Source organism: Limanda limanda, chromosome 15, assembly GCF_963576545.1.
Source record: "Limanda limanda chromosome 15, fLimLim1.1, whole genome shotgun sequence".
Classification (NCBI taxonomy): domain Eukaryota; kingdom Metazoa; phylum Chordata; class Actinopteri; order Pleuronectiformes; family Pleuronectidae; genus Limanda; species Limanda limanda.
The window spans coordinates 19,360,910-19,421,857 of NC_083650.1; the positions used below are offsets into that span (position 1 = coordinate 19,360,910).

Consider the following 60,948-nt stretch of genomic DNA (forward strand, 5'->3'; position numbering starts at 1 on the left):
AAAAAATGATACTAGGGGAAGTAGATGCCACTTTTAAAAAGAAAACATTTCTTGTCTCATGCAAGAATTTTCTCATTTCTTGTAAGTCTTGCTAGTCGGTCTGTGGTGGTGTTTTCATTCTGACAGTGTCAACGTGAGCTACAGAGGCTGAGTCATGGTAAGAGAAGACCTGAGAACCCTGAAGCTGCTGCTGCACAAAGAGCTGTTCACCTTGTTAAGTTCAGCGAAGCTCAAAATGGAGCATCAGTTGTTGTTGCCATTGCCACTGCTACAGAGCGCTCGTGTCCAAATCACACTGAATTCGACAGCCCACTTCCTGCAGCCCTGAACATTACACACGTTAAATGTTATACTGATAGATGCATCCATTAAATCTCCTCCTAAAATTACACCAGTATTCATTTCTCTGTCCTTTAGGACCCATTGTATTATGTTTCCCGATATAATGGTGACTTTAGTTTTTACATTCATTATAAAAATAAAAAGATTAATAACAATAAGAAAATTATAACAGCTCTGTTTCTCCTCATTCCGACATTGAGTTCCCAGTTAAGGTCCAGTCTGTGCATTATATTGAAAGGACAAACAAATCATACATAACATTTAGAATTACTGGGGACAGAGGAATAGAAGTCAAAGATGCACTCTGATCAAATGGAACTCAATCATCCCCAGATTGTGTGTTGCCTCATTTCAGTCGCAACAATAAATCCACATATATCTCAGAGCTTGCGACATCACAAAATAAAAGCCTACATGTCTACATAATAGCACTTTCTATTACGTTTCTGCTGACTGTTCCCAGGGACACAGGAAATATTCAAGCACTTAAAACCAAAGTGAACATTCGAACCTACGTAAGTGTTCTGAGAAGTACCTGAAATTACAGAAGCCATCTCTGAGAAAGTTTTTAAACGGAGGAGACGGGGTTTATGACCTATGCTGCAGCCAGCCACCAGGGGGAGATCGAGACGCTTTGGCTTCACTTTTGTCGTCCATCTTCATATGTGGTGTATTGATAAGACCTGTATACCTCTGTGCAGCAGCTCAGTCAAAGCAACAGCGACATGACCCAGAGAGGCGGGGCTGAACATCATGTGAACACTAAATATTTCATTAATTAGCATTTGATTTTTAATTGCCCTATTAGTGCACCATTAGTCCAGATTAAACCAAACAGCTATTCAACAGAAGCACGCGCCATTAAAGCGGTGGTGAAGCATGGCAACTCCACGAGTGTCAGTCATCTCGAACAGTAGTGAGCCTTCACTCTCTGTCAGCTCCCTGCCAAGAACTGTAATGTCTCCTCTACTCACTGTAAAGCTTATTACATCCCTTCAATAACACAGGAGAAGCTGGAGGGACTGTCATCATTCATTTACCCAACGAAACAACAACTCACAGGGTGAAACAACTGAAGCATTAAGCACATCTCTTTTAACACCCATCGATCTGATCACTGCAATAACGACGCTTGTTCTTGAATTCATATTTTTATAGTGCGGATGTTACTCCAGTATAAGCTGCTCTGCACAGACCTCCTTTAACGTTTAATTCATGTTAATGTCCTTCTTGTATAGAAACCCCTTACTGGGTCAGGACCAGGTTTCACAGTTAACTCCCTTGTCAACTATTTGCCTTCGAAAACACTGTGATCATCTGCTGCAGGTTTATTGGAGGTTGAGGATGCAGCCTTTTTTACTTGTGCCCTAAAGCTATGGAACAACCTCTCTTCAGTTATCAGGGAAGCCAGCTCACTTTACTTTTCATCTAGATTGGGAGACTACCTGAGAGCCCAATGCACACCAGGGCCCAGCAGTCTTATGAAACCACATTTAAATCATGAAATATCAGTCCCATAAAATACACCTGATGTTTCTATGAATCATTCCCTGAAGAATCAGAGAAAATGTCTCTGTTCTTGAGGTGTTCACAAGCTCCAACTTTGGAATATTCAAGTCATGATGTGACGTTAGATGATTTCAGTGTAATGTCTCATGATAGTGTTTTTTTCAATGAATAATGCCGAAGTGGATTGGTTGTCATTTTAGTTTTTTTGCTGAGATGGTTCAAGCATGTGTACCAACAGGATCTGAACGATCCCAGATTGCTACAGTACAGACGGTGGCTCCAAATGAACAAGCTGCATTTGAATATATCAGTTTCATTTCTGGTTAGGGGCAGGAACTGGAAAATAAAGTAAGACACTTTCACATCTGCAACAAATCCTCTGCAGGATTCAGGTGAAGTTGGGTGAAGCAGGTGGACGTACGTTATTAATTATGCTGCGGCAATCACATGATTTGGTTCCGAGCACTTCAACACCGGTGTCAGCTCTTATCATCACAAACTCTCTTGACATCTTTGTCTGTATCTGCTTTCAGAAATACACTGGACTCCGTAGTTCCTCTGTATTTTCTACGGAGACGGATCGTGTTTGAAGGCAAATGTCCGAGTGAGACGTTCCACAGTTTCTGTGGCTTTCTCCTCCTGGCCCCAACACAGCAGGGGATCCCCCGGTGGATGTGTTGCTATAGTGAAAGTATCTGTGCAGAGAACCTCCTGCTGTGTTGTGCATGTGTGAGAGGCAAACTGCGGGTAAAGTAAGTATCCAAATCTCCGGATTTCATTTGGAGGTCGTGTCTGACAAGAGCTTTACAGTCAACCACATCCAGCACCCAAAACCATAAACTGGACTCACTATGTTGGCTTTCCACCAGGCTTACTGCCTGCTAGCTCAGTGTACAGTTGTTGGACTCATATACATATTTCCATCTTACTCTCAGCAAGAAAGCACATAAAAAGAACTATTCAATTAAAGCTACAGTAATATGGAGAGTTTATGACTTTTCCCACTGTTACAGGTAGTATTCAAAAATGTACCATGACAGAAGAAATGTACTATCGCTAGTTTAGATGAGATTCAACAACCACAACTTTTACTTATAGAAAAGAGATGCATTAAATTACTGATCTTTTCCCTCCTCCAGTCAATTGTATTAACTGTTGTGATTATTAAGGTTGGACATATGATCTTCACTAAACTTCTAACTTGATTTTGTCTCCTCTCAGAATTTCAACTAAGAAATAAAGTAGGTAAAGTTTCCCGTCTGCTTGTTTCCAGCAGATAAGAAGCTTCTTCTACTGAACATTTAAGACGTTACACTATTCATGCAGAGTAATGAAGCGCGACCTTCTTATATACAGTCTGTGAGCACGACGCATATGCTCCGGGAGAGATCTTTGTTTCAAGGAGGAATGAGCGAGCTCAGGCCCAGGCGGCGGGGTGAGGGAGAGGGTGTGTGTGTGTGTGTGTGTTGGGGGGTGGTGGGGGTGCATACCGGGCCAGCCCTACTGGGAGCGACCTGGGGACTCGCAGCCTTTTGAAGTGGTAATTTGCCCCGGACTCGAGGGAGGGTCTCCAAATTGAAATGTCTTTTGACAACAGCAGAGAGCCACCGTTGTCGCCTGATTGAGCCACCTTCAGGGACGGAGGGAGAGGAGGCGGGGGGGGGGGATGAGACACAGACACAGAGAAAGGGAGTGAGTCACAAGCGCAGAGAAAGAAGAGTTTCACTCCAGATGACATTAAGTGCCGATGGTGACATGAACTCTCATCAGATTTTCATTAAGCACTTCATAAATTCATCGATCCAATTCAATCTATCCAATTTTATTTGTATAGCCCATAGTCACAAATCACAATATTACTCATAGGGCTCAACAAGGTGCAACATCCTTACTCTCTGTCCTTAACCCTCAACAAGAGGAAGGAAAAATGACCAAAAAAATACCAAAACTATCTCATTCCACACAAGTGTTGTGGCTCAGTATCAGTTTTAATCCCTCGTCCATATACACACACCTGACCACTCACGTTCACTGGGCAAGAGCATGCTGGCGTAAATTAGAAGCTTTTTCTGTTAGTTGCAGAAAGAGCTAGACTACTAACAAGAAGAAGCAATGGCGAAAAGTAAAGCTCAGAGTTGAACTGCACAACAGTTGTTAGCAAAGACAACATCTTCATGGCTTGTAATTGATTAACCAAGTTGCGTTCTACAATGGTGTGTAGAAGTGAAGTTTGTTTTCTTCTGGAAGGGGGTCATGTGATAGGAGCCTGACATAAAAGACCCAATCAGCAAGTGGCTGTGAGTGTCCACGCCACCGCTTGAAACTGAACCGGGACCAGCAGTGTTTCCAAACTTCTGAGCAGCTCTAGAAATCTGGAGTAATTTGGATGCCAGACATATCAGAAGCAACGTTTTTTTGCAAATTATAAACATTGTGTATGTATTTCAAGACAAACAAAAAAGCACAGAAAAGAGAAGTTTTAATGTTATTTTTCTATTTCAGCCCAAACGTGCCCATGCATCCTGGTGACATGAACCTTTAAAACATCTCTATGAAATATTTCATGAATTTATACACATCTGGGAACTGAACTTCTGCTGCTCCTGTTCTCTCCCTTTGTCATGTAACTCTGTGTAAGAGACGAGAAGTACCAGGAGAAAACAAGAAGAAAAAGAGAAAAAGAGATGTTTGCAGGCAGTGTGGTCTGCAGCCTTGAATGAGTTGAGGATGAATTTGAGTGAGAGGAAAAGCTTGAGGTCACTGCCTGTGCTTCCATTACACCTGCCTGTGAACTCCTCATAGATCCCTGCTTATTGCAGAGAGCAAAGAGAGACAATTAACAAAAACACAAGCAGGGAAATTAATGTAAAATTAGGTTACACTCAAAATATTCACATTACACAAAAGTCGTAAGGCAATATTGTGTTTTATTGGTTTGTTACTGCTCAGGTGTGTAGCAGAAGAGGCTGAAGCTGGGGGTTCACAGCAGCTCTTCATCAAGCTCCATCATCCTCCTCTCTGTCAGACACACACACACACACCTTCACAGAACAGATGAACAGAGCTGTAGTCGCTCCGAGGTGAGGAGGATTGTTAGCCCCCTGGTTGCTTGAACTCATGAGCCTCCCACCACGAGCCAGTAGGCAGCACGGTGGCCTGACTCCCCACAGAACCTGCTCGAGAGGCTCTTCTCACCGCCCCGTGGCCTTATTCTGTCAGCCCCCCCTGCATGATGCAGATTGGTCCCTACATGGAGGGCCCCACCGCGAGTTCTCCCCCGTCTCCATCTGTTTAACGGCATCTCCAGCATCCTGCACCAAAGCACAACACAGCACCGATATGGAGGGAGGGGAAGTTAAAAATCCTCTAACTGCTGTGTGAAGCAAAGGAAGCAGGAGACACAGGAATCCAGCTGCAGAGCCACACAGGCTCCCAGACGCGTGCAACAAAGCAACATTTTCAGCCTGGAAAGAACAGAGAGTGCTTGCATGTACTCAGCTATTCTCTGTATCAAGATGACCTTGGATCAATGTGGTACACGAGGAGGAGATACATGTTCTGTGGGCTACATTGTACTAAAAGCAATACTTTGTTTTGCTCATGTTGACAGACAAATTCATTTTCATTTCATACAGTAATATCTTAAACCATGGCATCAGGGTACCAACCAAAACAAGACACAGGTACGTACATGTGTGTGTAGAGCTGCAGGCCCACGTGATGGACATTTGGAATCAGCCTTGATCGGTAAGTGAACGTCCAAACCTAATGACCCTTTGTGTTCTCACGAATGTGTGAACTAAGACACTGGGGAAGCTCTGATAGAATGAAATGTTTATCATAAAGAGTTAGAGAGTATAAGCATTAATTCTCCTTTTGTCATTTGCACTTCAATAATTTCAAATAATGTAAAATGCTTTGGTGCCTTTAGGAATTGCTTATTTCTTGTAAAAATTTCGAAAAATACTACCACAAGGGCAAACATTAATTTGTTTCCTTTTAAAAAAGTATATGCACTCTAGTGGAGTAGTCTAGAACAGAGAATGTTGCTCCTTGAACAGATTGTTAAGCCCTAGGAGCCAAATTTGATTTGATTTGAAAAAGTCCAGTCATTATTTGAAGGTATTGGCTAAGAACTAAATACTGAAATCCTGACTAGCTTCACACGATCATTTAAACCAGTCTTTAGGGTTAGGCCAGTCTTCATTTTGCTCTAAGACTCGTGTATTGCCATTAAAAGAGTTCCAATCACAATTTTTCATTGCAATAGTCAGACACCTGACCAGCAGCAAGTAAGAAAGGAAATAATGACTCATAATATGGTGAAGTGAGAAAGGAGAAAAGAAATCATTGTTTTGGACAGCTAAGTAATCCGGTGGAAAAATACAGTCGTCAGGACAACGCCTGTCATTTTCATTTGTCCAGGGAAATTATTCTAAGCCTGACTGACACATTAGCACATGTATTGAGACCTGCCACATTAAGGAGCCACAGCAGCTCAGCTCTGATGCCTGTCTGCCACTGCAATCAGTAAAAAACACTGATGTTTTTTACTTTTACCCTTGGCGAAGATTTTAATGTATTGTCCATAAAACATACATTTCTCTACACCGCAATCATTTTCTGCTGGAGTGAAGGAGAGGTCGCCAATCCAACTGGAAGAGCTGAGATATAAATGTAGAAAATGTCATAGCATTAGTTGTTGATACATTTCACTAAAGGATTAAATTGCATGTTAGAGAAAAAGCAGACAAATCAAGAATTTACTAGAGGATGTTGGCGTTATCCTCTGGAAACCATGGCAATCCATCTAATAATAACCCTAACAAGAAAAGTACTAACTTTAACAGGAGATATATAGACTACAGCTAAGCTACTGAATTGCAAAACTGAGTTTGGAAAGTAATTTGTACCCACAGCAGGTACATCTCAATCCCACTGAACCTGTGTTTGTAGCTAATGAGCCCCCAAATTTCAGATTCAAGCCCAGAGACAACTACAGGTGTTCGTTGTGCTTCAGAAAATATCACCACCCCTCATCCTGTCAAACCATGAAAACTTGTGCTGAGTGAAGTCGCTCCAGCTCCCCGGCAGATGTGTTTAGATGAACAAGCAGCTTTTGTTGCCTTCCCTCTTTTTTCTCTCTCGGCGGAGTGAGACATTTCTGCTCAACTCTGCAAATTTTGCCCCTGCTCGGATGAAACACTCTGCGAAAAAAAAGAAACAGGAGTGGGTTTTAAAAGCTGCATGTTAAAGTGTACCCAATTAAAAGCAGGTCCCCGTGAGACACGGAGGAAATGAGTCCGTCATTTGGATGAAGCGGAGCCGATGCCCTGGACCATGTTCCTCTGTTTTCTGAAGTCAGTTTGTCTGATATGGGTCCAGAACAGAAGAGGATGCTGCATGTTGGATTTAGTGCCCAGGCACATTATATATTGATAACTGATTAAACATAATAACTCTATATTCCACAGTCAGAGCACCAATCCACTGCCGTTCTTCAGACCTTGATCCATTAGTTTTGTGTTTATCTCACCAGTAGGACACAGTCAGAAAATGTCAGTATGAATATTTCACTGGTGTCATTTTGACCACTGCACAATTAAAAGGTTTTTGTGTCAATACATAAGAACAAATATCGATTATTATCCTAAACATCTATACTTAACCCCAGTCTGCTGACAGTCAAGGCTTGAAACTGCTGCCACCGAGTGGTGGCATGTAGGACTTATATTAATGTCCAACTGCAGGGGTGGGGGGAGTGAGTAAGTGATATGACCACTGAATAACATATTGTTTCATACTAATTTCAGGTCTATGCATGTTCTAACTGTAAACAAAAGGAAAATAAGAAGGACAGATTCAGTCCCAAGTGACCTGTGATTTCATTTCTGTGTCATGCTTACAAAGAGGCAGGTCCAGATCATTCTGCGATCGTGTTTCTAAACTTAATAACTCAAACCACGTATGAATACTGATCACTCAGAGGAGCACAAACCTCCACCAAGGCCCAAAAGTCCCCTTCAATCAAGCTGCACCAAATAACACAAACTCATAGATGTTCATTTCATAAATATGCCTGATTTTTTGCTCTTTTTCATGGAGAAACAAGTCTGTGAAATCATGATTTGTACAATATAAATTGATGTCCTTTCCACTTCTCCCACATCACACACAGCTCAGACAAACTTTCTAATATTTCTGTAGGAATACTTAATCTAAATATCTAAAACTCAGACGCCCGGACGAGCGAGATGTTAAACAATAGATTTGTTAAACCTGATTGTACAATGTTTCCTTCAGTTTGGTATGGATGTGATTTATCATCCCTTTTCTTCTGAACTTGAATAGAACCTGGGAGAGAACATCAGCCTCTTCAACAGCATAATTATCTCTCATAGTCTGTTCTGTTATTACGTGATTTGATAGATGAAACGATAACAAAATTCAACACGCTGACATAAATAAAAATGATGTGAAGATGGTTGTACGATGCGTCTCTACTTCATCTTAAACATCTTTAGCTCAGAGATCAGTCCTGTGATGTGAGACGACCTGAGGCGAGTCTACATGCACATATATTCCTTGGTATCTCTTTCCTGTGATACACTGTATGACTGCTGCTCTTAATGGTGCACACTTAGAGATCCAGAGAAAAGCTTTGGCTGGTTGCACCGGCCTTGACATGCCATAACACTCCCTCCGCTGCACGCTACATGGCCTGTGTGTGTGCGTGTGTGTGTGTCAGTGTCTCACATCAACACACCCTGAGAGTCCTTGTGTAGAGACCTTGAGAGGGCCACAGGGGCCCCTCTTCTGGGGGAGAGAGACAGAAAAGAAAAAAACCCAGAACAGATAAGAAACAATTTCACCGGCAGGAACAAGCCGTCCTCAGTGTTTCCCTTCTCTGCTGCTCGACGCCTGCGTCATGAGCCAGATAATTTTGGGAGATAGTGAGTGTAACACGTCCGCTGATAACTTGGGCACAATAACTTGAGCTGTGTGTATAACTGCAGTGTAGCGAGCAAGGATTTTTTTTTTTCTGTCTCCACAGGTGTGACACCACGGATTGGAAGCAAGGAGGGAGGATAAGTGCTGAGTGAGCAGAGACAGCAGCCACTGTGTCTTTCTCAAAGATCTTCAAGGTCCCTGCGGAGGGATAAATGGACAACAGGAGGTGCTTCCTCAGGAGAGACGCATCTGGTGCCTTGTGGGGTAAGACCTATTCTCACATCTCTTGCTTTTTATCAACTGATTGACTTTATTTGAAAAGAAAATGTGTGAAACTAGACAAATGTTTAGACCTGTGTTGTTTTTTCGAAGGATATAACAGGCTTTTCAGGTATATTTCTTTCTTCACCAACTGAAGCTTGCTGTCGGTAAAGGTCAAGCAGCCTCACCGAGTCGTACAGCGCTTTAATATGTGGGTTATTACTTGTGTTGTACATGCAGACATGTAACTGACTGGCTTTCTTCTACATCCCCCTGGCCAGCAGGCTCCAGTGACCAGGGCGGCCGGGCTCTTTGCACTCGCTGTTCCTTTTTCCTATGCATATACCTCTTTGAGAAGTATCTTTAAAGAGGCATAGGGCATGGGAAAATGGGGCTGCAGAGGTATTCCACTGGGCAGACAGCCGTCATTTCATCATCCTCTCTGCAGGACAGCTGGCCTCAAAGCAAACACACACTCACCCACACTGCAGGATCCAGCCTGCCCCGGTCTGACAGAGGGAGACCGCAGCGTGTACATTCTGACCACAGGTGCTTTTTGTGTCTGTGATTCATGTTTATTTCATATCAACACTCAAGTTTCATCATATTCACTCATGATGACATTGTGTGAGTGTGGACTGAGGTGATATTGTTACACTGCTTATTTGAAAGATCTGTTTGCCTCGGTCTCTTGTGTTTGCTGCTGTTTTTGAATAAAGTCCTCTTGGTATAAAATATGGGTTTGTCCATTCTGACTATTTAAACTGTTTTGGGTCTTGCTGCTGTTGTTGAGGCTATTTCTGCCTTTTTCTACATTGTTACTTTTACCTGCACATAAATGATTTAGGGTGGTGATACACTAGGCATTTTTTTGGGCAACTCTGATGGGCAAGGTGCCCAAGAAATTGCCTCAGTATTGCTGCTTTAATCCCATAATATCAGGACATTTTTATCAGATTTAACAATGCTCTTCTCCTCTTTGTTTAAGGCTAAATGTGTTGTCCATACACATTCACAAATATGCACAGTGTGTCACCAACATATAACTTATTATCGTCTATTCATTTTATTTTGTTTTTCAGCTTCATATTGAGACTTACGCTATGAACTAATTTACATAATTGTCTGTTTCACTCTCAATGAACATATAAACAAAAGGCATTGGTGGGAGAAGAATTCATACTCATTAGAATAAAAATATATTTTATTACATATAAATTATTATGGTAATTGAAATTATTATCAGTAAAATGTGCCTAAACTAGTAAAGTAAAAACCCGTTCTGCATTATAATGGTCTCTGGGACTGATGTAAAGCATTTTAAGACATTGTGAGGAGATTGTTTATATAAAGTGCATAAATAATATTTTATTGCTGAATCTGGTCGTGGTCAGGCTTGTTTTAATCATTTGATAAACTGTTGATCGGGTAGTTCAGTGGCTCCCAACCTTGGGGTCGCAAGATAAGTCTGTGTAACAGGGACATGATTAACGGCAAAAGGAGGAGACAAATCAAAATCTATCTTCTTTTTTGCACTTTGAACTAAATCAATGCTTTTTAGTAAAATATTGGATAGTCAAAGTGCTCTGTGCCTGCGACGGTCATTTAAATTTAACTATCAGACACATTTGAAGGAGAAATGGAGGAGAAAACGAAAACTAAAACTTCTCGAAGTGTCCTGTTGTGTGCACATCGATGCACTGTATGAATCTGTGCATCTGAATGACAAAACTGTAAAAGAGCTTTCAGTAATCATCAAGAAAAAAGATCCATTTCAATACCTGTAGGTAATTGCTCTCTTTAGCTGTATTGGTGAATGGGAAAAAATAAAATAAAATGAAAATGCTCAAGTGAAGAACAGGTACTTATTCAAAATAGAGGTCAGACTCACTCTAAAGGGTCACAAAATAAATCTGGAACTATAAGATGATTAACATGTTGGGGGGAAATTTTATTTGTTTATATTTAACTACTTCATATTATTGTGAAATGCAGAGTTTTTGACCCCTGTGATGTATATTTAATTCCAATCCTTTGAAAAGTTGAAAGGAGAAATCACAGTAACAACTCAGATATTTGAAACATGACAAGAGGAATCAATGTTGGAAGTAAATAGGAAATATTGTCTGCCTAAAATGTGGAGTAAAAGTATAATAATCAGTATTTCAAAAGATGTATCTAAACACAGTACTTGAGTAAATGTATTTTCTACCACTGACAAAAGGCAACTCAGAGTAGAATATGTGAGTTCTCTGGGTTTGTATCAAAATAGAGAGTGTAACTAAATACATTGTTACAATTGACTTAACATGAGCCATTTCTACTTAAATCCATATGCTTATTTTATATATATAACTGTGTTATGGACTTTGGACTTGGGGCCGATCTCATTATCTGTTATCTCCTTGAACTTGCATCAACCTCTTGCTTCTCGTCCTCCTCCACCCTCGGCTCCAGTCCGTCTGCAGCCATCCAGCCGCAGCTGTAGTGAGACGGTTAGCACCTCTTCACCTCCCCACTCACCTGATTCAAAAGGATCAGCGAAACACTCATTGCCATTCATCCCCTCCACTCTCAGGCCTCTCACAATGGATCACTTATTGATGCTCACATTCACATCAGTGCCAGGACCTATCCCAGTTAATGCTGCAGACTGAGGCCTTGCTGTCTGGTGGTTTGCATAGTGGTGCTGTTTAAATGGATGTATTAAAGTGTTCTTCTCATTATAGTGGATACTGGTGCATGAAACTCTAACCATCTCTGCCTCCTGGTGGGAGGTATCAGTATTTATTGTCCTTTTAAAGACACCTATAAATGCAGGGTGTAGGCGCCACTAAATAATCCCAAAGAGTCTTTGAGTCAGGCATGTGGCTGCTGAAGGGGAAAGCAGCCGGAGGAGCCGTGGTCTGAATGACACAGCATATGTCATCGTCTGATAGCCTGCGGTGAATGTAATCACTCCACCAGCAGGTATTTCCTATTCTGAATCACAAATGGGCATCGGCGCATAAGAGAACACGGCGCAGCCACTTTATGACAGAGCGACTCAATCAGTCACCCATTTAGCTGGTGCCACCTAATGACTTCAGCGTGAGGCAATATGCACCTCGGGCAGACTCGAGGGTGCCGTCCCTCTGTGTCTTTCAAGTAAGTGTGAACTGTTCAGACCAGAGACAATAGAGCTCAATGGATCTCAATGATCTGGCAGTTACTTCTGCTTTGATGTCCCTTTTGAAGGAGCTTAACTACAGTGACAACAGCTTAGAGCCACGCCACCGGACGGCAAATGAAAATATTTGCCTGCAACGCAACTGATGTGACTGTTATCAGGCTGTTGAAAGGGTGTCATCAACACACATCTGTCCCTAATACTGTATATGGGTTAGTAGGGGCTGAAAAAACCTGTCAGTAGGTCCAGGGGGCTCTATTTAGTTCTATAGGGTTATCTGTCATGAGCTTTTGTAGTTCTCTCTCAGCCTTTTTATTACTTTATTAACCAAAACTGTGCACTGAATTCAGGTCTTTCAATAGACTTTGATGCTTGGATTTACCAGTAAATAGATGACCAGGAAGTCCCAGTCTGCTGGAGCCTAGACAGGTGATGAGAAATACAGGTTGTAAGGTCTTCATGTGTGGGAGACATATCATCAGAGGGTTTGATGGAGATGTCTGGTGTCCACAGTGACTCGGTGGAGATAGGTCACAAAACTTGGCGTGCTGAAATGACTGATTGACAGCCGTGGGAGAAGATGTTTTAATTTGACAGCTTGCAAGTGACTGGCTATTGGCGGGGGTGTCAGGTTTTGATCTGATGAAGACAGGAACGCGCTGGTGGAGTAAGGAGATCTTGGGAAAGGCTTGCTCAGAAGGCATGTGTAAAGGAACAGTCTTCTTTACTAACCGTGTGAGGAAATAAAGACATGCATCACTGCTTCTGCACATTCACAACACAACACTCATTGTTTTGGTGGAACAGGGGAGTTTAGAACATACCTACAGTCTATATATGATTAACTGGGGGCCCTAAGCAGAATTTGATTCGGGGTCTCCAATTGCCTCACACGACCCGGAGTATGGACAGTTATCAATGCTTAATCATGTGCACATTTACTTTAAATCTACCTCAAAAATGATACATTTTAGTATTTGCAACTGTTATGGTCAGACAGAAGCAGCAGCAACTGATTAAATGAGGGTTAGCTAGTCTGTGTGATTATAGTTGACATAACAACTATAATGCTGATGGAATTATAATGTATCCTTAATCTTATTAGTTAAATCAGCATTTCTGGTTCTTCGGGGCAAAAAACTCATATGGGAGAGTTGCATTTTGGATAAATTAATTAAATAATATTACAGATAAATCCTGAGAAATTTAGAAATGCAAATATAATAGTTGTTTCTTTGATTCAATCTGCCATTGTCTCAGCAAAAATAACATGGGAAATAAGTGACGTGATGCTGTGTCACCTCTGTCACTAATTCAGAAAAACTATTTTACTTGCCAAGTGGCAATTATGTATTTATTATTCATTCATTCAATTGTTCCTTCATTCATTCATTTATCAAGTGTGTACATACGACTGTTAGTGTCTAACCAAATTATGTGGGAATTTCAACAAATTTCCTGAAAATCAGTTGAAAACCATGCAAACAAAGTCTTGTTTACACCAACTGCTGCTCTGTGAACATGAGGGGATTTGTCCAGTTGCTGCCATTAAATCACTGCACAAGAAGAGGTGGTGAATAAAAGAGCACCAGTAGCAGCACAGAGATGAAAACCAAGGATGGAAAATCAGACAGTTTGATTAGTTTCATGTATCACTCTTGTATAAGGGTTCCAGTTCCACACATCTGATGTTTTCCTCTCTTCATGCTTCATGTAAGACATATCTCATCCACTCAGTCTGTTTAACTTCTTAACTTATCCACTAAACTTTTACAGTTCTGACGAGTATAAAAACTTTATTGTGATATTTTGAGGGTTTTTTCCCACTCCTTTTTATGCACAAATTAAAAATGTGCATAAAAAGATGATCTCGACAAAAATACCCTTCTCTCTCTATCTGCTTCCTTCTGCCCAAATCTCATTATCACTGGGGCGACTGCAGAAAATAACACTGAAAAGCACTACAAACAGAAGAATAATAAAACCTAATGAATTTAATTGTGGCTTATAAAAGTGCAAAAATCCGGTTCCCATCAGAATACAACAAAATAATTAACTTGATTAAAATGCATTGAAACTAATACAAAAGGAAAAGAGGATGAGAGGAAATAAATCACAAACTTTTTCCTCTCAGCTTGGAGGAGAAACTTTATTGTGATTTCTAAATTTTATATTTGATTATTACATTTATAACGATATTGGGGATGGGGGCAATCTGATCCCACCATTTAATCATTTGCAGTAATCCTGTCACTATCTGGGTTGAGCAGCCGGAGACAGCTTCTTTTTATCCACTCCCCCAGACTGACAAACAAACTGTTATTGTGAAATCTGGTCCCTTCTCTGCTAACACCACAAAGCTTCTTCAAAGAAAAGAAGGGAGCTGCGGAGAAATAAAACTCAACATTGTCACAATGTGGTGAAAGGAGGAACAGCAGACTGCACCATTTGTTTCCTTTCTTTCAGTTAACATCAGTGTTGCAACAGATGGCAGCCCACTGGATCTGCTGATTCAGGCAGGGCTCTGTGGCCTCACATAAGAGTTCAGTGTCTTCACTTGATTTTCAGTTAATAAAATGGAGTGGGAGATTCTGTGGTTGTTTAAGTAGGTTATGTAAGATTAATGGAGAAAATACTGTGTTTAGATTGGCTTTATTTGTGACATAAAACATAAACTTTGCACTAAATACATTTGCGTTATTTTAGTAATACATATACAATACATACAAATTACAACAATATATATCTGCAGTGCTTCAAACATATTAAAACCCCTCTTTTAGAGAGAGCAATGGAGAAATATCTAGATTCTAGACAGGAATTATAAATGTGTGTGTGTGTGTGTCTGTGTGTGTGTGTGTGTGTGTGTGTGTGTGTGTGTGTGTGTGTGTGTTTGTGTGTGTGTGTGTGTGTGTGTGTGTACTTGTATATTTGTGAGGACCATTTGGAGCATGGATACTTGGCTGGTCATCATTTTTTCAAAGGATGGTTTGAGGGTTAAGACCTGGTGTTGGGGTAAATGTAATGGTGAGTGTGTGTGCGTGCGTGCGTGCGTGTGTGTGTGTGTGTGTATGTGTGTGTGTGTGTGTGTGTGTGTGTGTGTGTGTGTGTGTGTGTGTGTGTGTGTGTGTGTGTGTGTGTGTGTGTGTGTGTGTGTGTGTTCAGTAGTAGTGTGGAGGCAGGACTGCAGGGTACAGATGGGGGTAGAAGCCTGAGGCAGCGGGGAGCTGTCCACCCAGACCGTGGTGCTGAAACAGCAGAGGAGGCAGCAGAGCCGCGGGCACCGAGAGGAAAGCGGGGTGCACGTCCTGAACTTCCCGTTTCAACTTCATCCTCCTGTTCTGGAACCACGTTTTCACCTGGAAAACACAAACAGAATCATCAACTAATGATCGAATTAAATCATAATGGTTTTACTGTGTTTAGAAGCACACAGGGGAGCTCATATCTGCTGTAAAGGGCCTTTAAACAGCGTAATAATATAAAACCCATTCTGCATATTAACTATTGTTCGCCTTGCTGTTACTTTTTGGGGACCTCTGTAATATCTCCAGACGCCCCTGGGACCCATTAGAACCACAGCTTAAAACCCACCTGAGTTTCGGAGAGGATGAGCTTCTCAGCAAACTTTCTCCTCTGTGAAGCACCCAGGTATTTGTGCTTGCTGAAAGCCTCCTCCAGTTTGCTGATTTGCTCGGAGGTGAACTTGGTCCTCATCCGTCTCTGCTGGCTGGTTTCCTCCTCGCTGTCATCCGCCACTTCGCTCTCCGAGCCCGAGGTGTAGCCACAGCTATCTGGAAGGAAGAGAAGGGCGTTAAAGGCAGTCTTTGAGGGTCGTTACCTGCTCTAATGAAAGGAGTGGAGGGGCAACTCTTGATCTCATCTTATTTAATAAAGTGAACTTACTGTTTGGTGAGGTTGGAGAGAACTGGCTTATTGATCCCTTTGTAAATTCCTCTTTTTCCGTATGGGGCTGTGAATGAAGTGCAGCACTCTTCACCTGCAAATCTCTCTCCTCATAAAAACTTCTGGAAAGCCACTCCACCGAGAAGTTCGCCATGATGCAGTCCAGCGCTGATCTCAGATGTGCGCGGGTCAGCGGTTGCTGTCCCCTGGGTGTCGCTAAAAAGGAGGAGCACACTTCTTTATTTGCATATGCAAAGGGTTCTCAGCGGAACGATAGAAACTTGATGGCGGCTGTAATTGAAGTTAATAGAGGTCGGGGTTGTGGGTTTTCTCACGTTCATGGCTGCGGCGCCAGTAAGTCTGAGTATCAGATACCTGGCATCTCCCAGACGTAAAGATCTCTGCATAAAGTGATTCAGCGCCACATCCGCCACTGAATACAAGAGGGTCGACTCTATTCTCAGACATGCAGCCCAGATAAAGAAACCGGTATTGTCATAGGCTCCAGATCCCACTGTGCCACCATGGTAAAACGAATTAATAATTACATTTTGTATATCAGAATTCAATTAAATGTGTCAGTCAATCTGATCTGTAGAGCGCCAAATCACAACATGCATTATGTCAAGGCACTTTACATCGTAAGGTCGATACCTTACTAAACAGTTCACACGACGGTCCACCGAATTGAGTTGAAGGGGAGAAAAACGTTGGCGAGAGGAGAAATGTATAAAAAAGAGGAGAGTGACCAGAAATAGTTGTGTTACCGTCCTATTAAAGCTCTGTTAGACTAATTGTCATGGTATTAATATTTATAGATGTAGATATGTTATTCATGATGGCAGCACCAGTTCATTGAATAACAATACTAACAATGTCAGTGTAAGACATTTACCAAATATCTTTAAACCCTGAAAGGTCTCAGGTATTGTGAGATCCTGGCTCCTGTGGTGAAGGTGGAGATGTTTCCAGGCTGTCAGATGAACCTCTGGAGACGCAGACAGAAGCGCCCAGCTGTCTGCGCATCAGGCAGCCCGGTGATGAGCTCTTTGTTATGGTGGGGGGGTGGGTGGGTGTGACCGTGTAAGTCCCGGAGAGTGAGAAAGTTCCTTTTGATCTTCCGTGGCTTATTTGAATGAGACATTTGCTGATGGGCGCGCTGGGTGCCCGCGCAAGCGATTCTTCAGAATTGCATTTGCCGTGAACCAAACCTGATACAAACATATGTATAATTTAAAGCGAAATATATTGTGAGTGTTGTTGATTTATGTTGCTTGCATCCGGTTACATTTTAAAATGCCCTACAGCTCAAAAAACACATAACTTCTATTTAACACAACTATTTACGCATCTCCATAAGACTTTTAAACTCCTCTGAACTGCAATAACTCCACCAAACCAGCACCCTGGAATATCTGCATATTTGCACCAGCACCGTAATAAGCATATTTGAATATTTGCACTACTGCACAAATTGAACTATTGTTGCTCTATTTTTCTCTAAATCTGTAAAGATATATATTTAGATTTATATATTTTATTTTCTATTTTAAATTTTTGATATTCTATTTTAATGATATTCAATTTTATTCTTTTTTATTTTATTTTATACTATTTCTATTTTTTTTTTTTGGGTTGAAATTACTGAGCATTGCTTAAAGAGAGCCTGTGACCCAAGTATTTCATTGACAGTGACTGCTTCATGTTATCTCTGTGCATATGACATTAAAAAAATCTTGAATCTTGAATCCTATTCTGACCCTTTTCTCCTTATCTTCAAGTTGTCACGAATCCAGTTTGCTATCAGATCTCATCACATAATCACGCAGGTTCTAACCTGAGGCCTCGGACACTTCAAACCTGCAGAGATCAGACTCTCTGGCCACACAAAACCCCAGACTCTCTGGAGCCGGGCCGGCAGTCTCCCGTGGATCAGTGTAAACTCATCAATGAGCTGCTTAATTAGGACTAATTGTTGGACCATGATCTCCCCGTTAACTGTGCGTTTGAAGTGCAGAGGTGAGGACAAACAAAGCCCGTGAAAGCAAGAGCATCTGGGCATATAGTCTTTGTTGACAGGAGAAGGAAAACACCCACCACAGTGATTCTGATACCGTCTAATCTTGAACAATTCTGAAAAAATACTTTATCTGCTTAATCCACGGCCTATACATTGACCATCCTTGGTGATTTCAGTTGACTTGTTTATATTGCTTCGTTTGATCTGGTTTTAACTTCGCATCTTGTAGATATGAGAGGATCAAATCAGGAGATCCACACAATGAGCTGCGATAACAAGCCTTTGGTCTAAAATGGACAGCTGCCATCTTTATCAGATCGTTCTTCTCCTCCCTCCTAAAGACGAGACAGGATGATCTATTCATGATGAGCTAATCCTACAATATAGATCAGCTGATATCTTTAACCAGTAATAGCTGTAATGTTGCCAAATAAAATACAGAGTCCAGTGCTGCAGTATAGAAGATAGACTTTATTTAGAGATAAATAGACTTTTCTGTGAATCATATACAATTTCTATACAACATATAATAAAGTTAAACACACACACACACACGTTAAATAAAACAACTCTGGATTGCACTCTTTTCGATTCTAAGTGTTTCAGGTGGGAAAAGTCTGGGTGGTTTTCGGCTCCTCAGTAGAAACGGGGATTGTGGATCATGAGGTGATGATGAGGAGGCGGGTGTTGGAGCATCGGCTGCTGCCGGACCATCTGAGGAGGGAGCGGGTAGAAGGCCGGGCCGGTGGGGGGGTAGAGGGGACGCTGGCCGGCCAGGCAGTGGTACTGGGCCGGGGGCATCGACTGGAACATGACCGGTGACACCTGGGGAGCGAGGTAGTCCTGCACCTCCCGCTTCAGCTTCATCCTCCTGTTCTGAAACCACGTCCTCACCTGGAGAGAACAAAACAAAGTTAGCATCCAAATCAATGCGCAATTATGGCTCCAATATTAAACGTTATGCATGATCTACACATTGTACGTGTTTGCATGGAACACCGAGTCTTACCTGAGTCTCTGTGAGGTTCAGCTTCCTCGCAGTCTTCACTCTCTCTCCTGCGTCCAGGTACTTGTGCTTGTTGAAGATCTTTTCCAGTTTGCTGATCTGCTCCTGGCTGAACTTTGTGCGCATCCGGCGCTGAGGTCCGTCTTTCTCCGCCTCGCTGCCCTCGTCCACGGAGAGACACTCTGAAGACGCTGCTTCGCTCTCATACCCAGAGGAGTAGCCGCTGATTTCCGAAACTGGAAGTAGAAAAGAAAAAAGTGTGGTTACAAACACTGCTTTGTGCGCCATGGATGAACGCATCACTGGTTTTGACGTGAAGAGTTTGGTTTGGCTACTTACTTGGTGAGGAGCAGTTTGATGAATGGTCGGGTGAGCTCAGAGGCCTGTTGATATCCACTGGCTCCATATGTTCCACGGGTCTGGATGGTTTGGGTTTTGGCTGCAGGTAACCTTTGCCGAAAGTCGGGGGTCGCGGCTGCACCACGCAGGGGACGTGGGGTCTGCAGGTCAGCGCGGTGTCCTCGGTGGGCGCCGTGTCGCTGTGGCTCTGGGCCAGCCAGTCCACGGAGAAGTATTTGACCATGTTGTCAGTGCTGCTCAGTGACCTGTGAGTCCGCCTGATGTCAGAGGGAGTGAGTGAGTGTGATCAGCTCCTGGCCACAGGCTGGCTTTTATATGGGGCCCTGCGCTCCCCGTCATTTGCATGTGTGGGGGGCCCTTGTTAACGCCCGATCGATCCCGATGATTAGAGGTTAATGGCTCGTTATTGAAGTCTTTACATATCCTGTGAGTGTGTGAAGTCCTGGCGCCGGCGAGTCTGTGAGAGTCTCCTGAGCTCATACATTTGTCCGCCCCACTGAAACTGAGGAGGGGGGGGCTGCAGAAACAGCTGTATGCAGCAGCACGGAGCGTATATTCACATGCTGCTGCTTACTGCAGGAAAACAGTCCGGATGACCAGATTTATGAGGCCTGCCTCTGTCATTTCAAACATTCTTTCACTTGTTGTAATTCGATACATTGTAACATGAGCTGGATTAAGAGATGAATCAGCAGTTCATGCTCTGCAGTGTTGGGCTTCATCTGGATCCTGAGGAAATATTTGTCCTTAAATATTCTCTCTGCTCACTTCTCTGATGTTGTGGCATGTATGGTCCCTTTCGCATATGATTATCACTTTGTATCTGAGGTTTCGGACATTTTGATAAAATAAATCAGTGGATGTGACTATACTTTAAAAATCAAAAGTATATATAAATCAGTTTAAATGACTTTCACAGCATTGTACGTGTTGTGAACGCATCGTAATCCAATGACATTGACAAGGGTTATTCTGCCTGCTGGAATTTTTACTTCTTTTTTTTTTTTAAACTAAAAGTGTAATCCAGTACTTATAGTAATTTACACTGATATGGTTTCTAGTTTCGTTCAAATGCTCATTGGTGATCGAACTAAAAGTCATTCTTGTGTTAGCTCCTAAAACTAATGAAAATGTATTTTCTCATCATAGAGCTGTCATAAGGATTGTGGTTATGGCTGATTAATTCGGATCCATGTTTGATAAACTGTCATGATGTCCACAATAAATCGATTACAGTCATTTCACAGTGACCCAAAGGAGAGGGGGGGCTGCTTGTGCGCGTAAAATCCCAAGTTTGGTGCCATTTATGAAGCATTGTGGCGTCACAACAAAAGTGTCTTTCGTGAGGACTTCACCTCACAGCTATCAAATGGGTTGGGTGGGGAGGGGGGGGCAGTGGTGGGTACTTTCGTATTGACATGTCTTTGATACCCCGGTGCGCACTGGCGCCAGCGACCAGAGAGCCAGCATTTGGCACAGGCGCTTCAAACATTCCAGATCAAAGGTATTACAGTAGCAACACAATTACAGCTGATTGTCTGCCCGCTCAAATGTAAATATGCTAAAACAAGCTGCGAGGAAGCTGGGGGAAAAACCCTGGGAGCGCAAACAGGTCCTCAGAACAGACTCAGGCAGGCAATGGCTGCTCCACATACCAGCAGAGAGCACACCAGAGATCATATTTATAAGTATCCTAAGGGTTTTATAAACTGGCAGGATAGACGTGTAAACAACAAGTCGATTATAGACAATTAAAGAGGGAACAAATGGAGAGAAGACTGTAACAAATCACACGTATCAAGCGTAAAAACGCAGGTTTTGTTCCATTTACGCAGCGATACTAACGCTCCCTGTGGTGCAGCCTAACGAATTTGGCAGAGAAATATTACAGAATTTGAAATCCAATCTTCTCCTGTACACGCACACAGTTTTCACGATGACTGTCGGTTTCATATCATGCACACAAATAAACCGAGAGATCACTTTCCATGAGACCGCGCCTAACCTGTGCGCCCCTCCCCTGGGCTCTCGGCATGCAGCAGCTCGGGGACAATGCCGCTAAACTGATCGTTTAGTTATATGACAATGCAGATAAGAGGCCGGGCCTGCTTGTCTCCTTTATCGGTGATCTGTCGCTGTGAAGGCAGCAGCCCCATCAGCCCTTCAGGGCTCTTTATCTGGGAAGCTTTGAAGATGCGCCCTGATCCCGTTAGATAACAATAAAAAGCGCCCGGGACGTCGCCTTCACACTGCGCCGATTTCCTCAGCTCTGCCCGGGCTCTGCCTGTGTGTCTGTCCCGGAGGAGAGGCTGCAGTCACTGTATTCTAATTATGTACTGGGACACTGAAGCATAATAACAATGGTTTTACTTCATGACTCTTTCTATATCTCTGAGAGGTGTTTATGAACTCTGATCAGACACATGGGTTTGGACACCAGCTCTGAAACAAGGTTAAAAACAGTACAATGGGGTTTAGCCTCCTTATCTGTGATCATATAAAGTCTATTGGGGTTGATTTCATTTGAGTATTTAAACTGTTTGTCTGTTTGTTGAACAGCCTTGATTGGACCCAGACATACATGTTGTCTGTCACCAGGTATAACAAATACAAATGTCAGTGAAAAAATATATTGAGAAATGTCCTTTATATGAAGTATATGGCACACTGTATATTCAATAACAGCTGACCTAATGTAAAAAAAAACACTTAATGTGGTTCATAGAAGCCGTTCTGGCTCAGTTTAAGCTCATTGTTGTTATCATCATACATCGTGTAGGACATCCTACCGCTATTTTCTACCTCTAAGAATTTTTGTATACACTGTATGTGTGAATTATTGCTGTATGTGAACGAAAAAACTAATAAAAAGAGGTGTAAAAAAACAAAAAAACAAACACTTTATATAAAAGTTAGCACAATAACAATGCTTTATGGTGATGTTCAGTCACCTTCATTAACTGTGTGAGTTCTGCAGTTTGATGTAAGTGTTACCACTTTAATACTTTTCTACATAATTGGTTTAAAATGTTTTGATGTTGAAGTTATGGTTATTATTTGAACTCGTACAGCAGTGGCACCCATCGGACCCCGAACAACAAAACACAAGAGCTAGATGTGCCTGGGTGAAGTAATGACCTGTCCTTGTGACAGATTGAAAAAACCATGTGGCCTTAATACGAAAACATGATATTCATGAGGAAGAAATACCAGGGAAGTATGATGTCATTACCATTCGCTGTGAATCCCTATAGGAGGAGAGAACCCCAATCTTCAGCTCTTCCACCCCGACCCACATTCCCTGACAGATCTAACGGGCCTGTAACCTGCCATGCAGCCATTCCATCACGGATATTATCTGACAATAACACGCTCTGGCAAGAGGGAGCTTACAAAATCTCGTTTATTTGGCTAAATTAAGCAAATCTTCATAGCACGTCACATTCCATCTCCACGGTGTGTTTCAGGGCAGGGAACCATGGAGGAGAGGGAGCCGGCAGGAAAATAGAAAAATAGACACAGGCGGAAAATCGTTCATCTAATAACATTTTGCACACTGACATCTCATTATGTCCTATCAGTCTGTCGGTAATGGTAAGGTATTGTCCTGACAGCAAGCTTGTCTCGTTTTCAGCTGTCACGACACACTACTGTTAATAAATAGCAATTATTTCACATTGTGCTGTTTAAATTGAATTCATATTAAATATTAATTACCAGTCTAGTCACATGAATCTCATTTGGTGAACAAACAGATCCACCTGTTGTAGATTAGACAAAACAATTATCCGTAAACGGAAAGATTCTGTATTAATTTTGTCTTGTTTCCTGCAAGTCAAATACAATTCAGCAAATTTATGTGTTTGTTGGTCAAGGCTGGATTTACCTGCCAGGGGATCCCAGGCAAAAAGGACTTGCTGGGCCCCATTTATTTCTATGCTCTGTAGATTGTGTTTTGTGTTTCCTTTCCTGGTTCATGTGTGGTAATGAATATAATCTAATTCATCCAGGGTGAACATGAATCAGTGACACAAAACCAATAAGGTGTTTGCTGACATCTCCTGCAAGTTGAGCCAGCTGATCCAGTAAAAGACGATCAACAGCAGCAGGACTTGAATCTCCCTCATGTTTTCCATGCTTCTGCTCAGCTTATCTACTATATATGGTGTTAGCCTTGTTATATATTCTATACCGCCACCTTTTGGTCTGGAGGAAACTGTATGTTGCAGAGTTGCACACAAAAATGACATATGATAACTGCGGGCGCGCTTTCACACATCAGAGGACTAATTTGGCTAATCTTCTGGGGTCTTTCGACCGAGGTGGAAAGACAGACAACAATGAGCTGAAGAGACATTTTGTGTGCAGCAAAGTGCAAAATCACATATAAATGCTCTCCTGATACAGACTGAACGTGTGTCTCATCCCTCTCTATATTCTTACTCTATACCTACTTTAAAATCAGCATAACTGTAGACACTCTGTTTGACATTCATCACAATCAGACACAGTGCAGGGAGAAGCTGGTAAAAAGTCAAGAAGACCTCCAAAACTTTTTCATGAATAAGGAAATATAAAATACAGGACCATAACAGTCTTAGCAGCTCAGACATGCCTGGTTTTGCATTTGGCCTCGAGAGGTTCATGGAAATGTATTCAATAGTTTTTGAGATATTTCAGTGTGGAACAAATATGTTGGACTGACTGACGAGCAGACTGGCACTGCCATTCCCTGTGTGGCTGAAAAATAGAAGGCTTCAAACCTTGGGGCCTCATCATATCAGCTGATTTTGTAGTTTAATAGTGCACATTCCTAAAAAAATTTTTGAAGGGATCATATTAATGTTGGTGATCCAGCCTTGATGTTGGACGTGTATTTTGCATTGCTGCTGACATGTTCACTCTGCGTATGATTATGCGTGGGACTTAAAATCTATAATACAAGATCAGTTCACAAATAAAGATTACACAAACTTCATTATACATTATGAACAGAGGAAGAAGGCTTTCAGATTACAAACGTCACCCATGACTTTTGTCTTTTTGGCAGAGGAATACTGAGGTGTGTGACCAACAAGCAGAATCGGTGTGATGTAGAGGTTGCCAGAGGGTTTCCAGGCTAAAGGGCCGTGGTGATTGGTCAACAGAGGCATCTGGGGGCCTCAGTCTGGGCTTGGACATGAGGTCTCGCCTTGTTGGTGGCGACTAGCTCTCTCAGGACTAACACAAGTGACCGGGCCAGGACTCACTGGAAGGAGGCCTTGACCCGCTTCAGCGTGTCCTGGATTCTCCTTGTCTGTCGCTCGCTGGACTGCTGGATGTTGGGATCGTTGTCGGCGGCCAAGAGGCGGATGTCAGAGGTGGCGAGCCGGGCGATGCGGCGCTGAAGGTAGGACTGCAGTTCCCGGTCCGGGCTGTAGGAGTACACCGCCTCCTGGAAGGCGTGGACCTGACTCACAACCTTTGCTATGCTCCTGGAAATATAAATAAAAAAAGATAAAGCAACATGCGACAGAGTGAAAACATGAAAATAATAAACACTAATCTCCCGGTGCATATTCATCATTAGCAACATCATCAGCTTCTGTCTGTGACCTGATTTGCAGAGAGTGGGATAACCCGGGGTCCACACCGAGCAGCTGTGTATCTGCCTTTCCCCGCTAGAGCTCCTGACCTCAGCATCTGGCAACACCCAGTCTCATCTCAGCTTCTGGGCCAAAACCTCTTTTCCAATTGAACCCCATCCCACGGGTGCCATCTGGTGCAACACTGGCACCCCTACCAACAACCCAAATTCAGCAGCTGTGCCATTACCATCCAGGCGCCACTTGCTGCGACCTCAGCATCTGGTCAGCCATATTGGAGTGAAGAAGAAGGACACAGGAAAACACGTCCTCACAGGGAGTTGGCCAACTTTTTCATCAATGTACAGTACGTGTGGAGAGAGTTAATTCTTAGTTAATGGTTCTGACTGTTCGTATTTACTATCACAAGGATAGTTATCAGCTTAATTGAAGAAAGCTGTGTTTTATATTTACATGCTTACACGAATTTATAGGTTTAGTGATATTTTTTGTTGAAAACCAAACCAGTGAAGACAAAGCTCTTTCATGGGCCTTTCAAACTTTCTCCTCATGTCCATCTGCAACTATGTTGCTAAGCAACAAGGGCAGGACAAGCTTCACCTGCCCAGGAATGACCACATAGACCACATCCTCCAAAGAAAGTGGCCCCTGAATTGGCATACAGCTTACATATTCAAAAATAGACTATTATTATATTATCATTTATATAAATGGAATTGAGGAACAACAAAATCGTCCAGTTTAGTGATAAATATGAAAAATGGTCAATTTATAATAATGAATTTGTAAATCAGCAATTAGCGGTCTGTATCGGGAAGTATTTAACAATTTCAGTGGGAACACATTAATGTTAACTAAATAAAGTTAATTGAAAAGTTGCTACAAGGCAAAGTAAGAAAATAACAGAATTGATAGATGTTTACAATAGTCAGTGACAGCAACCAAGGGGTTCAGAAACAACAGCAGAAATGGAACAGATTCAAACTTGGCCACATCGTGTCAACAGCACCTCATCACAGATCTATAAAGGATCTGGATCTTCCCTCACCTGAGCTTGGTCCACTTGTAGGCTCCAGTAGTGAGTGTGAAGGCTCCGATCTCCAGCTGCTGGACGTGCATGGCCAGGATATGTGCCGGCGGCAGGGTGGGCCTCGGCCTCAGGTGTTCCCCACCCATCAGACACAGGTCGTCACTCTTCAGAAACACCTGAGGAGAGGGAGCAGTTAATCTGCATGGTACATGAATTAGTTTGGAATGGAACAGAAAAACAAGAAAACTTCCAATTAGGCCAAAACTGTTTGATGCTGTATAACAATGTCCATTACGATGGAATATGAATGAGAGGATCTGGGAGGATTTTCAACATATTTAACCTAATTTCATTTCGAAATAGCATTTGTTTTTATTACACATGGAGAGGAAATCTGCTCCGTTGAGTCTCACTTTCAGAAGGACAACCAGCTGCCGGTTCTCAGCACACAGGCAAGTTGCTCGGAGTTGTTTTGCTATTGGTTTGTTTGCCCTGGAGCCCAGTTTCACAATATGTGACCAGCCTTCGGTTACAAACACCATGAGTGTGCACTTGCACAAACACACCTACTCACACACACCTGCACAGCTCGCAGCTCCTCCAGTATCTCAAACACCTTGGACGACAGCTGCTTCCAAGCCTGTTGGCAACAGATGAAGAAGTTGTTTTTAGTAGTTCCAACATGAAGATGAATTAAACCGCAGCAACAACACTGTTGCATTGTGAGGTTTTTTAATTACTCACATTCAGTGCTCACATTCCTCCTCTCTTTATTCCTCCTATTCAAATGCGTTAATGCTGATTCTTCCTCACTTGCGAAACCAATTAAACACCAGTTCAGTTCCATCACAGCTGAAGAAAACATTTCGCTGGAGGGCATCCAACTTAATACACAAACTCAGAATCCGTTTTGGGGTCATTTATGAGATGCAGCCTTACTGGTAATTGCCCGACAATCACGTTCTCCAGACCTCCGAGGACCTGCATGGCCGTGGCAAAGTTTCTCGATTCGTAGCAGTGTTTTCCGATCCACAGATACTTGGTCACCAAAGCAACTTGTGTCTGTGTAAGAAGAGAGAAACTGAGAAAAGATGCTAAACAAGGCAAAATGAAATGTGTCAAAGGGGCTCTTTACACTTTAAGCTTTTCCTGGGACTAGAGACGTTGCATAGTGTAGTAAATCCACAGGAAAAGTAGTTACAGTTGATGATAATAGTGCATTGTGGAGAGTTTTGCTTTACTGCTTCTGCAGATTATTTTTCCATTTAAATTAGAAAAGGCTAAATTGTATGAAGGAGAATTTGAGCTTCAATTCTGGTGCAATTGCATGAACAGGTTAAAAAGGCTAAAATGGCTGGAAAGATTTTTAGGTTCTACTTGCATGTGTAAGCAGGAAGTTTAACCGTGGCTTTCAGAATGAAAGATGACTGGGATGCCTTTAGAAGAGAAAGAGGTGAAAGTTCAACTCAAATGTAAATAAAAGTTTAATCGAAGCTTAGCAGAAATTTGAGCTGGAGCGGCAGAAACTGCTCAAGTGCATTATAAAGAGCTGCAGCGTCAGTTGGTGAATGAGTCAGTCACATCAGTATGACAAATGACACAAATGTCAGTGAAGTGAACTGAACATTTTGAAGAATGAATGGATCGTCTACATGAAAGTAGGAAGAAGTAGCTAAAGGAAAAAAAACACGACGAACAACGAAACTGGTAATTTGAAGCATAGAAATTATTGAGACTGATAAAGGGTTACATGTATTTTTTTCAATTCGGACATTTATGATAATACGAACCAATATTGCAAAGACAGTACTATGTCAGCAGGAGGCAGCAAAGCACTGTACTGGGTTCAGAGCAGTGGGGGAAAGACTGCAAGTTTTAGCACAACAAATCTTAAATATAATATTAAAAGTCACCTGAGAAGTCATCATTGCAACAAAGCTGTATGGAAATGGCATTTGAAACTTGCAAGAAATTTACTATAGACAGCAATTGACGAATCACAGACTTCCCTTGTTGACCAGTCTTTCCCCGTGGTGGAAGACAAAGTGCTCAGTCAGCTAATGACGCGTTTGGGAACCACACTATACTCTCCAAAGCTGCTGGTACTTTTCAGACATGTCTGTACCTGCCTTGTGTTAGAATCTGCACAGACCCACACGAACTTTAGGCCCTGAGACCTGTGTGGGTTAGATTATACACTCCATCATGTTCGGGGCAGTTCCCGTTCTTTTACCGCAGGTTCAGTGTCTGTTTAACATTAGGTGGGAGAACTGTGTAGTCCTGTCCGTCATATCAATCTATCTGATGTTATTTGTATATATCAGTCACACTTCTCATAGGGCTTAACAATGTGCAACATCCCCTGTCCTTGGATGGGCTTAGTAAACAGCTAATAACAATTTCAACTAATAATTTATTTCAGTTGAAATTCTGAAAACAACAGCTTATGAAGCCACTGAAAGAGAAACAATTTTAAGTATTTCACTTCAGTAGATTGACAGAGAAGAATCAGAAAACACATGTGGAAATCTGTGACTGACAGAATCTGTGTCCGGTGAGATCACAAACTCAGACTGGGACAGCTGCCATGTTTTTTTTCCTGACTCCTCTTAGACTCTTGTATTATCGTGTGTCTCCTCTCACCTTGGTGGAGTCACAGATGACGATTTCAGAGGAGATCCAGTTTGTGACACTTTCAGCATAAGTGAGCAGCTGCTGCAGGTGACTGTCTGATGGTGTCCCCTCACATACATGAAGACTGCTGCCCTCTGCTGGCGGGATGTGCTGTGACACATTCCTAATGGGGAGAAAAAAGCGATGCAGGGAAATTCATACTGGGAAATTGGTACATAAACAACAATACCTTTATTATTGTCAGAATATGTATTGCAAGGAAATTCAATAAATCAATAATGTATTCATTTATCAGGAAACATGCCAAATGTCCGCGGATTGCAGATTCTGAATTCACCGACAGGTCTCACTGTGTCTCTTAATCATCCATTGTGTGGACCCACAAGCCTCAGTTCTAAGTCCATTACTGTTTAATCCATACATCCATAATGATTTATTTTATTTAGGCCCACACATTAAGATTAATTTGCATGAAATCAGAAGTAAAATGCATTTTTATTTATTGATTGATTATAGGACTGGGTAACTAGAGTTAACAAGGATTCTGTGTTGCAGATTAGAGATGCAAATGATAGATTATGTGCACCCAATACACAATGGCCTATGTGTGGAAAATAAATGGTGCTGTTGTTGTTGATACTGAGTAGATTATCCTGGTAACAGCAAAGAAAACTGAACCAAAACTGTAAACAGAACACTATTTCCATCAATACTCAGATGTTTGGTTTGTGAATCACACAGATATGCTACAGTCAATCAGGTCAGCTCAAGCCATGGAAGTGTGTGAGGGCCGGATTTGGTCCTTATGTCATTATTTGCTGTCTTGTAAATGCTGCTGCAGGTATATAGATCTGTGTATAATGTACGATCAGTCATACTGTTCAGAAGAAGAGTACAACAATGTTATATACTGTTAAAAGTGGACTATATCATTTTGAGTAGAGAGGTTTAAGTAATATATTTTTTATACAGGCTTTTCTTTTCTTTTCCTTTCCACAGGTCATGAGGGGCTGTTGACTCTTTGATGATTGTTCTAAAGAGCAGAATCGCGGTGGCCCTCACCAGATCATAACTGAACTCCTGTGGGAGATTCTGGATCAACAAATCAGACAGTGTTTTCTACCACAAGCATCAGAACACCACAGACTTGTGATCTATGATGAAGGGCGCTGTTGTGGAGGTGGCGCATGTGGTTATGGCGGCATCTTAATGTTATGTTTTCCCTTTAATTCATCATCAAGATGTATCGACTAAGTCAGCAGACATAGGTTAAAGCCAACATATTACACTCACTTGTTTGGGATCAACACGTTGTCTCTGATTCCTTGCACTCTCGAGTTGAGGAAGTGAACTGGATGACATCCTTGGAATATTTCCTGCAAATTAAAAAAGAGTTTAACCTCAAGTTGATTAATCAGAACATCACTATGCATTTATAGAGAAATGTCTCCCTCTAGTGGTGTATAGAGACAACATCATGAATACTGAATACATGGAGGATGGGTGCTGTGTACCTGCTGCAGGAGGGTGAGCTGCTGGGCTATGTGCTGTGCACTGTAATCGTTCTGGCTGAACGGGAAGCGCTCCTCACTGTGCAGGCAGACGTTGGAGGGACTGTCCACCAGGGCGCCGTAGAAAGGCATAGGCAAAGCTGCAGCAATGGAGAAAGCCTGATCTTTAGGCATAGATGCGGAGGGCTCCACCACTCTTGAGATCCTCCACTGAAAAGTTCAGAAAGAGACTTTGAAGATTGGGCACGCATTTTTCGGAATTATGTAGACGTTTATGTTTCTTAACGTGAGCTCATCAACTTGGCGTGCCGACCTTAACTTGAACCAAACAAAAACGTTTATCAATAACCGGTAGTGACCTTTCTGCTGAGATCCTCAGTAGATGAATGTAAGCAAACAGAGCCATAGTCCTCCTCAATGCTGATGAGACTTCCTCTTCCATGGCTCCAACTTGTACTCGGTGGAGTGTGGAGAGCAGCAAGAAGGTCCTGCCCCCGGCTGTCAACAGGAATTACCTGTGGAAACATACAATAAACCAAACGCAGAACATAAACAGTTATAAACACTAAAGAGACAAGACAAAAATGAATAAACCTGCCACCAAAACATGCTGATGTGATCAATACAGACTTCATTTAGAGTTCCATACAAATTTTCATCTACGTGTGTTGTTATTTTCTGTCATCTAGCAAGACACTTAAATGACTTGAGTTGAATAAGTTTTATTTTATTATAATATATTTAATATTATGGTCGGCCGGAGGTTATGTACCTCAGTATTAAGGAATGTTTCTAATGTATCCACCAAGCTGGACTTTGGTGCGAAGTCCACCTGTTGACAGTCTGTTATCCAGAACTGGAGCAGGTCCAAACTGCGATGGAAGATCTTTTCACTCTCTGCTGACATTTCTGGAGCTTCTCTGGAATAAAAATCAAATAAGATCATCATACAATTGGTAGACAGGGTTTAATGTACTGAGTGCTTTAAAGCTTCTCATGGGGTTTATGGTTAACTGTACCCTCTAATGTTGTTAGTGGATGTAATAATATTATGTACCTTGCAGCACAGCAGAATGTATGTAACAACTACATGAATGGTTCAAAAAGAGTTACAACAGAGAGAAACTAAAACATATGTATAATTGACAGAGACCTGTGAAAAGGCCAAAATTCACCACAAACTGATCTTATTATTACGTGTTAGCTGATACAGTGTATCTTTCTTACCTCTTTGCCACAGAGCTCCATTGTTGTAACAATATTTTTCAAACACACAAAGCTACACTGTACTATATCCCCCCGCTGCTGTAAATACTCACAAGGGTAAATGTCCACTAGCAAATATAATCCGCCAAAACGCAAATAAGATTGGAGATGGGTTCTTTGCATACTGTAGCCTACTCCACTCCACTATGCTGCTTGTCTATGTATCGATGAGCTAGCAGATATACTGTACCTTGCAGCACTGATGAATTTATCCATTATGAACCGCAGCAACTGCTCAGGCGTGCAGAAGAAACGATAGGTATAAAGGAACTGCTGGATGTAGCCCTCCACAGCCGCGTTTCTGTGATGGGAATAATAATTCAATAAACTTTAATTGTATAATAGAACACAATAGTAGTATAACTGTAGAAAAAGAACATGTGGAAACACGTGATCATCTTTTCCAACCAGTTCCTAATCCTGGTTAACCACATTGTCTGCAGCATCATTTATCCACTCCTCCCTTCAAGCACTCTCAGACAATGTGGGAGATGTAGTCCATCCATATGTTCTTTGTTTCACCCGGGCTCTGCCTCCAACTTCTCTATGCCCACAACATTTTAAGAAAAACATTTTCCAGCCCCGGAGCACTTTAAATGTTTCTTTTCACTGAGAGGAAGCAGTGGCGTCATTCAACGTTCTCCAAAATCAAAGCACGGATGGTGGTGGCTCTCATGTGAGCTGGCAGACAGATGGCAATTCATCCAAATCCTCCATGTTGAAGGATGTAACTTTGGTTTCAGAAGTGATGATGGGTGAGTGTTAATGTGCATTAGTGTTAATGCACTAACCCAATGATTATCTATAGGCCTGTTTGATATGGCCATGCAATGTTGTGTTGTAATAGAAACATGTCTAATGCTTATTATGATATTAGTTTCCATCATTTCTTTTGTTGTGCCATAAATTACACTCTTGTTGTTTGGACAGTGGTTTGCCAGGTGCAGGCAGCAGGTTTTCATGAAGGACTGACTGATCAGCTAAGACAAAATGAGGTACTTTGTACCTGAAGGTAAGTTTACTTCTCTCCTTAGGTTTAGGGATGAAACGTCTGATACAGACCAAGGCAGAATTAATAATAAGATATGCATAGTTATCTGAAACAATCTCATCTGGATTTAAGACTGATCCTAGCACAGAGTTTCTGCCACCTTGATAGATGAGGATTAAATTACACCCTCCACTATGTTTAGTCATTTACAAATCTGTTTGTGTAGTTTGACAAAGATGTCGATAAACTGACTAAGCTGTTTAACAAGCCACCATCTGAGGACATGAACTGAAAACAATTCTTATCAATGTCTTAAGTGAAGCCGAGCTTTGGCTCGAGGCATTGGAAACTCAGTATAAAATGCATGGATTATGACCTTGTGTTCCTCATGTTAATGCTGTTTCCCAAAGCAACACTCAAAGCATATTCTATGAAGTTAAAGCTCAGAACAGCCGTGACATTGTCTACATATCAGATTTAAATTGAGACAATTTGTAGTATGATCGAAGTTGAAACAGAATTTAAAAAAAATAGAGTAACATAAATATCAACGAATCCTTTGAAAAGACCAAAACCAGCATATACTGATTATGATATGTTACCTGTATCTTTCTTATCTGTTCTTCTGAGCCACAGAGCTCCGCTCACTATTTTGAGTCAATCCCACAAACTTTTCTACATCATCCTGGGGCTGTAAATACTCATATATGAGTATTAATCTGCAGGAAAAACGTCCCCAAACAAACATGCAGTGCAATGCAATACAAAGTCCCTTTTTGACCTGCTGGTGGAACTACACCATCATCAGTAGGATTCATCCTCTGGGGACATGAATGTACAAAATGTCACGACATGCCATGTTGTTATGATTTTAGTCTGAGGTATACTGCCAGCATGTTGTTAAAGCATCACAGCAATACTATAAACTAGGACTTTCATGACACCAGCTGAGAAGAAAGTCTTGGAAAAACGTGTCTGTTGTACAAACAGTAACATGAAGGACCTCCAGGGTCTTGGTGCAGTCTTGTGATTTCCTGACCTGTGAAATCCCTTTGTTGGACACATGAAATGCAGCAGGGAAGGTAAATAATTGAGCACAGAACCTGGATCACAGGGGGCGCCCAACACTTTGAAACCGCATCACAAGTCCTACAACTTCATGGCTCAAGAGGGGACGGCTTCCGCATTTCAAATATAAACCCTCATTAATGATACCTGGTGTAGAGGTAAGCCATGAGGCCCAGCGGAGAGCCAGCCTGCAGAGTTCTCTTCCCTTTGCTGGAGCCAAAGTTCAGACCAGAGGGGTCCTCAGAGGACTGGAGGTCCAAGGAGCTGGATCCTGAGACCGCCAAAGAGGGTAATAATGAAACCTCCAAGCCCCACTGCTCTACACTGAGAATCTGCAGAAATAAAGGAAATCATATCAAAGGTAAGAAGAGTAAGATTGTTACGACATTCATGAGGAAACAGTGGTGTTGAGTATTGCATTGCTTTGCCAGTACCTCAAGGTATTTCTTCACGCAGTCCAAGAAGACCACCTTGGATCTGAGTTCCTCAAGCTGGGACTTGAGTTTGGAAAGCATCAATTTGCTCCCAGAGCCTGGGTGATACAGTACATAGCTTTATAGATTATACAGGAGGCAAAGCAGGCCATTTTCTTACAGCAGTAGTGTTAGGAAACCGGGAACCAACCTTTATTTTTTCTCTCTTGTAGAATGAGCTTCTGGTAGAAATTTCTAGTTTTCTTCAAGTTCCTTGTTTCAATTATCAGCTGCTGCTGCAGTTCCTGTTCAAAGGAGATCTCAGAAAATCACACAAAGGCCTTAAAATAACAGCACACTGCCTTCCACTAAGAGAAGCCTGCAGGTGTTTCCAGTGTGTGTGTGTGGGGGGAGGACAGTTTTTATTTTCCTCTTTCTCCTCTGTTCATTGTGGCGAAAGAACGAATTGGCTCTTTTGAAGTGAACTGAGTGAGAAGTCGCCCAGCTCTTAAAAGGTGTGCTAAAAGCTGCTGCACAAACCCTCTGAAGGAGTTGTGGTGCCATCAAAGTGTGCAAACACAAAGACTATTCATTAATATTCTTTTGGAAATGATAATAACTTCCTCTGCCAAGGGCTAAGTTCAGCACATTAATATTCAGATCCAGTTTAGAGAGAATAATGTGCCAATTATCCCAAAGCCCCCCGCGTGTTCTTGTCCTATTTGCCCCAAAGCCTGACCATGCCCCACTTCATTACAGTTAAGAAAATATTTCCTGGACTTATTCATAAACTCAACCTAGTGACAGGCGGGATGGAATTGGGAAGCTAAACTGCATGGAGCCAGCACTTGGATGACTCATTGACAATAAGCATAAAGAATCAGAAATCGTGTTATCCTTATCTTATCCTAATCTTACAACACTATATAGATCCTTGAGTTGAGTTGACAATAGTTAAAACATATTCTGTCTTTTTGATGACAAATATCCAGACCTCATATAATGGCAGCGTTTGCATTAAAAAACTAAACTCAACACACAACCCATCACTGCAACATGCAGCACATACAAGATGCATTGTGTTAGTGTAACAGAACCTGATAAATAAATCAGAAGCTTGGTGCAGTCTGCTGTGTGATCAAACACAGAGTAAAGGTCACACATGACTCACTGGCGTTCTCCTCTACAGGTTCACTCACCTGGGTTTTCGAGTCCAGACATGGCGATCCCGTGTGCTGTCCCAGATTCACCGCATACTGCATCACCTCTGGACTGAAACTGTCTTCTCCAAAAAAGGCCAAGGTCCATGCCGGGCTCACGCTGAGGCCCGCTCCTCCTGCTTTGGATCCGGGCAAGAGGAGCCGCTCTGACACCGGGGAGTCGCTGTCCTCCATGTCCTCCAAGCAGTCCGGGCTCATCTGCTCATCATGGAGGGCTCCCAGCAGAACGTCCTCTCTCGCCGACAGAAACTCGGCTTCAGAGGGGCTTTCATCGCTGCCCCCCACTGAATGATCCCCTCCCTCCATGACCCCTGCGTCAGAACCGTCCGTGCTCGCGCCTGCAGACAGGGGCAGCAGAGAAGGAAAGAGAGGGAGGGAGAAAGAAGCAAAAGAGAGAGGACCGAATCACAGGGCGAGCAACCAAACAACAAAACAAACTGGATTTGAGGAGAAAACAGAGAGAGAGAGAGAGATCAGAGGGGTGGTGCTGGGGGTAGTTAGCGCTCACCCTGTTGTGGCTGCACAATGAATCCACTGTTGAACCGATGAGCTCAAAGGCAGTTCAACTCGTTCTATCACCATCTTTTTATCTCAAGTATCTTGCAAGAGCCTATTTGTAACCAAGACCCCATGTCTCACGTATATTAATAGCACCCAAAATGCGTACATAGAGCTTGTGAGTGTGCGTGAATATCATTGGTCAGGATTGAGCTTCTGGAACGAGGAGAGAAAAAAAATAATACATATTCAAAGGAAAATTCACACTCTTAGGAAGAGCATCCAGCAGCCACTCACAGCTCCCAGGACTTTACTCAGAGGCTAAATAGAGGAATAATTCATCACAGACAGGGCTGCTGCTCAACAGTGTTTTTTAATTTGAAGCCAGTGTTGAAAACACTTACTATCAAATACTTATCCACTAATTCCTCTTAATTTACATAGGGAGACAATGTGTCAGTAAAAGTACAGTTTCATAGTTGTCAGTGCCCCTCCACTATGTTTGGTTGATAGATAGATAGATAGATAGATAGATACTTTATTAATCATGAGGGAAATTCAGATCATCCAGTAGCTTATACAGTTAACACTTAAACACCACACTGACATACATACATAAATCACATACGGAGAATATATTTACAGATACAGGAATGCAATGATGTGATAGTGTCAGTGTTCAGTAGGGAAGTGTTCTTGTGCTGCTGGAGTGGAAAGTACAATAAAAAAAAAAAATATATATAAAACAACAAAATATATATACATATATAAATATATTAGAATATGTGGTGGTAAAGTCCGTGTCAGTTAAAATCAGGAAATGTAAGGTTTTATAAGATATTTATTAAATTCTGAAAATGACTAATCTGCATTTTACAAATTTGGAAAGTGAGCTGAAATTGAACCGATCATTAGAAATCAACCCCCTGAACAAAATATTATTATCGGAACACATACAGTATCAAAGTCAACATGAAGGTCGGCCTCCTACCTTGACTGATGCACTGTTGACTCTGCTCCGATCTCACTTCAACGTCTCCAAGTGCACTCTCGTTTTCTTCAGGACAGGAGCGGGCCTCGGCCTCTTCCATAGAATCCACGGTAGCAGGACTGGAGGTGTGAATGTTTCCATTTAGATCAAGATGGCCGTGCAAGCAAACTTCTGTCTTCTCTCTCCACACGGATGCAATCAAAGGTGGTGTACTGTCTGCCCTTTTCACAGCCTTTGATGAAGGATGCTCATTAGAGCCGCTGTAGGGGGTGCATTAGATGAGAAAAAAAAATAAACCATGCATACTGTTCAAAGTTAATGACAGTCAAAACCTATAATAATAACACCAATAATATTAATTTGAGTATGAACATTTATATATTTGAAGAAACTACAAATGATGATGGCAAAAAACACTTGACATCACATGAAGCATCTTGCAGATCACACACCCATTGATCCGTAAAGTTTAACTGCACCCTGAGACCAAACAACGTTCACTGCAATCCGTGCAACAGCTAGAATGGACCATGTCTCAATTCAGAGGATCCAGCTCTACCTCTCTTCCCTGTCTGGAGTCAGAATAAAAAAAGAAATTCATAAATAAAAAAAACTCCACAGCTGAGCCCTGAGAGCGAGCTCCCAGCCACAGGAAAACAGCGTTTCTCTCTCTCTCTCCCTGCAAAGTGTCTCACTACCACCGCAGACTAAGATGGGCTCTCTCAGCATGGTGCCCTGAGCATGAGAGCATGGCAACGGCTTGATGAAAAAGATGTCTGGGAGAATTGGCAGGCTCGACCCTCTGCTCGTCTCCACCTCACATACAAATGAAGGGAGACAAGAGCGGAGCATGGACTTCGCTGCCGTCACTCATGTATTCATTCATACACTCCCAGTGCCACTTATCAGTAACAATGCAGATGAGGCTTTACATGTATCTTCAGTGTATCCAGACGTTCTCCTGTGCACTAACAAACATGCTGCGCGGCTGTTACCATAGGGACCACCTCAGCTGCCGACTGAAGTTTACGTATGAAGTGCACGCTGTATAAATTCTCATTTGCATGCTGTGTATGGGCGCCGTGCACGTGCAGGTCATGTTTACTTGGATCATTCTGTGTGTCATGTTCTTCACAACCCACATGAGTATACATTTAAAATCTGTACAGAGGAGGGCCCAGCTGGGTTACCTTTCCGTGTTAACACCACACAAAATATCTATTCTCAATTTTATCTAATATTTCCGCCTATCACTTATTATCTCCTAATGTTGTGACTGATTGTGGTGATTCGATTGTATTTAAAAGAATAAAAACTGAACCGTGCTGAGAGTGGTTCAGTCATTGTTAGTTAAGTGATATGTGAAATTCCCCACACGTTCTACTGTGGCAAGAAGTGATGATGTAATCACAGGAGAAATGTCTTTGTTGTGTGGTTTTGTGTGAAAGCCCACCACTGTTTAAATCACAACATGTAACTGCACCAACACCAGTGAAGTGTGATCCCACTGAGCCTCTAAAAAGTGGTTAAAATTACAGTCAGTAGTTAGCAGCATTACTGAAGCATGTAAACCCTCATTTTAAAGTCTAACCGATGTATTGTTTCATCAGGATTTACAGCTGGTGGCACAACTAGAAATTTCAGTTTGCTGTCTTTGCTGGCGACCTGTCCGAGGCGTGCCCCTCCTCTTGGCCAACGACAGCTTGGACAGGCTGCAGACCCCCCACTGCACCCAAAGGACAAGCAGTATAGATAATAGATGGATGGATGGATGTCTTTTCTGAGTAACCTCTTCCCAAAGATTACCAATTTGCTAATAATCTTTATTTGACCTAACAAATCCAACTCTAACCCACATCTGAGAAGGACCGCTTGCAAATTATAAAATAATTTAGACAAATTTCAATCACAAAACGTACATTTTTATATTGCATGTTTATAAAACAGCCTAATATAGTATATTGTTTCTATTTTTACCTTATTTATTTTAGATTCTGTTTCTATTATGATATATTTGCACTGCTCTTTTGTGCTAAAGTGTCAATTTTGAATCTCTAAAATAAATATTTGCACACCTTTTCTTATCTTATTTGTGAGTCAAGGACACATGTTTGAAGCCCTACTCACAGTGTGGATGGGCTGTAGTTGACGAGGCAGTGAAGAACACCCAGCAAGTCGTCTTCCCAGTATAGACCACCGAACCTCTCCTTCACAACACAGGCAAACGTGTGGTACTGGAGGTCCTTCAACGAGAAGATGTACTCCCCTTGGAAAAGTAAAAAAGTTGACTTTCAAACGCACGTAGCTTTGTGGTTTATTGAAACATGACAACACTGACGATGATAAAAGGGACCAAACAAACACCATTTTGTTTAGAAACCACGCACAAATAAGAGCATCCTTTTTCTGTGAAACTGCAGCGGCGTAGTTTCCTTCTGCCTTGTGAATTGACACTTATACTGACGTCAATGGATCCAATGAGTTTTATAGATCCACCTAGGGGCATCCCAACAGCTCCTTATACGACCAGAGAGGTGGTGTAGCCAAACAACCTCCCAGTGTTCACTACAATATACTGTATGTGCTGCAAAAAAGCAAATTTCCCGGATGTGGGACTCATAAATCCTATGGTAGTGTATCTTCCACGAATTCCCTGACAACTCCCTGACAACTGCAGAGGCCTCAGGTTTGTGAAATGTTTCGCTGTTTATCAAGTGTTTTTCATTCTCTGCTCATAGAGAAGAGTTCAAAACCACCACCTTCCCCCAGGGGCATGAACTGTCAATATCGACTGATACATTTTGTATTTTGATACGATTTTTGGCCTTATCACGCAGCGCTTGTGGATATAGTAGGTTTTATGTGGTACAAATTAAGCAACAGTACAATGACATGACATCGAAAGATACATACCCATGGCGAGGTCCTCTTGTCCATCATCCAAACACCCATCAAGTGAGAACTCTCCTGTGAGCAGGTCGATCACCTCCTGTAAGGCAGGGTGGACTTTGGGGCGGATGGACTCTGCAGGAAGTTGCCTCTCGACTCGTGTCCCCGGATTTGTTTGTCCATTTAAAACTCTGGTCACACTGCGCTCCGAGCGGCTGTCAGAAATGATGGAGCTCCCGCTGACGTTTGATGGCGGGTCACAATCCTGGGGTTTCGGCCTCACAGGCACATTCAGACAGTTAATAAACGGACCTTCAGTGTTCTCTGGAACTGTGATTAATCCTTGCAGAGGCTGTGGGACCAGGGAGAGATTTATATCCAACCCGAGGAGAGACTCGGGAGCCCTGACCTGCACAGGCACTAAAGAAAGATGTCCTGTTGTGGGATCCTGACAAAAGAGGTAATTGTTGAAGACACCACAGCCATTGAGGTTGGTGGATAAAGACTGAGGAAGAGACACTTCAAGACAAGAAATATCAGGGAGAAAGGAAGAAGAGTGGAGCTTTATATTGGCGCTGAAGGTTGAAGAAGTTGTTTTTACGACTGGCTGATAAACAGGCAGCTCCTCAGTATGTAGACTGGGCTCAGTCTGTGCTGGATGTGGGCACTCAGAGTGGGGAGAGAAATCAACATCATTTTCCTCCATCTTTTCACTGGTTTCTGTGAAACCTTCCACATCCCTGCAAAATAAACAGTTGCCGATGGGGTTTAAACTTGTTTTCTCTTTTCAAATCTGCAAAGCTTTTTGTATAGATATTAATTTAACTGCTAAAATTGATTTGAGTTGAGTTTAAAGTGAGAGTGATTTGATTAAATACATTGCATGTTCAATGTTTATAGTTATGTATAAATTTAACTTATCACTCTGAAGTTATTTGGTTCATTCACCATTCAACTCGATGGGACAGAAAACCCCTAATTAAATAAAATCCTTTACATTGAACTTATGTAATAAAGTGACATGGACAATTTGCAGTTTTAGGCATAATAAGAATAAAAAAAAACAGTAAACAAATGGACAGGGGGTGAAAACACCACATCCTTAGCTGGGTAATTCCAGCTATAGCTCATTAGTTCATAGACTAAAAACAGACTAATGAAGACTGAAAGTAGGGGAACTGCTATCCAGCTCCTCTGAAGATCACCTACATACATTATATCTTTGTATATTAATAAAAGCCTAAAAGTGACTTTTTGTACAATCAGGTTCATCCAATCCAATAAAATGTGGAAATTCTGGCTGTAAATCTGTATCAGTGAATTATGTAATGATGTTAGTGTGTGCATGCAGAGCCAGCAGGAGATCAGCAGGCTCAGAAATAGAACTACCCTCTTCCTTGTTCAACCAAAATTGTGGAGTTATTAAGTTTAGTTGATTGGCAAACTTGTTTTAGCTTTGGACACAGACAGAAAGTTTTCCCTTTTTCTTTCTTTGTGCCAAGAGAAGCTTACCCCCAATATTTAACTCTCGAAGAAACTCTTGAAGAAAGTGTATATCCCAAGATGCCAAACCATTTCTTTACATTTTATGAAAAAGCATCAGTTGAAATGTGCTGTGTTAATGCATTTTTTATCTTTGGAACATTGTACCCTTCAGTGGCAGCTCCAACGCGGTGGCTCTCCTCCTCTGAGTCCCCTTCACTGGTCAGGACGATGGGGGTGAAGTGTGTGGCGGTGGAAGTGAAGGCCTCTGGGAGTTGTTGTCCCTTGCTGAGTGGATAGCTGTGGGGAACAGGGCCAGGCACAGGAGCCAAGCGGCTCTCAGTGGCCATTGGCAAAAAGCCTACACACAGTTACAACCATGCCAGATACAATATCATTGATATTGTCTCATGCAGGGAACGTCTGTAAATTACACAAATTGTGTAATAATTTAGGAACATCTGAACCTGTGACATGAATTAAATCAACAGCCGTGATGTCTTTTGATTTTTAGGAGAATTAATTTAAATCATGAATGTAAAAGAGTTTTACAGTGTGTAATATGTACCTTTCGGGTCAACCTTTAATGCATGAGGGTCATCGATATTAAGTGAAGCTGTCCTACCGCTGTTGTTTAGCTCCGACTCTTCATATGAGCTGTGACCAGTTTCTGTTGCACTCAAATCTTCTGCATCATTGGATTCTGAGACTGGCTGAAAAACAAATAAACTTGTTCCTTACAAGAGAGAAACAATTATATTTTTCAGTGAGTTGAAACAGTTCAGATTGACAATAAGCACACTTGATCCATACTATTGTCTTCTTGTTTAGAACGATCTCTGTCCACACAAGCGTTTTGGCTCCGTATCAGTTTTAATCTGTATCGGTTTTGATGCCAATCCATAGAAACACACCTGAAAATGCACATCACCTGACAACTGGGCAAGTAAACTGGGCATGCATGTCCAAGTGTAAACAGAAAGGCATGTGTGAGGCGCTGGACACTGGAATTGTCACAGATCGCACGAATAATAGCTTGTCTCCTAATCAAGTAAGTAGTAGTATCCCTGTAAAATGCAGTATTGAACTGCACAACAGCTGTTGGCACATAACATCAGGGGTCGGCAACGCTTGTAATTGATTTTCCATGTTGAGTTTTACACTGGCAGCCAAGGCTAATGGTGGTCATGTGATAGGAGCCCGACAAATTGGGGATGACCAAAAAGAGCCAGTCAGCAAGCGCTTGTGAGTGTCTACATCATTGTTTCAAAATGCCTCTGTTTCTGCCCATTCAGGATAAAATGCAATCAGAGTAGTGTGGATGCCAGACGCAGCCGCAGCAAGGTTGCGTTTAAGTAGTGTGGGTGTAGCCTGAGATTTCAAATGAAGACATGAAAGTGTGGCTGAATCTGGGAAGAGAAACAGAGGGAAGCTTACCGGGTGAACTCGGCTGATCAGGTTGTTCCACACAGTCTCTGCATTTGTCCCTTCACGGGATAAGTAGTCACGACAGCTCTGGAACACATCCACATTAAAACAAGTGTGACAACAATGCGGCACACTTCACACACAGACGTCGATAATGTCAGAATTAATTCTGCTCTGACATAACTGGAGCATTGGTTTAAATGAAAAACAGCCCGTATTCCTAAAACTAGCAACCACTCAACGAATGAGTGACAGCAGCAGAATCCCGGTGAATGAGTGTGTTTTTGCAGAAGAGTCCTTGGTTGAGAAAATGGCAAAGCACTTTGACAAATTGGATTCACTATATTTAAATTACAAGTGGTTTTCTTCTTTAAAAAAATGCGATGCCTGTGTGTAAAGGTTGTGAAGTGGTGATGTTTGCACAGTGATATGCAAAGTGAAATCAGGATCTATTTATAGCAAACCTTTCCTGGAGGTACATTCAATTCAAAATGCATTAATGGATCAAATAAAAGTACAAAACTAATAAGAAGAAATAAAAACAAAAGTAGAATAATTGGTGGTTCAGATGGGTTTATCTAAAAGTTACTTTCTATACCAGGCCTCAGTGTGAATATCTATTCTTAGGAAGTGACAAGAAGTATAAAGAGTCTTCAGCCATGCTAGCAGCTCTGTGAGCCTGTAATTAGGTTCAGTGTTGCTGTTGAACTAAATGATAATGTCAGCATTCTTAATGTTAATAATAATAATAATAACTTTATTTGTATAGAATAATGAATTCAGCCATAAAACAAAGTACTGGACAAAGGAAAAACTTGTGAAGAACTTTTCTTTATTGGAATTTGTGTCTGTCTTGTTTAAGCAATCAGCGTATCACGTTTCAATTCTAAACAAACCAGTGTCTGTTTTGTGATAAGAAATTGATAGATCTAGTTGTAATATGAGGAAGTTGAAAAAATGAATATCATTTGATATTTTTTGGTGCTTAAATCAGATTGTTCGGGGGGAACAGTGGACAGAGAAACGTAATTGCATGGCTGAAACACTGTGATAGTAGACACATGATCAATCGTTAGCGAATGTAATAGCTAAATACATTTCACTCACAACGAATCCCCCTTGAGAAGATGTTAAAAATACCTTCTTAGCCGTAATGATGGTTGGTCTCTCAATGGGCGTCCTCTTCGCCATCTCCAGGAGCAGTCTCTTCAGCTTGCGAGGCATTGGCAGTTTTTGAGAAGGCGATAAACTGAACTTGGCCGTGGACCAGAGAATAGCAGCAACTCCGTACACACAGACCTGAGCCAAGACAGAGAAGAGTAGAGGAGGGGAAACTAAAACCAAAGCAAGATATTGATGACAGTTACTTTTAAACCTGAATGACCGACAGACCTTTTCAGTCACAATGCCGTGTTCTTGATACTCAGGAGCAAGATAAAATTCATCTCTGGGTCCTGCAAAGAATGAAATTTAATCAAGTCAAAAAAGCCTCTAGACACTGGTGTCTCATGCAGATACATATGCATATAGGTCTCATGTACTTTTGCAAATATTGTATATTCAAGCACATAGAACCAATGCATGGGACAGAAGAAAACGTACCGATGTTTTTAGGTTTCAAGAACAGCACCTCTCCCTCGCAGCCCACGTACAATGTGTCCAGACATAAATAGGCTGATGGAGAAGAAAGAATTCAGCACAACAGAATTGTAACATAATTCAAGCCATGCAGCATTTTCATATTCTCCCATTATTCTCATCATCCTTGTTGTACAAGCTGGTTCTTAAATGAACAGGAAAACAATTTGCATTTGTTAAAAAAATTAATAACATGCTCCTGTTCAACAGCATATTTCAATTTGACCGCAGGCAGTCAACACCACCAAATGAAGGCAGAGGAAGGGTGAACAAACTCTGTCATGTTATGTACATTTAATTTATAGAATTTAACAATATAATCATACTGTATTCAACAAGCTATTCTTTCTGGATTACCCATATAAGTGTTATTGTCCTGTAAGAGACACTGTAGACGTAAGTGTGTGTCTACTTTGCATTGTTGTCTTTCACACCTGTCTGGTTGTTGTTGTTTTATACTATCCTAGCTCATACTTAGAATTTTAAAATATTCAGTCTCCTATACATAATACGTAATATAAGTTTAACTTCTCTCTCTTCTTGTAATTCATTCTTTTAATTAAACTGTTTATGATTTTTTGCATTTGTTTAGTAAGAAACTGTTAAATGTTTCTAGAAAAATGCTCATTTGTTTTCAAGATATGTAGATCAAAGGATTGCTATCATTCTGAAAACCAACCTCTTTCTCATATCTATCCATTACATATGAAAGTAATGGCACTGAGTAGAGCTCATACTTCTGCCAAGGCCCAATTATTCCCTCAAATTCAATCAAGCTGCACCAATTTCCACACACTCTTAATTAATTATCAGTCCCCTAAACGGGTCAACAAGATTTATGAATGATTCTCTGAGAAATCAATGAAAATATTGAAGAATTACCTATTTCACAATATTCAAGAAGCTTTAGAATAATTCCGAGATCTGCATCTGAATTTAACTGGTTCTTCAATGATCCACACAACATCCTTCCACCAAGATTTGTGATTATCTGTCCAGCAGCTTTTACGTAATTTTGCTTATAAACAGGCCAACCAACAACAAACAGACTGGGTTGTAAACATAGTCTCCTGGTGGAGATAATAAAAGCCCTGTTAAGAAATGCAGGGTTTATATCTGTTAATTTGAACTGGAAGGAAGTGTTGACTTGATTTACTTTAATAGGGCAAACGGGAGCTCATAAAAAATAACCTTCACAATAAAATATGATAATCAAACAGAGGGAAGTAGAAATAAAGGGCAGTCTAAAATGAAGGCCTGTTCCCTGCCGCAGTTGAGCTTAAGTAAAGCTCCTGCACATATTTGAGGAAATCACACTGTTGGGGTCTCAGTTGTTCTTACAGGAGCCGTTAAAACATGGTTCCATACACAAAGTGTTTAAAATCACCTGGAAAGTCAATGTAGGTCTGCAGTGAGGACAGACAGGTGTAGCACAGAGCCCACAGCTCATTGACCGTCAGCCTCCGTCCATAACGTGTGAGCAGCTCTCGCAGAGAGATCCACTGGATGGAAACAGAAGAGCAAACGGAGTCTTGAAAACACATGAATTAAACACTTCAGCAGGATCTCAGTCGGGCCTAATTCACTAACAGAAACAATCCCTCACTCCAATTGGAACAATTACACACATAAAGGCAGACATGTTTGAAATGATCTGTTCTGAGCCAGTACTTTCTCAACAGACAAAAGTACAGCAGAATTTAAGTACAGGGTTTTTAAAAAAATTAAAACAAGCTATGCAGATCTCAGTATTATGTACCAGGGAGAATAGAGAAATATAATCAAATTATGGACAAAAAATTGCCATCGATCAAAAAAGGCAATATTCACGATGGGTTCTCTTGAATATTTTAAGGTCTTGACTTTATTATGTAAAGGGTCTTGATATGATGTAATGCTAAAATGTACGGAACGATGAGAGTTGTGTGGCTGACCTCATCCTGAGACTCTTCATTCAGGCACAGCATGCTTTTGGTCATGTGGTTGTTAGGAATGTAGAGGCCGTGGCTCAATGAGCTCTGTTCCCCCGGAGATTCTTGTGCTGTTTCCAGGTCCTGACAGGAAGTAAACGGAGATGATGAATCCTGGATACAGTCCTTGGATTCACGTTCACGGTGCTCTTGACTCTTTGATTCTCCTCTGCGTGAAGCTTCTGCAGCGTCTTTGTTCTCTTGTGACATTTGGTTGTCCGCAACGGAATTCCCGTAATCCTCAGTGCGGCTGTTTGGGTAACATTCACAGGACTGGCCCCGGTTGAGTCTTTGCAGTCTGTCACTCCACACAGACGTGCAGCTCGAGTGTTCGTCTGCCCCAATCTCAGTGAGGTCGCACACTGGTTCACTGATATCTCCATGTGTTGGAGGGGATAGACAGCGGGGGTTGTTGGAGTCCGGGACGGAGCAGGAGCGGTTCAGAGCCCCCCTCACTCTGTTCAGCCTCTGCTGGACCCTCCTCCTCACTGGGGAGCTGTTGTGGGACCTGCAGTCCACCTCATCTGCCAACACTGTACCGTCTCCGTCACTGGTTTCCATATCCTCAGCCCACAGAGAGGAATCCCAGCCCCTGCACACCTGCAGAGGACATCCTTAACACTCAGTCATGTGTTTTATTATTTAATTTAATTGTAAATCAGTGGGTGTAAAACATAAAGTTCAGATAACTGCAAACCTGTTTTTTAACTTGTGATCTAGGTATGGTCATATAGGTCGTAGCTAATCAGCTTATTTACAGTATACAGTAAATGCAGACAGGTTTCTGAAGGATGTCATCTGTGAGATATGTGTTAGAAAGCAAACCCAAATGATGGGATGCTAATGGGGACATCATCATTAGGAGTTGTGTCTGTGCTATCATGTGTATAAATGACAAACCAATGGGTGGAAAATTCTCCTCTTTAGCCGAGTCAATTAGCATCGAGGAATTATGTCTGAGGCTTTGAGTTTTAGGAAGGTGGTGGATATGGACTTACACTGATACTGGTGAGGAAGAAACGTGTGTTTTAACATAAGGTGGACAATACTAGTACTGTTTACTATTACGATGACTATTACAATACTCTTAATATTACAGTTTTTTTGCTGGTTTAAAGAAGAGTTGAAAAGTTAGTAAGGCTCTATGGTGAGAAGTCTGAAAGGAGAAAGAGTTTCAGAGTGCAACTTGCATTACATGCAGAGCTGACAGATGTCCGTCAATCAAAAAGTTTTGCCAACTCAGTTAAACTTCCAATTTCTACCTCACATTGTTATTTTGCTGGTTCTGTCACACAGGTTTGTTTTCTAAATACTGAAAACATCCATGTATAATTATATTATTATTAAGTAAGGCCATCTGGTTCATTTAACAGCATCAGTACTGTTTGCTTCAGTTCAATTACTTCCTCCTCTGGAGCAGCAGCTTCCTATAACAGCTGGTATCTACACCCTGTCACATACCTGCTGCCTGGACACACCGTTTGTCTTAACAGAAGTGTCACTGCATAGGTCTGAAGTATTATCATCCGAGCTCTGTCTTCTCAGCAGACATCTGGGTTTAGAATGCTGCCATCTCGCCTGCCAGGAACTTTCCTGTCCATCTGCGGATGTGCAAAGACAGTAAGCACCAGGAGAGACCACATCAGAGGTTAACCAACAGCATGTCATAGATTTTGGATAAAATTACCTTGAAACGTTGAAACCGATTCAATGGAAAGCACCCGTCGCCCGACAGAAGACAGTTTCCGGCACAAAGCTGCAGAGGAGGTAGGAGACAGCCGTGCTTCAGCCACAGACACGATGTCCTGTGGGAGTATCAGACTTGCAGGTTTGCAGTACTGAACAAAGACACTTCAATGCTTGTGTTCTATGTTTGCAACAAATCTGTGTCTTTTAAACAAAGGCAGTAGAACTAGCAGCTGACAGGTGCCTGTGCAACCAGTGAAGTTGCAGTTTACATCTGTCAGGACTGAAGGAATTTGATAAAAGGTGAAATTGATTTTTAACAATAACCATTCAAACATGATTACACTGCTGTAACCTACATTACATCCAATTAGGAACCATTTTCACTTTTTTGTCTTTTTTTTCAGTGGAGAAGCCAAAAGAACGCTGATAGAGAGCGTCGAAACATGGTGCAATGGCAGTTGACCGGAGCCCAGTATAAACGACTGGGCCTGTGCATGGGGACTAGCAGGACCCCTGTTCTGATCCTGGACTGGACTAACAACACTTAAGTCCTCTTCAAGAGGGAACAGAGCAGACTGCTGCTCTTGGGGAGACTCAGATTCTTCAGTGTTTGCAACAGTTTCCTGTCAGGTGACAGTGACCTTGACCTTTCAAATCCATGCCAGCTCCTCTTTGAGTCCAACAGAACATTTCAAATTTGTAGAAGGTTGTTCAGGAGAAAAGGAAAGACAATCTGACAACATTCCGGCTCAGGCTGGTGCCGGTTTGCAGACATGAGAACATTTGAGAGAAACAAGAGGAATCTGACCAGAACATGCTTCTGTCAGAGTGACTTCTGATTTGGAATGAGTGATTCTGATTGTACATTATAGATACTGCATTTCAGTCAAGTGACCATGAGGCATCTCATTACATGGTATTGTATAGTATTGTGGATGTTCACTGTATTATTGACCCGTCTCTTGTCATCATGAGATTTAATATATCAAATATACTTTACATATAATTTGGATTCTAGTGAATTTATAATTATGTTATGTTATTCTTGTATATTTACGCAGTTTCTGCTGCATAGCATAGAAGAACTTCCCTTGTGTCTGTTGTTGATTTTGTGAAACTGCATCGTTCCAGTTGTCAATGCTACTTTGTACTTGTTTGAGGTTTATTATTATTACCAAAAGTCATTATTATAATTAAATATACATTTTCACTTTGAACTGGATATATTATAGGGAATTCACTTGAATGGGCCTTGGAAATATGTTTCTCTCCCCATGCACCTTTTCCATGTGTAAGTCCCTGTTGTTGGTTGTTTGTACTTTGTTGTCTCTTTTTGAGCACATGTTTACTGTTTATACAGACTTGTTGTTGTTTTTACTATATTGCATATCATCCCTTTTAAGTTTGATATTCAAATGCATTTTGGGCTTTATACAATGAAATGTGTCATTATTCATCATTTATTTCCACAATTATTATGATTATGAATGTTATTATTAGTATTGTGAACTAATTAAGAAATATTTTGTCTTCATTTTATTTATTTATTTTTTTTTGCCCTGAAGTTCATGCTGTGACACTTTCCTTGAATGTAGTTTGCACTGACACACAACTTCCACTTGATGCTGCTCACGAGCACTGGCTGACTTCAGTATCTGAACTACCAATTAGTCCTAATCATAGGAGAAAAATGAGCTTAAATGAGTGCTATAGATATAACGACTGCCAACATAATTTATTCTCCTTAAAGTCCAATGTGATTCTACATCTGAATGGACTGGGAGATTTGAAGGACATTATCCACACTGACCACACATGCTGCCAACCATCAGCTTGGGTCATGATGATTTCATAAAAATATATTTATTTAGTTCTTCATTTGTGTTTATTTCATTATGTTTTATGCCTGTTTAAATGTTATGCTGATAGATATATATCCTACTTGCTAATTTTATATTTAAATTGTAATTTTTAATTACCAAGTATCAAAATAAAATAAAGATCATGCGCAAATTTTGCATTTGAGTTGAAAACTAACCGTAACACGTTTATTTCGCTACCATGACAACACCATTGTCAAGTAAAATCTCTAAGTTATTCCACACTTGTTTCACGGAGGTCAAACCATGGAGCTTTAGTAGCAGAGAGCAGTCAGCAGTGTTTTTCTACCTGCAGGAGCGGCCTATCCTCAGGCTTCTCCTCCTGCATCTGCTCCAACAGCTTCTGGACTTCTTCTCCCAGCTCAGCCTCGAGCTCTGGCTCGATCACAAAGTTCAGTGCGGCAGAAAGTGTCGAGCCCAGAGAGTAAATATGGCCCTTTAGCAGGAGAAGAAAACAGAGATCTAAATCTGTGAAAGATTATAGAAAAAATACATTTTGTCCAGTAATTGTCATGTATTGTGTGTATATATGATGGAGCTCTTGTTTTGTTTTGCTTTGCTGCACAGACACTAGACTAGATATTATGGTCAGCTCTTTACCACCACTGGATTTGAACCAGGTGCTTTAGAGTTCACGTCCATGATGCAACGATCACCCTGACATTTGAAGTGGTCTGCACCCATACGTATGTCGTAAACAGATGTGGGAGGCGGATCCCAGTGTGGGTGACCAAATTAAAGAGTAAATATTCAGCTGGCCTTAGCTATTACTTTAGTAAAATCTCCTTTGAGAAAAACACACTTGAAAAAACAACACGAGGGAGGTGGAGAAAAGGAGGTGACAAACTGCAGTAAAATTAGATAACGGTTTATTTTAAAATGTACAGGAGCTACATAAATCTATCTAAATGTGTGACAGTGCGAATCATGAGAAAGTAGAACAGTATTACTGAAAGAGTGTAAATAATTTATTTGAACATTCATTAAACCCACAATAAGAGAATAAGAAATATAAGTCTACTACAAAAAGACCCAATAGTAGAACTGCATCAGGAAAGTAATATTAGTGTGCAGTCTATAGACACACTCACATATATTAATTTATGATGTGCATTGTAGTGAAGTGCATTTCTCTTCCATGCCCTATCTTACAATGTTCCTCCTGGATCTGCCCCTGATTCGCACCTTCAACAAAGTTTTATGGGTTCTTTCCTGACCTATATATATATATACCGCAGCCTTCAACCAAGTTTCATGGTAATTCAAACAGTATTTCTTCACGATCCTGCTACTAATAGACAGACAGACGAATGCAGATGAAAGCATAACCTCCTTCTGTCTGTGTACGAGACTATATGGGTGGGCCTAATAAAGTGGTCACTGAAAGTAACATTGGCTAACCTGGGTAAAGGATTGTTTCAAACCTGATCAATCATGTGATGATCATGCTACTTTCCATTTGACATTGGCAAGAGAGTTTGTGTGGAGGAGTCTTGGGTGAGGAAAGGGAACAACACTTTCCTCTCTATTCAGGAAAAAGCGGCAAGGTGCCCATGACTGTGTGCTGTACTCCCAGGGGCCAAGTGTGTGAAAATGACTTGTGTGCAGCTGTGAGCATATTAAAATCTGGACAGAGACTCAGAGTTTCTCACCTCAAACGTGCTGCCTGTGTTGTCAAACTCAGGAGGAACGAAGGAGCCTTCTGGATCATCTGCGGGTCCAAAAACGCACCAAATAACCGTTAAACTTGTCTGAAATACACACATCACAACGTCATGAAAAGGGGACACACAGTGCATTTGTCGTTTGATGTGTACACACTGGGATGTGTAGCCATGTCAACTGTATACTGTAACCTACTAGCTAAGCATCCACTGTGATGAGATGCAAACCAGAGGGATATGCTGAACCACAGCGAGCGCGTGCAGCCGTTTCCCTTCAATTTGCATGATTCACGTGTCAGAGATAATCCCCGACAAACAAGACAGGAGCAATCTGCAGATCAGACGCTGAGGCAGCCTCAGAGGAATCCTCCTCTTCCTCCAGAGGAAGGTCAGGGTTCACACAGGCTGGATAAGCTATAGGCGCACAAACACATCAAAGTGTCCCCCCCTAACTGGACTTGGAGACGGAGGGAGAACAAGGTTGTTCTCATCAGTTAGAGGAGAGGAGGTAAAGTGGGTCATGACAGATCTGGGTTTGTCTCCTGGAGTCATGATATCCTCTCCCAGGTGCAGTGAGGCTGGTCTCTCTCCATTCTCCTCATCTCCTCTCCTTCACTTTAATCTCCCTATACTCCCCTTACTCTCTATTGTCCTTTTTAACTTCATCTCCTCCGTAAACCCCTTTCCTCCTAATCTTCTTCTTTTTACTTTACTTCTTTACTTTACATTTGGTCTCCTTTCCTTTCCTTTCCTTTTCCCTCCTTTTCCTTTCCTTTCTCCTCAACTTTCCTTTCCCCTTCTTTCCTCCCCCTCCCTTCAACATTATTTTACACTCCCTCATATTCTTTCCTTTTCTTTCTCCTCACCATCTCTTTCCTTTCCTATCCTTTCCTTTTCTCCCCTACTTTTTGCTTTTGGATCTCCTCTTCTATCTTTTTGTCTTTCCTGTCTTCTCCCATTTTATTTCTATTTTCAACTCAAGTTTGATCTCCTCTTTTGTCCTCTCAAAAATGTTGGCAGTTCAAACAAGCAAGGAGAAAGGAAGTCGCCCAGGGTGCTGAAGGAGGACAAGGTATTTAAAGTCCTGGAGGTTGGGCACTGTAACCCAGTGAAATGTGCTGTAAATAAGAGAGAAAATATAGACAGCCGTTGTCAGTGACGCAGCGGCCTCCAGGGTGATGGTGAGTCATGAATGCCTACAGCATTTTAGCACAACAGGTAGCGTGAGGCGAGCAGTTCTGCTGCTTCGACACGCTCTCCAGTTGGACCGATCACATTTCCCACAGAGCACAGCCGGCCATGTTTGAGCACAAATGGAGCAGTTTGCGATGCAAAGCCTCTTGGAGAAATTAGCATTTTGCTTTGGTCAGCACTATATGAAAACCATTGGAGGACATTTTGTTGCTGTGGCGCCTGCACTTCATCCTGAGTCACGTACAACAATGTCCCCGTCATCGCCGCAGTGATTAATTCGCTGAAATGAACCCGATTGATGAGTCATTGTGGCAACAGCTATTATCACTGAGATTCATCACTGCAGCCCTCAAGGTCACTCCAGGGACGCCCTGTTTGTATGGAAGCGTGAGATTGGCCGTCCAAGTGTGCGTCAGCTTGACATTTCATTGCTATCGCACAAAAAAAGCTCAATTAAAAGGAATCAATGGGAAACGGTGCAGTGAGGAAGGCACCGAGTGTAGCATTATGATTAATGATCCAGATGCACAGTGTTCAGCATGAACAAGGAACACAAAAAGGTTAATGTGGGCAGTGCGGCTACTTCCTCTACATCCACAGGATGAATCAGAGCTAAAAGACTGACCACAATCAAATAAAGCACGACAACAAATGAGGATGACAACTGACAGAGTCATCTGAACACTGCTCCATAGTGTCTGTTCCTGAAGGAGGCGTCTGTGTGGAGATACAAAGTAGATACAGCATTTAAAAGGATGCTATCAAGGCTGCGTAATCTGTTTGTGTGATTGTGTGTGTGTGTGTGTGTATGTGTGTGTGTGTGCGTGTGTGTGTTCGAATGCGTGTGAGAAAGAGGAGCTGTGCAGGTTGACTGCTGATAGGCTAACCAAGCTGTTTCCACAACAACAATCCCCCTGGCAACTCTAGCACTGTTGATGTGATCAATGCCTATCATTTTCGGACATTTGGCATCAGGGCGTGGAATGAGTTTGTGCAACCCTGTGTGTATGTGTGTGTGTGTGTGTGTGTGTGTGTGTCTGTTTGTGTGTGTGTACTAATATCTTAGTGAAGACCAGCATAAAGTATAAATCTTATGGAGCAAGGACATTTATAATATTGGAATGTATCGCTCCAATTACTGTCCTCACTAAGATAGAAGGACAAGAATGCACAAGTGTGTGGATTTGTGTGTCGTGAGTGCATGTTTGAAAATGAAAATGAGAGATGAGATAAGATATTGAGATAAGAATCCTACAGAGAAAAAAATGACCAAAAAGACTGGAGACTAGTCGGAGAGAATACAGCTCCTGATAGAATATTTGATGTACAGAACTGTGAAGGGGAGAAATGCAGCTTTGGTTTGAATCAGCGCAGACCTGCAGACCTTGGCAAAGCCTGACAGATCCAGTAAGTTACACGAGACACAAACGTTTTCAAGATGGAATTAGCAAATTGAAACTGATACAGATCAGGGTAACAAATCACTGACGAGGAAACGGAAGCTTCTCCCGGTGTCAAACAGAGCAGAGAGCTTATACTGCAGTTACTAAGGGACAACCTCATTTCTAAACTTCCTGCAATGCAGTTCTTACCTAATCCCTTTTGTATTCACACTGTGAAACAGATTCATCTTTCAAAATAAAAATGCACTACTTCACAAAACTATTGCGCGTCCATCTTAACTGCGTTATGCATGGAAGTCAAATCCCATATCAGAACAAGTAAAAAAAGAATAAGTGCAAGTCAAGGCCTCCAAAATGTATTGAAAGTTGTTTAGTTATAGTTCAAATAGAACAAATATATATCAAAACTGTGTATGTGTGTGTGTGTGTGTGTGTGTGTGTGTGTGTGTGTGTGTGCATGTCTATCTATAGTTATGAGGTCCAATTTTGGTTGAATACCATCAATGTGAGGACATTTTGACATTGTGAAGACATTTTGGACTCCTAACAAATTCAAAGGAATTAGGTTTAGGGTTGGGGTTAGGCATTTAGTTGTGATGGTTAAGGTTAGGGTAATGGGCTAAGGAATGCATTATGCCAATAAGTGTCCTACAACCATAGAGACAAGTGTGTGTGTGTGTGTGTGTGTGTGTGTGTGTGTGTGTGTGTGTGTGTGTGTGTGTGTGTGTGTGTGTTTGTTTGTGTGTGTGTGTGTGTGTGTGATAGACTCACCACTGAGCTGCTCCATGAAGCAAACATTCCCATGGGCATTGAAGGCCAGCGTGTCTGGCGTAATACACAGGCTGTGAAAGAGGTGGGAGGGCCTGATGCTCTGCAGGGCCACGACACACTCTGCACACACCGCCCACACCTCCTCCTCAGACAAACAGCTGTCCCGCAGAGAGAGGATGTCTGCCAGAGACACGTTCTCCTGTGGAAACACACACACAAACACACACACACACACACACACACACACACACACACACACAGAGGTTTAAAAAACATAGGTTATTAGAATTTTAGTATTAAGGAACAGGCCTGAACTGCATGAGTGCTCCTGCTCAATGCTTGTGTAAGGGCAAATTTTAATGAGAAGACTCTTGTTGCTCAGTATTTATTACCTGCCGTGAACAAGAGTCCGGCTTTTAGTTAAATTCAGAATCAGAGTCAGAATTATTCATTAATGACCACACGACCAAGTTAGTGGAATTCTTTTTTCGTGAAAAAACGATTTGAAAACGGGATTATTTGGTGGATAAGGATCTGTAGCGCCTCCTAGAGGGGAAAAGTGGTGAGCAGTTTGGGAGGAGCGTGATGTTGCGTTTGAGGAATCGTTAATCAACTTTAAACTTTTCTCTTATTGGCTTGCATGTTTTCCTACAATGGGCACCAAAATGCACCGTCAACATTTTCAAAACAGCCCCTGCTATCAGCTTCATTTCGGTCTGCTCACTCATGTGGAACGGATTTATTAAAATGTAAATACAGTGGTGCAAAAATTAAAGCTTGGCCTCTTATTCTCTACCGTGCTGGAGGGGAGTCAAGTTTTACCTTAAATCTCGAGAAAGCTGGGATGGAGGTGGATATACATATAATAATAAAAAGGCTCAAGGGGTTGGACCACATGGATCCAAAACTTACAATTATGGTTTCACAAATTATGTTTATTTAATCATTTGTTTTAGAGCAATACATGTATATAGTTCTATACACTCGTTGCCCATTGGCTATCGTTTGATGATGATTTAGCCTCTGGGTGAAACAGCCAATATTTTGGGTCTTTCGGTGTAGACGGTAGATATCTGGTCAAGACACTGTCCTCCGGTTGCCATACACAGTCCGACTAGTTTTTTATATCACACAAGTTGAAGGTTTCTCCAAACAAATCAAAAACAGTGATTCGTTTTGTAGGTCTATTAAGTCCAGATGACATTTTGGTTTATATATTTTAAGAGCTACCTGCACATGAATCCAGAATAATTAAAAAAGAGATAGCCAATGCATATCTGTCATTGTGTTCTGCCTCAAACGTGATCAAACTACAAATGGAAACCAGAAGATCTCCCACACCAAATCTTGTTCCTCTACAAAAGATTCTTCACATGCATTTGTTAGTAGAGATTATGCATTTTTAAGATACATTCTTAACAGATAACAGAGTGTGTGTGTTTTGGGGTTAATTCACTGAATTCAATCTCAGACAATAGAAGGCAATTCATCACATGAATGCAGAACTGCAGTGCATCTGATACTGCCACACTTTTCTGCAGTGATCTAATACATGGGTGTTAAACCTGTCAGCTCATAACCAGGTTACTGACTAATAGGAGGTTGCTCCTCTGCAACAAATCTGAACTATACAGCCTTTAAAGATGAGAAACTCATCTTTCCCTCGTCACTGACCCTTTTATACTGTTGCTGTTTGTTTTCTTTCAGACGAGCATCTTTGTCCTTGCAGCTGACAACGGTAGATGATGCATTTGTCCTCGAAAGTCTGCGGAATGAGTAATCAGTCGTCTACCTCTCTTGACACTGTCTCTCGATTATAACTCAACATTTATCTCAGGTGTAGAGAGAGCCAGCCGCGGTAAGATGAGTGGAGGTAAATCAAATTATTGCTCCTCTAGGTAATAAAGAGCCTATTCCTTTGCTCAGATTTTGCTAGAAAATCATATCTGGAAAATTAAATCGTTAAAATAAAAGTGTGGGCGGTAAAAATCTAATTGAGGAAGTAAAACTAGATTTACTTGTGGGTCCTGCTCATATATCCACGTCCAAAAGTGTAAAGTGAGCCCAGAGAAACTTTCTGTTCTCAGTAGATGTGAGTGAGAACAGCCCTGCAGCGTTAAACATCCACGTGAAGGAGCAATAAGCAATAGACATATCTGATAGGAAGGGGCTTTCAAGAGGGAGATACCTCTGTGAAAACAATCATTAAAACCTGTGCTAGATCTGTTGGACACAAGGTGAGCAACATAAACCCAGCAGCATGCCCCAAGCTTTGCTCCAATATCATATAAATTGACTTAACCCAACTAGAACAAATAAACAGACCTGCTCATCACTGGTATGAATGACCCTGTCTTGATTCAACCCCTCCGTTGGACTTCAAATGTTTCTGTTTGGATAATTTGTTGGACTCATTGTGTTTGGTTCTTTGGATTCATATATTTTACTGTGAAGTTTTATTTCCCTTGTGCGTCTCATAACTTCCTGTCTTCATCTTCTTTCCGTCCTACTCCGGTCAATTGTCCCGCCCTGACTAGATCTACTTGTGTCTTGTAAGTTGATGTATTCAAACCCTGTGTTTCTTGCTGTTAAACACTAATTTGTCTTGCTAGCTTCCCAGTGACAGTTCCTGCATTCAGCCCTCGTGTGAATCTGCATTTGGGTGCTGACATGTGTGAGCACCTGTCTGAAACAAGTTTAAAGGGGAACTACTGAAGTACCTTTCAACATCTATGTTTATTTAAGTGGTCGTGTAAATAAATGGTATTTAAAAATACTTTTGGAATTGGTCCGGGAGATCGTCACTGTCGGCAGCAACATGGCTGCAGTGGCTCCAATAAATTATGGGGCAACAGCGACAGTCCACGAGGTTAGACTCAGATTTTCAACTAACTGAAGTTTTTGTTGTCACTACATATGCATCTAAGGGGCACAGCAGCCAACCATTTTCTCTTGTTTTTATTCATCTCTCCAGAAACATAATTTGAGAATTTTATCTTTGAAGAAACTTTTCTTTGACATTTCATGGGTTGTCACAGTTGCCCTATAAGACATAGCCACTGCTGCCGTGTTGTGGCTGCCAGCAGAGATAATCTACTGGACCACTTGCAAAAGTTTTCATCAGTATTACACTTCCATATTTATAAAAAATATGGTACTGGTTAAAAAATATCGTTATCCCCCTTTAAAACTTTGGACACTTTCAAAAGTAATTTCAAAAGTAAAAGAAACTGGCTGTCTTTTGTGTTGTCCACTGAAGAACTGAGTCTTTTGATAAAAAAGCAGGATTTTGATTTGGAGCCTCCCATTGAACAATGCCCCAATTTTGCCACGATAAGAGTAGAATATTCTGAAATATATTCAGTAGCAAGTACATTTAGTGCATGAAGTATACAATATCCTGCACAGACATGCAGACACCTTGTATTGCCATTTCATCGGGCGGACTCGACATACCGAAAAGAACACACCATCTGTGATCCACTATCACCAAATGGCCCATTTTTCCTGTGGCTGCAGTGATCTCAGAGATTCCACCCGGCATCCTGCATAATGCTGTGCTCTGATTATTACAGCATCTTCTGTTCCGTTTTGCAAGTGAATACAAAAGCTGCACTCAGCTCCGACAGAGGGGTGGAAGTGGTGAGTGTGGGGTCTTCACAAAGCAGCAACTGTCTAACACTATATCTAGGACTTTAATTACCATGACCTTAACATGTTAACATGTTCTTCCATGACATAATTCATACCACACCAGGGTAACTCTCAACGGAAACTTATTTTTATTCCCATAAAGTCTCCATCTCTTTGAGCTGCATTCATCTGTGTTGCTTCATGACTCTCTTGTAGGCGCAGGAAAGTTGCAGCAGATTGGGAACAAAGCTTTCTGGTGTGTTCTGGTAGACTAGTGCACAATTACAGGGCAGAGAAGTGCCACTTCGAGCAGCAGCCGCAGCAGCAGCTGCCCCATAAATAGAGAGATTCCCCTGAGAACAGTGCAGGGGAAAGCTAGAAGTCTCTTTCACCCTCCTCAAGTTAAATATGTTGTCCTACATAAGTTTGCCTCTGAGCTCCGAGGTCCTGATGAGACTGGTGGTGGAGTTCTTTCTGAGTTTGCCCTCTGGGACCAGGAGGAAAAGTAGAAGAGGGTGCCAGTGCTGTATGGATCTGAGTTAGACTTTAGTTCTTCACACATTCAAAACGATGACAGTCATTTGACAGTTTCCTGATTAGACGCTGGCTGAGCAAATGAGGTTAAATGTTACCAATTTGTCACTTCTGTCTGACAACTGTCAGGCTGTTAGAACAGCAGCTTCTTGATGAAACTATTCCTCATCCTATTCTGACAATGAATATGACACTTAGGCGGTCTAATTAAGATAAATCAAGTGGATGTCTTCCAAAGTTACTGTCTTTTTAGAACAAAATTCTCTCGTCACATCACTATCCCTTGGCACCCATTGACGTTAAACTCACACTGAGGTCTCATGTTAACATCAGATCAACTTTGGAATATATCAGACGAGGCCTGTGTAGTTTTTCCAACTTCACCTCCATGGGCTCATTGGGAGAAGATTTTGTATGTCAATGGGAGAGATCTTACAGCAAGAAAAACCTGTTTCAGTTTATAACAACACTTGATAATTGATTAAAGAAAGACTTGAAAAATTGTGAACCTCCCCCTTAAAACACAGAATGGATAATATATGATCCATTTTTTGTGAATAAGCGATAATGCTGCTGATAATGTCGGCAACAACCCTATCAAGAATCAAGAGGTAACTAAGTAAGGAACATTCAGAAACAGTTACAGAAGTTCATCCTCAAAACATTACTTTTCAAATAAATGTTTTTAAAGTGCAGTGCTTGAACTCTATTGACCTGTGACCCACTGTGACCCATAAAACATTGTTTTAGACGTCTATGATAGCAGTTCTGTGAAAAGGTGATTTGTCTTTAAACTTTGCATATGGTTTAATTTAAATAAATGTCCAATAATCATGATAGGGGCTCTCGATGTATCCTGTGACAACTCTGCATAACTGTATGTAGAATAATTACTTAAGTACTTTTCTGTTGTTACTTTATTTTACTGTGATTACTTTTGTGCTTTTACTTAAGGAAGAAATATAGTAGGACATTCACATATTTTAGGTCGTTAACTTGCTTGCATTACCTTGAATTCAAGATTTGAAGAGCCTATTTCTTCCAACAGTTACAGTGACAGAGCTGTTCTGATAAAAATAAAATACACACTGCGGAGGAAGAGTGATGGATTCGGGTTCATTGCATTGCTGAAAACAAATGTTGAACCAACTTAAAAAAACTTAAATTGGTAACACACATAAATTAAACTTGTTCAAGTTATATAAACACAATTGATAACTTTAATTTGAAAACGTGATTATTTTTAGTTTTTTTAACAATTTTCTAATTCAGTGTACTAGGTTCAGACCTTTGATATAATTCAGTGACAATGCAGGGGATGTGCTGGTCCTGGTACTAAAATATTCTGCTACTAACTTTAAATCCTCAAAACTTTAAACTTGTGGAGGTTTATATTTTCAAGGAAAATCCCTCCTCGTGTCCCATTTTTTTAAATCACCAAACCTGACACCTTGAAAGGGAATAAGACTGGAGACAGAAGAGCCAAAAGCTGCTTGAGTTTCTTATTCTGAGTGACTGGTTTCTTCTGATGTGAACTTTACAATAGGACTAACCTTATGAATAATTTACCCACTTGTCCTACATTTCATTTAATCAGGGAAGCCAAAATTCTGATTGTTATTAAACAAATCACAATTGAATTTCCCCGGAACTTCTTCCAATGAAAGAATCATCCACTCACCTCATCCTCCAGCAGCGGAGGCAGATGTTCCAGATCGTAGTATCTGTCTCCAGCTCTCTCCAAGTAAGAGAGAGCCGCATCTCCGCCCGTGGTCTCCATTGCAGCAACTTTGATCCAATCAAGTATAGTGAAGCTGCATCCGGCCCAGACGGCTGGAGGCAGATGGCATCTCTCCCGGTGCACCGGGCACAGACTGGTGGAGGTCCAGCAGCCGGTCAGCCGGTGGCCACTGCGCAGACAGCGGGGCGAGCGAAAGCAATGCGCCGGGATCGACCCTCTGCAGCCGGCTGATGGAGGCAGGAGGAGGCGGTGGTGGTGGTGGTGGTTGTAGGAGTGTGAGAGGCTGTCATGACTACCACAC

The 60,948-nt window shown here is 41.6% G+C and overlaps 2 protein-coding genes across 2 annotated transcripts; both read right to left on the reverse strand.

Annotated features, from left to right (window-relative positions):
- Window positions 1-18,794: 18,794 nt before the first annotated feature.
- On the reverse strand, window positions 18,795-19,747 carry LOC133021058 (homeobox protein vent1-like). The gene is made up of 3 exons (XM_061087826.1): window positions 19,504-19,747; window positions 19,168-19,400; window positions 18,795-19,052 (listed from the first exon to the last, which is right to left on the reverse strand). The coding sequence occupies exons 1-3, from the start codon at window positions 19,745-19,747 to the stop codon at window positions 18,795-18,797; spliced, it is 735 nt and encodes a 244-aa protein (XP_060943809.1).
- A 5,022-nt stretch (window positions 19,748-24,769) lies between these two features.
- On the reverse strand, window positions 24,770-60,686 carry LOC133020965 (kinase non-catalytic C-lobe domain-containing protein 1). The gene is given in 32 exon segments (XM_061087737.1): window positions 24,770-24,998; window positions 26,158-26,315; window positions 26,720-26,779; window positions 27,079-27,201; window positions 28,783-28,945; window positions 30,064-30,149; window positions 30,288-30,494; window positions 30,644-30,799; window positions 31,057-31,204; window positions 31,741-31,851; window positions 33,757-33,941; window positions 34,044-34,141; window positions 34,234-34,327; window positions 35,222-35,580; window positions 36,732-36,753; window positions 36,787-36,991; window positions 38,859-38,997; window positions 39,645-40,360; window positions 41,271-41,463; window positions 41,728-41,815; window positions 42,540-42,617; window positions 43,671-43,829; window positions 43,923-44,019; window positions 44,129-44,204; window positions 45,556-45,670; window positions 46,103-46,738; window positions 47,600-47,739; window positions 47,826-47,943; window positions 49,997-50,143; window positions 51,360-51,418; window positions 54,740-54,938; window positions 60,588-60,686. Coding segments are annotated over 32 exon segments (5,463 nt in total).
- Window positions 60,687-60,948: the final 262 nt, after the last annotated feature.

Excerpts from the sequence above, each read along its gene's own strand:
- LOC133021058 (XM_061087826.1), bottom strand. The coding sequence starts at position 19,747 with ATGGTCAAATACTTCTCCGTGGACTGGCTGGCCCAGAGCCACAGCGAC. Across the intron at positions 19,401-19,503 it reads ATCAAACTGCTCCTCACCAA|TTTCGGAAATCAGCGGCTAC; the intron begins GTAAGTAGCCAA and ends TTCTACTTCCAG. Across the intron at positions 19,053-19,167 it reads TGAACCTCACAGAGACTCAG|GTGAGGACGTGGTTTCAGAA; the intron begins GTAAGACTCGGT and ends TGTTCTCTCCAG.